The sequence below is a fragment of the Adiantum capillus-veneris genome, chromosome 12, assembly GCF_014529385.1.
Source record: "Adiantum capillus-veneris isolate H3 chromosome 12, ASM1452938v2, whole genome shotgun sequence".
In the NCBI taxonomy this organism is placed as follows: Eukaryota; Viridiplantae; Streptophyta; class Polypodiopsida; order Polypodiales; family Pteridaceae; genus Adiantum; species Adiantum capillus-veneris.
The window spans coordinates 38,537,849-38,609,937 of NC_140942.1; the positions used below are offsets into that span (position 1 = coordinate 38,537,849).

At 41.8% G+C, this 72,089-nt stretch overlaps 1 protein-coding gene across 1 annotated transcript; it reads left to right on the forward strand.

Moving 5' to 3' along the window:
• Positions 1-4,994: 4,994 nt before the first annotated feature.
• LOC147445609 (uncharacterized) lies at positions 4,995-29,702 on the forward strand. Its single transcript, XM_086525063.1, has 2 exons — positions 4,995-5,398; positions 28,735-29,702. Exons 1-2 carry the CDS (start codon positions 5,383-5,385, stop codon positions 29,352-29,354), a joined length of 636 nt encoding a protein of 211 aa, XP_086381189.1. The 5' UTR covers positions 4,995-5,382; the 3' UTR covers positions 29,355-29,702.
• The last annotated feature ends 42,387 nt before the right edge of the window (positions 29,703-72,089 follow it).

Below are 72,089 nucleotides of genomic sequence, written 5' to 3' on the forward strand. Positions count from 1 at the left end.
AGCAGAGAGAACGTCTATGTCGGAGCTGATGGCATGGGTCGTATCAAAGCTTTCATGGGCCTTCTCTCTCTCTCTCGCGTGCGCACGTGCGCCAAATAATGAATTAGGCGGCTTTCTCTTTTTGCACAGTCCCCCACCCCCCTCTCCCACGACACTGAGTGACACAGGATGGGACGTGGGAGCGACTAAAGGGATCGACGGTGAAGGATGATGGCGGGGATCTCGAGGCGGACAAATCCACCCAAAAAATGGCGGCGCTGTTGCAGGGCGGGGGTTTGGACCCAAGATGTCGTCCCTCAATGCTTTTCGAAGCATGGGCTAACCACTACGCCCGCCCGCACACATTTGAAACCAAAGCTGTTTTACACAATGATATAAACGATAAACCTGGACGGCCTAGAACTAAACCCGGACGGGGCCTTTGGCCAGGTTTAGTTCTTGACCGGGTTTAGTTTTAATAAGCCATCTACGACCCAACACCTCGACGATCGCGCGTGGAGTTCCCATCCATTGATCCCCTCACCCCCCCCTCTTAAATGATCCGTGTCATTTAGTCCTAAGGCCCTCTCTCTCTCAGCACACTGAGGGCTATCTGTGATGCCGAGGGCTCAGGCCACACTGGCCGGAGGAATGTACTGCTGCCATGTGGAGAGGGGAGGGGGGGGGGAGGGGGTCGGAATTCCCTCCCCCTTTATCTATTAGTATAGATTCAACCCTCGCCTTGAAGAATTAAATACTATGCCTTCAAATTTCTAGATTGCAAAGGGGCCAGTGAGCAATGAGCATACTAGCGCACACGACAAGGGTTTAATCACCCAGCAAATTAGAAACAACGTGAAATGACTAGTACACGGTACTATATGGTCCAATGAACATTCAAAGTGCTCAACCCGGCTGTACATATTGTGCTCAAATCTTCTCTTTGTACAGCATAAGACACTAAGAGCTACAGCCTACAACCCATTTCACTTACAACTAACAAGTTACCTCTTATGCCAAGCAAACTTGCAAAGGTGATGAGCTGATCGTTTCTAGTTGTACATTGACACAAAATGACTTCGGCTCTTCAAACTTACCCTCGCCCACACATGCACTCTTTAAAGTTTCAAATTAGAGTTCAAACTTTGAAAAAAAACCTTCGAAAGTCTCCATTAATCTGGACTACTTAAGTTGGGTATTCAACGAGTAAAATGAAAGTATTCGCGCACTTGGTTGGGTAAAAGAAAAGCTGCATAGATATTCTTCAAGTACAAATACAAACATAATGCGCACATGCAAGCACTTCCATCAGATCCTTTAGGAGAGGGAACGCCTCCTCACTATCTCACACGGGCATGGGTTGGATGGGATCAATGGCCCATGTCTATTTTTCGGAGCGGGTGCAATTTGAGACGTCCGATGCGGTTTGTGTAAATTCGGGAAAACAGGTAAATTCGGTTGCAGCCAAACTTGTAAATTCGGGCGTTCCCCTCCCTCCTCCACTCTCCTCCCCTGGAATCGAACCTAGAACATCACCTTTGCAAGCTTATCATCTTAAGTGTAGTAAATTCGGGCAAATTGATAAAATTCGGACGCGCGACAACATCGAACGGCCTACGATGCACCCGTTTCGAGAAATAGGCGTGGACCATCGATCCCATCCAACCCATGTCCGTGTGAGATAGTGCTGAGGGAGGGAACGGCTTCAATCGAATCTTTTTTCACGCACATGCACTCCCATCAACAAGTGTTCGTAGTTGATGCAATCAAAGAAGTCGAACCTACCATGTCAAACTCAAACCATACCTGCTCACAGAGGGTCGATTGCCAATGACATGATAAACCGTCAACAAAATTGGAGTCGTTTGTATTGAACGTAGAGTATGGACCTCACTATACTTCATTCAATTACATTGTGAGACGATTGCCAAAAAGTGCAGAATATGGTAGGGCCACCTCCTTTTTTTGGCATGCCCAAAGGGATAAGACCATAGTGGTGTGTTCCCTTTTTGTTAGTGAAAAATCTCATATGTATTTTAAAAAAATAAATAAAGAATGAAAATGTTTGATTGGTGAGTACACTTAAAGAGTCATCACGCACAAGTGCTCGAAAAAAAACCTTTTTACAAAAACTTGGCAAACCTACATATGTGAAACAGTAGAGGTAAATTGACAAAAGTGGAAGGTTTTTACACCAAATAACACTAACTTTTTCAAAATTTAATAGGTTTTCTCACCTTCAAATATAAAATTTAGAGGTAAATTTTCAAATTTGTAGGTGCGATCACACTAAACCTAGGTTTTTTTCGAGCATTCATCATGTAGTGTGTGCTAGTGGTGGGTTGTTGAAAAATGTGAAGGATCCAAATTCCAATGTGTATGAGTGGACATTGGACTCCTAGTGGCCATTGAAGACAACGAGTGAATTTGCTTGTAATGAATCATGGTGTGTTTCTCTCTCTTATGGTGCGCACATGCACCGTTCACCTCTGCGTTCGACCAAAAAGCAGTTGCCATATCAGCTGGCCCCGCCACGCTCCTGTCTTCAAGGCACCGGATCACCAACGGTCTCACTGTAATGGAGCCCCCCCCCTTCAGCACGTTCAAGAAAGGTTCGCGACGTTCGCATGGCGAGAAGGCAGTTCAAAGAGCAGCAGACTTGCAAAAGCTGTTGTGCCTTGGCGTGGACCAGCCGGATTCGTTCCCGCTTCTGCAGTGCTGATAATGGGCTCTGAACGCTCCAACCGATCGTCTGCATGTACGCAAGCTCGCATTCAATCATCACCCGTTCAATAGTGAACGGTCGCCTACATCAACGGTGCATGTGCTCTCTCTCTCTCTCTCTCTCTCTCTCTCATGACGACGGGTTTCTCTCTCTTTCTCCTACTCACCAGACTCTCTCTCTCTCTCTCTCTCTCTCTCTCTCTCTCTCTCATGACGACGGGTTTCTCTCTCTTTCTCCTACTCACCAGACTCTCTCTCTCTCTCTCTCTCTCTCTCTCTCTCTCTCTCTCTCTCTCTCTCTCTCTCTCTCTTTGTGCTCAGTGCCACCGTCGAGCTCACATGACGAATCAAGCTCTGATTGTATGTGTGTGCATTTTCCTTTGTTGTAGCTTTGCACACTCGCGTGCTGAAAGCTCCTTGTGGCCTAACTACAACGATGGTTCTTACCCTTCCAATTGCGCTGGCTCATCCTACGAGTCAGCCCTGGTATGCACCTCACATACGTGTGCATGGTCTCTCGCGCTGACAAATGTGCAGATGCTCCATACATTTACATGCTCGCATTTATTCTGCAGAAACCCTACGTTTAAGCTAATGTGCGCAATCAATCACGTTAATCAAAACAACACTCATGGTTACCCCAGGCCATTGATTGGGTTAATGTGCATTTGTTTTGATTACTGTCCTTAAATTTTTTTTGCTTTTTGCGTTTCTGGCACGCAGTTCATCTTCTCTCTCAGTGAAGTCTAGAACACTTCAACTTGGAAACGCAGCGCCTGCTTTGCTGGGCTTGGGGATGAGGATCTTTTTGCTCTTGGATTTGTAGCAGCAGAAGTGTAGCTCCCCTGTTCCTTAGCCTCTTCTGCCAATCGTAAGTTGTACTGCACCTGCCGTTCTAGGCTACTAGGGTACTCTCTCTCTCTCTCTCTCTCTCTCTCTCTCTCTCTCTCTCTCTCTCACTCACACACACACACACACACACACACACGTGACTAATTGACACCTTCATTTGGAGGTGGGATCAATGGCTCACAATCACCGGTTGATCGTGACCGTTGGATTGCCTACGGAATGCAAAAGATTCCCACTTTCTCGGATCCGGGACTTGAACCCACTACCCTCCTCGTTACTAATTGACACCACCGCACGCACATAAACGCTCATGGTACGTTTCTCGATGCGTGGGGGGTTTGACTGTAGAACTCAATGATTTAGTCTCCTTTTATCTCTCTCTCTCTCTCACACACACACACAACTTAAAAGTCTGTGAGGCACTGAATGAATGTTTACCATGGTTGCTCATATTTAAACTAAGAATTTAACAACACTAGGCTGTTTAAAACTCTACATTAATTAATTCTCCTCTACATTGTTTTCTCGGTGACAATCCATACATTGGGATGTATTGCCTATATGCATGCTGACTCTCTTCCTCTTTCTAACAAAGTTGCAGATACAACCGTGACAATTTGCCACCATAGTCGGCGGCGTGGTGACATGAAAACCTAAAATTTTGATATGCAGATGAGCACGGGCATCAGCTAGGCTAATTGTTCTATTGAGCAACATCGCCTACATGTGGCAAGTCATTGAGCTGCATCATCATATATTGCCATACATGCTTTGAGTCTCATCTATAGCAAGATTTGATTTATTGTTAATATGTAGACGTCAGAGATTATTTTCATAGATTGACATCGATCACACAACTTGTGCATCACGGCATGTTGTTTGTGCCAGTTGGGTATACATTTGGAGATAACATGTTCAAACTCGATGTTCAAACTCGACTGAGTTTCCAGCAACACAACTTTGAGAAAAAGCAAATTCGGAGTTACATTGTTCAAAGATTGTACCTAAATTTAGAGTTAGCAAGGACAATCTTACACTACCATGTGCGACGTGGCACACGCTAAGGCTGGGTTCAAGGCTGGGTTCAAATTGAACCGACGGAAGAAACAAGCCTTCCTAAATGTGTCGCAACCTAGTGTGAACAGAGTGGAGGAGAAAAAGTGAAAAAGTGAAAAAGTGAAGGGGGCTGAGAGAGGCCATCAACTCTTCGGGGCGGGGGGGGGGTCGGAAGAAAAATGGAGGGCCCGGCGGAAGAGTGCCTCAACTCCAACCAATGAAATTTCGCCATGAAGGATCGACGCCCCTTTGCATTTTTCTTCCGCCGCCTAGTCTGAACCTACCCTAATGCAAGGAGCGTTCCAAAAGGAGGAGTCCTCAGTGGAGGCCAGTGATCCCCCCCCCCCCCCCCCCCCCCTTCCCCTTTCTGCATGTTCTCTCCCTCTCCCCCTACTATTGTGTTGCCAACGGACGCCAAACACCGACGTTATACCTACTAGCAAACTCTGCATCCGCGAGTGATCTTTTCACTCTGTGGGTTCGACATGCAAGGGTAGACGTGAGGGCTGGGTCTACATCGTGGAACCACGCTCACACCTCATATATTTCAGCGGGTGCACTTTAAGCGAGGAATTGCCCCCGCCCTCCTCCTCTCTCCTAAAAATCTCTCTCTCTCTCTCTCTCTCTCTCTCTCTCTCTCCCCAAGCTGTTGGACATGACCATTGCAATGCTCTTAGATGTCACTACCCGTGTGGACAACACCTGCTTGCAAAGCTACTGAACGTCACCGCCTATGTGGGCAACACCCTCCTGCAGTTCGAGCCAGCAACCATGCTTGGAGCTACAAGTAAGCCCTTTCCCCATAGATAGTGCTCAGAATTGACGAGTGCTTTTGCTTTCATTGTAGCCAAGTGCATTATATGTGTGTGTGTTTGTGTGTGTGTGTGTGTGTGTGTGTGTGTGTGTGTGTGTGTCTGTGTGTGTGTGTGTGTGTGTGTGAGAGAGAGAGAGAGAGAGAGAGAGAGAGAGAGGCTCCGGATACCCAAATCAGCCTCAGATTGGAATAAACATGGATGCTTGGTCTAGGCTACCTTCTTTCAAAAATGACCCCAGAAATCAAAAGCGAGGTGTGAAGCCCATGTTAGCACTTTGCGTAATGCCACAACCCTTCGAGATGTAAGCATAGCCTTCAAGGCCAAAGCATATGAAACTGGACCGTGGGGTGGTAGGCTTTGGCTTTCACCCGAAATTCTTTACTTTAGACATACACACAGAGCATTTTGCAAAAGAAACCTGCGACGGGAATTAACACTTGAATACACACGGCTCGGAAGCTAGAATGCCTCGCGACAATCTGTAGGTCCCAAAATTCGCGCCCCTTTTGGCATTTCTTTATACTTTGAGAGGGTAAATTTACAAAGTAGAGTCCTGGGAATCCTTTGTCTATATCCAACTAGATACCACTTGTTTTGGCCAAATTTCGGCAACATAACAGCTCCAAAACATGCGCGAAACCAATTCCCTCGCTAGAACTCTCTTCCACTGGCATAAACCCTCTGATTCCTGCCCAAAAACAAAAAATTCAGCATGCTATATTTACTAGTTTTTGTCCTATTTTCAGCCCCAAACAGTTTCCTAATTGTCCTCTGCCAGTGGGGAACGATATCCAATGGTTCTGGCGTCCATATGATTGAAAAACAATCAATTTACAATGCATACATAGCTCTGAAAACGCACCTGTACGGTGAGGTTATAATCCTCACCGGTGCCTGCTTTGGAGTAGCAGTTAGCTACCCCTGTTCCTGCTGAAGGAGGTTCTTGCCTCAGCACAAAAGCATGAAACCACATAGTTGTACATCAGTCAAATGAAGAGCCCTCTTGTGGGGCATCACATAATTACATGTAGGGGAGAGAGAGAGCAGTGTGTAGTGTGCAAGTCATCACTCTTAGCACCACACTGTACATAGAGAGGAAAGCAAGCACTCCAAGCATTCCCCCAGCATAAATCGAGCGTCCCCTCTGCTGCCCTTGACCTGTCAATAGATGCAAAAAGGGGAAGATTTCTATGGCTGCTAAAACCTGCAGATCGTTGAAACGCAGCAAAACAACTCTGTAAACACGTATCTGATGCCTTCCAATGCTGAAAATGAGCTCCTTGGTCCTAGGTAAAGTCATGGGAAGCTCAAAAATAGATAGAAATGGCTGAAAATCAGAGTTATCAGCCTCCAAAACTGCTCCCAAAAGTCAGTTATGAGTTCTATTCTCCCAGACTTGGTAAATTGACCAAAAAGTGCAACTTGGCACTCATACATGCAATTTCCCCGCACCGGGCTTCCTGCTTAAAAATCTCTCAACTGGTGTATCAGTTGACTTTGCAGGAGAGCAATAAAATGTTTCCCTAGTCATACCGAAGGTAATGACATGAACACATTTCACGGCCCAAAATAGCAGTTTCCTAATTTTTAGGAGATGTTTCCGTTGGGCTCCCACTGGTCTTCTGACCATCTATCCCCATTGGGACCACATCCAAAAATGCAATGTGGCCCAACTATCGGATACTTTCCTTTGGTGACTTTATGCCTTTATTGAGTTCACTTCCTAGTATCCACCAACTTGCTAAGTGCGACGGGGGGACCTACATGATCTTGAACTGAGCCTAGACATCCTTTTATTTTACGAGTTCCAGTGCCAACCAACTTCTTGTCTGCGGGTGAAATTACCGTTCACATTGGCCATAAAGTGTCCGGCCATTTGCAACTTCAAAAAGAGGGTCTCAAAAATTAAACAAAAATCATTGGAAAGAAACCAACAACTAAGGTTAGCAGTTGCCACGTCCTCGTGACATACCCCCCTCTTGAAATCGCAAACGTCCTCGATTGCATACCATAAATACATGGCAGTGATGATCTTGTGTTGTTAGCACTCTTTTATCATCGCATGTATCTGCAAGAAAGACTGTTAAAACATGTGTACAAATGACTTGATGAGACCTTCATACTTTTGTCAAACTGTACACTGCTATTGCACTGAATCCATGAGTACATTTGATGTGCTAGCTCTATCATTACCCCTCCTTTGCAGACATTGGGTTGGGACATACATACGCTGTAATCCAAAGGCCTCAAGATAAAGCTGCAATACATTTGGTGACTCTAACAGTTCATGCTCTTCCATCCACTTTGCATCCATAGGTGGATAGTTCTTGAACTTCACCACATAGCATCTTGCAACCTGTCCCTTAACTTTTTACCTGTGCAAGAGATTCTTGCCTCTGCAAACGAGCATAATTCCACAACAGTGATGTACCACCCACGATTAAGCAAGCTCAAATTTCAAGATGATTTACCAATGCGTCATAGAATCCAAGCAATCCCCTCAGAAAACCGGCAAGCAGTGTGTCACCTGGTAGACCCACATTACTCCCGCAGGGGATCTAGTGGCCAATATACCACCGTGAGACCTCTCCCTATCTCATCTTGGTTCATAGTTGCAAACCCTAAAAATGCAGCAAAAAATCAGCCCTAATTTGACCGCTTTTTAGCAGGGCCTACATGCGGAATTTCCTGTCTATCCTGTGAAGAGGAACCCTCTTCCATAACGCCCTTCCCTTTGTCGGCCATAGTTTAATCCCGCGTTCCTGCACTCTGTGTCTTTACCCAAAACAATCGAGGCTCGTTCTTTGAGGAAAAAGTGATTGATATCCCGGCAATGGAACCTTGAAAGTTGAAACTGGCCCATGGGGCGGTAGGCGTTGGCTTTCACCCAAACGAACCGGGTTTAAATCTCGGCAATGGAACCTTGAAACCGGCCCATGGGGTGGTAGGCTTTGGCTTTCACTCAAAATTCTTTTACTTTAGACATACACACAGCGCACTCTGCAAAAAGAACCTGCGACGGGAAGTAACACTTGAACACACACAGGGCTCGGAAGCTAGAATGCCCCGAGCAGACGCGACAACCTGTAGGCCCCGAAATTGGCGCCCCTTTCGATATTTCTTTATACTTTGAGAGGGTAAATTTACAAAGTAGAGTCCTGGGAATCCTTTGTCTATATCCAACTAGATACCACTTGTTTTGGCCAAATTTCGGCAACATAACAACTCCAAAACTTGCGCGAAACCAATTCCCCTGTTGGAACTCTCTTCCACTGGCATAAACCCTCTGATTCCTGCCCAAAAACAGTAAATTCAGCACGTTGTATTTACTAGTTTTTGCCCTGTTTTGAGCCCTAAACAGTCCCCTAACTGTCCTCTGCCAGTGGGGCATGATTCCCAATGGTTATGGTGTCCGTGTGGCTGAAAAACATTCAATTTACAATGCATACATAGCGCTGAAAACGCACCTGTACGGTGAGGTTATAACCCTCATCGGTGCTTGCTTTGGAGTAGCAGTTAGCTACCCCTGTTCCTGCTCAAGGAGGCTCTTGCCTCAGCAGAAAAGCATGAAACCACACAGCTGTACATCAGTCAAATGAAGAGCCCTCTTGTGGGACATCACATAACTGCACGTAGGGGAGAGAGAGAGAGAGAGCAGTGTGTAGTGTGGAAGTCATCACTCCTAGCACCACACTGTACATAGAGAGGAAAGCAAGCACTCCATAGCTCTTAACCTGTGGACAGGTTCTCAATGAAGCATTCCCCCAACATAAAACGAGCGCCCACTCTGCTGCCCTTGACCTGTAATGCATCTATTGACAAATAGATGCAAAAAGGGGAAGATTTCTATGGCTGCTAAAACCTGCGGATCGTTGAAACGCAGCAAAACAACTCTGTAAACACGTATCTGATGCCTTCCAATGCTGAAAATGAGCTCCTTGGTCCTAGGTAAAGTCATGGGAAGCTCAAAAATAGATAGAAATGGCTGAAAATCATAGTTATCAACCTCCAAAACTGCTCCAAAAAGTCAGTTACGAGTTCTATTCACCCAGACTTGGTAAATTGACCAAAAAGTGCAACTTGGCACTCATACATGCAATTTCCCCGCACCGGGCTTCCTGCTTAAAAATCTCTCAACTGGTGCATCCGTTGACTTTGCAGCAGAGCAATAAAATGTTCCCCTGGTCATACCGAAGGTAATGACGCGAACACATTTCACGGCCCAAAATAGCAGTTTCCTAATTTTTAGGAGATGTTTCCGTTGGGCTCCCACTGGTCTTCTGACCATCTATCCCCATTGGGACCGCATCCAAAAATGCAATGTGGCCCAACTATCGGATACTTTCCTTTGGTGACTTTATGCCTTTATTGAGTTCACTTCCTAGTATCCACCAACTTGCTAAGTGCGACGGGGGGACCTACATGATCTTGAACTGAGCCTAGACATCCTTTTACTTTACGAGTTCCAGTGCCAGCCAACTTCTTGTCTGTGGGTTTGTCTGTGGGTGAAACTGTCGTTTACATTGGCCATACAATGTCCGACCATTTGCAACTTCAAAAAGAGGGTCTCAAAAATTAAACAAAAATCATTGGATAGAAAACAATAACTAAGGTTAGCAGTTGCCACGTCCTCATGGTGATCATCTTCCGTAAGGGCACATCCCTTCAAGATGTAATCATAGCCTTCAAAACCAAAGCATAGTAATTTTATCGGAAGAGACACCCTCATTTTACATCCGCTGAAATCAGCCCAGAGCTTTGTGGCCCTGCCCTGCTGTTGGGGGCATAGCCAAAAAGTAGTGTACTACAAGAGACGACATCCTACACAGGCAGCTCCTTAAGGATCTTTAGGCATTTCCAAGCATGATGTTTCTTTTTCAACATCCCCTAATTAACAATATCAGCGTGAATTGTTTTGCACATATCAGCGTCTTGCATAGTGCCACATGCCGTCAAGATGAAAGCGTGAGTTGATCCATTTGGAGAGTAACCCTCGCTTTGCATTCGTTGAAAATAGCCCAAAGCTTCCTCGCCATGCCCCTGTTTGGCATATCTTGCAATTAGTGCATTCCTAGAGTCGACATTTCAGACAGTAAGCTCCTCAAGCACTTCTTGTGCTTTCTAAAGTGCACCACACTTGGCATACACGCCAACCAAGACAGTGCCAAGCACAAGGTTTTTTCTCAAACACCCTTGACTATTAATATCATTGTGAATTCTTTTGCCCATATTAGTGTCTTGCATAGTGCCACATGCCTTCAAGATGCAAGCATAGGTGATTGCAATTGGAGAGATGCCCTTGCTTCAATGGTGCTGAAAACAACCCAAAGCTTCCTGGCCTTGCCCCTGTTGGGCATATCCAAAAATCAATGTACTCTAATTGACAACATCTCGGTCAGGCAACTCCTTAAGCGGCTTTTGTGCTCTCTAAGCTCATAACAAATGGCCAAGGGTGATTCGAGGTTCCGCTTGGTGAACAAAGGTTGGGGCAGCCAAGAGTGGAAGACAGAGAAGTCGTAGACGGCGGTCCATGCACTCCACACATGCAAATCAACCCCAACCTGAAAGAATCAGGAAAAAATAGAGACGTTGTGGACGACAGTCCATACCCTCCACGTATGCAAATCAACCCCACCCTAGAAAACCTAGGAAGAAACGAGCAAGCTCCTTCTCCCCCCTCGATCGAGCAAAAAAGGGACCGGATCAGCCCTTTCCGACCATCCACGGTCATCGTGTCATCTATGGCTCTGATATTATGTCAGAATACGCAACGGAAGATGTGATGCAAATAGAAACTGACCTTCGAACCGGTCATCATCTCAACAAGTTTGGCTTGACTCCGATAAGATCCTTTCACACTAGACAACACTTGCACCGCCGCATACGTAAATAAGACAATTGTGGAGAGGATAGATCACTGAGGTCACCCTCGACATCCAACATCTGACTCAAGATGGTAGCAGACTTCGCCCGTCGACATGTGTGCCATATCTGGTGTGCTCTCTTTGTCCCCAGAGCCAACATCCTCTGCATCAAGAAGAGGGTGCAACCAACGCCAAATCCACCCCCAAATTGAAAAAACCAAGAAAAAATGAGTAGCCTTCTTTTTTGTCAGTCAAGCCCGAAACGGCACTGGACCAGCCAATATTGAGCATCCTTGGATAGAGCCTGAAATGGAACCAAAAGAGCCATTGCCGCGCACCCATGGGGTTATGTCATCTATGTCACAAACTGATGACGTGGTTGCCCAGTACACACACACGCGTCCTGTATTACTGACGTGGCAAGCGTCGTACGGACACCTCTACAGTTTGCGTTGGAAAACGCGGAAGCTATACGGGTAGCATGACTAGCAACAATGTACGGAGAAAAGCAGAATTTTGCTCTACGCAAATGCTACGCAATGCCTAAAAAGCTTTTGATTAAATTGCTTAATTTTAGAAGCTTTTGAAAGCCTTGTTTTATTTGTAAGCTTATTTTTAATGGGCACCTTTTCATGGACAGCTTTTGGGGCTCTGCTCTTAGCAACCCTTGTAACTCTTTTTAAGTGTAGTTGGGCTCCTACTTCTCAGTGCATCTAGACGCAGAGTCTGAGAGTGAGATTCAACCACTCTTGTGTACTTTGTGCAACAAATTAATACAAAAAGAAATACCGAAAGGGGCGCCAGTCTTTGGGGCCAATATCTCTAGGCACGGAACTCCGTCGGGCCATGTCAAATCAATTGTGAACTGTGAACTGTTTCGAAGTGAATTCTTGCCGTGTCGCCGTAGAATCTTAACTTGGAGTGTCCAAGTTTGTTACAATGGTATTAGAGCACGTCCAATTTCTCTTTTACCGGGAAATCCGATCCTTTTTACGCAATACTTATGGATTCAAACAGAGATCGATCGACTTCCTCTACATCCGGAGATGTAGGAAGAGATCACGAAGAAGATTCACGCGAGGAGTACGGCTCGCCTCGGCCTACTCAGGCGGAGATTGAAGAGATGGAACGTCAACGATTGATTGACGATGCAACAAAGATGATGGTAAATTTTACGAAGGACCCGAAATTTGTAGAAATTTATGACCAAGACCTCCTTCGACGAGGTGCACTTACAGTGGGGGCAAACAGAACCACCCCTCAAACCGGCACTCAGGAAATCTCCTACTCAAGGATGTTTACAGAGCAAGAATTAGAAGAGGTGGTTGATACACAGATTTCTCAGCTTTTTGACGCGCATAACAAAGCCGAAAAGCACGACAAAAAGCAGAAGAAAGGCACTGACTTCTCGGGTTATTTGGATCGTCAATCTACATTTGCCTCGACAAGAAAGCAGAAGAAGCATGTACGATTTGAAGGAGTACCCAGTTCTTCTTCTTCTTCTTCTTCTTCTTCTTCTTCTGACAGTTCTTCTAGCTCCTCTGACTCGAGCGAAGAGGCCAAAAAAGGGAAAAAGCAAAGCATAAAGCAAAGCTTCGGAAAAGGCAAGAAAAAGGCAAAGAAGTCTAAATCTTGCCCAGTTGTTGACAGTTCTACAGAGGACTCTTCTTCGGATAGTTCAGACTCTAACGGCAGTAGCTTTTATGCAAAGAAGAAGAATTTCTATAAAGCCAACCAGTATGACTTTCTGGAGGATAAAAGCAAGAAAGTCAGAGAGTTTACAGAAGGTGGAAAGTCAATTAAATTTGACACGTTTTTTGGATATCGACATGCTTCGAAGGCTTTGGCCTTCATACAACAGTTTGACATAGCTTTCTCTGGAGGGCGTTACTTAGAGCACTCCAAGATTTGGAGGGCTACCTCTTACTTCAAGGGAAATGCACGAACCTTGTGGTCCACGCTTCTATTGAACAAGACAAGGCCAATTAAATGGGTGAAATTTAAAAGGCTTTTTATCTCTTCTTGGTTGACTCGGGAGTGCGAACATACGAACTGCTTGGAACTATCTTCGGATGACCAAGGATACATTGGACGCATATTGCGACAGATTCTGGAGCTCTTTTCTACCAGCCTCTTCATTTAAGAAGATCTTGTTCAAAGAACAGATTGAGCGGTTTACCTTGGGACTTCCTACAGAGATCCGAGATCACTACTTAAGCAAAAGTCAGATTCCATTCAGGAACTGATGAGTCGTGCAAAACGAGGTTTTGCCATTCATTCAGGCAGTTTGATGAAATGATGACGCAAAGGACCGAACAAACTTCTAACAATGAAAGTAGAAAGAGGAAGAGCAATCCATAAAAGAAAGAAAAGGATGCACGACCCAAGATCACTCTTCGAGAGAGAGCTCTCTACATCAAAGAGGGGAAGTGCTATGGATGCGGCAAAACTGGGCATATCTCCGCAAAGTGCCCTAAAAAGGCACCGAAAGAACAAAACGACAAGGATGAAGACAGACATGAGGGTTTGAAAGCAGCTGAGGAACGTGGACGAAAAGGCAAGATGAAAGCAGGACTGGTTCCAGATTCCATGGGTACTGATCCAAGCACGATTGGTGAGAGTACACAACTTTGCCGAGCATGGGCCAAAGGGAAAGACCAAGAAGCCCAGATTTTCTTTGATGGAGGAGCCAAGGCCACCTTCATTTCACCTGAATTGGTGGTGAGGCTCGAGATGACACCCGATCGGATGGGACCACTAGCAAAGGCAGTTCTAGCGGCACTTGGCAGGGACGTAGCCATTATACCTGTCATTGGCAAACTTCAGTTGCATTGTCAGGGGTATTTGGGGCATGAGGACTACTACATAATGCCCTTGGAAGGTTGTGATGTCCTCTTGGGAGGTCCCTGGTACCATAAGAACAACGCCGTGGTTGACTGTCGGGCGAGAAAAGCGACTTTGACTACAAAGAAGGGCCGAACTATTGTACTCGATGTAAAGCTTAAGGGCGAGTCTGTCCCTATTGTATCGGCTTCAAACGTTTCAAAATTAATGAAATCCAGTCTGTTTGTTTACTCGATCTTTTTGAGAGAGTTGAATAACGAGAATATGACAAATATATCTGACCTTGATAAAGAACGCCAAGATTTTTTCCACACTCATGCCGATTTCTTTTCAGAGGGCCTGCCAGGCGAGTTACCACCCGCTCGTCCTGAGGATCATACCATTAATCTGATACCTGAAAGCACACCACCGAACTGGCCACCTTACCGTATGAGCCGAGCCCACAACGAAGAAATTATTAACCAAGTGAAAGACCTCTTGGAAAAGTGTCTTGTCCAGACTAGTACTTCACCGTACTACTCTCCAGTGTTGTTGGTTTTGAGGAAAGACATATCTTGGAGAATGTGCATCGATTATAGAGCTCTCAACAAAATCACCATCAAGAACAGATTTCCGATTCCTAGGATTGATGATATTCTTGACCGACTAGAGGGATCCTCGTGTTTTAGCAGGATCAATTTAAAGAGCGGATATCATCAGATCGTTGGGAGATGTCTACAAGATAGCTTTTCGGATGACTTTTGGGTTATTTGAGTTTTTGGTGATTCCTTTTGGCCTAACCAATGCTCCAACGACATTTAACCGGATGATGGACAAGAATTTTCGAGAGTATAGACTATTTGGTGGCACTTTCTTTGATGACATCATTGTTTTTTCCAAGGATGAGGTAGAACATAGAGAACATCTGCTACAGGTCTTTCAGGCATTACGAGATCACAAGCTGGTGATTAATGCGAAGAAAAGTGAATTTTTCATATTCGAGATACACTTTTTGGGACAAATTGTCTCAACAGCAGGAGTGCAAATGGACCCGACCAAGATAGAGACTATCCGTGATTGGCCCGATTTGAAGAATGTCCATGAAGTTAGAAGCTTATTGGGCTTGTGTTCGTACTACAGGTGGTTCCTTAGAAAGTTTGCAGAGGTCGCTTCCCCTTTGCATATCTTGACACAAAAAGGAGTCCCTTTCTCGTGGGGACCCACAGAGGTGACTAGTCGCCTTTCAGACATTGAAAGAGAAATTGACTACTATAGGACCAGTTTTGACTTTGCCGGACTTGCAGAAGTATTTGAAGTATATTGTGATGCTTGTGGTCGTAGTCTGTGTGTCCGTTTGACGAGCTGTTTGGATCGGCTTCTAGAGCACATCGAACACTACATTCCAGAGCACTGACTTGACAATTCGGGCACCTTCATCTGTCATCCCATCTGGACCATCCCTTAGCTCTTTTGGCCTAAAAAAACCGCATTGAGCATACATTCCCACTACCCTTTGGCTTCCCCGGACCTTGGTACCTGCCCTAGCCTTCAACACCACATCTACCTGCAGCCTTTGCTTTGCATAGATCACTTTCTATCTCGGACCAACTTAGTTTGTAGATGCTTGCTTGCTTGGTGTGTAATTAAGGAGAGAGGAAAAGAGAGAAAGAAAGAGAGATTGGTGTAGATTTAATGGTTAATGTTAAATTAACATTGACATAGAGATTAGCGTAGATTTAATGATTAATGTTTAATAGATATTTAACTAGAGAGAAAAAGTCGGCTTTCGTAGGCAATGACATGGCCTTCTTGTGGTCTTAATGCAAGAAGGCCATGTCATTGCCTACAAAGTCCAATTGTTCTCAAGGCTTGAATTGATAGTACAAATATATGATAAAGAGCTTTTGGAGGTTATCCATGCTCTTACTCAGTGGCGACATTACCTACTCGAAGCCGATTTTACGGTCTTCACAGATCACCAAAGTTTGCGCTACTTCTTGTCTCAAAAGCAGCTTTCGGAAAAGCAGAGGCGGTGGACGAACGTCTTGTCACAGTTTCACTTCCATATTGTCCATGTGCAGGGACAGAAGAATTAAGTGGCAGAGGCTTTGTCTCGGAAGCCGTTGGTTCTGGCTATTTCCGCGATACATCATAGAAGCTTCGAGGATATGGTCTATCAGTATGCCACATATACAAATTTGCAGATATTTTCACTCGGATACTGAATGGAGAGATAGTAGCGGGATATTCCATTCGGGATGGCTACTTGATGAGGAAAACCATGTTGTGCGTTACACAGCCGTTGAGGGAAAAGATTCAGACCGAATGGCACTTTTCACCTTTTACGGGTCACCGCGGCATTGCTACCACCTTGAAAGGTGTGGAGAGATACTTTTTTTGGCCGGGACTCAAGAAGGATGTGGACGATTTTGTACACATTTTCTTGGTATGCCAGGTCAAGTTTGATAGGCATAAAGCACAGGGATTGTTACAACCTTTTACCCATACCCACCCGCCCGTGGGAAAGTATTGCAATGGATTTCATTTTTGATCTCTTGAGAACACAGAGTGGTCATGATGGTATCTGGGTTGTTATTGGCAGATTTAGCAAGCAAGCTCATTTCATTCCAGTGAAGAAAACAATCAAGCCGAATCACTTAGCGAGACTGTTTGTGGCCCAGATCTTTAGATTACATGGCATGCCTGAGACTATTGTCTCCGACAGGGACCCAGATTCACGAGTTTGTTTTGGAAGGCTATTTGGGAGAACATTGGCACGCGGTTGTAGTTCTCGTCATCTTTCCATCCACATGCACAGACTGACGGGCAATCAGAGATTGCCAATTCAGTGGTACTAGATTTATTGAAGTCTTACATCTCAGATCAGAAGCCTCAATGGGAAAAGTATTTACCTTTGGTGGAATTTGCCTACATTAACACGATACACTCTTCGATGGAGAAGGCACCATTTGAGATTATTGAAGGTGCTACGAAGGTTTCATCCTTCCTAAGCACAAAAGATAAGATTTTTGAAGCTGATGAGTCTTTGCAAAAATCTCAAGAAAGATAGAAAAAGGTAGCAGATCGCCATCGTCAAATTTGAAATTGAAGGAGAATGATTGGGTGCTCTTACGTTTTGAGAAGGCACGCCTGAGAAAGGAAAAGGGAAAGGAGAGGCTTTTTCCAAAGCTTAGTATGCGATACTACGGACCTTTTCAGATTTCCGAAAAGATAAATGATATCTCCTTTAGATTGATGCTGCCCGACACATGGAGAAGTCATAATGCTTTTCATGTGATTCTCTTGAAGCCTTTTAAAGGCAATGTGCTCGAAGATGGGGAGCCTGATGAGCAACGCGAAGTGGAAGAAAACGAGGAGATCCTTGTTCCAGAACAAATATTGCACATAAAGACAGAAAGATTAAGGGTAAAGCGGTTCTTGGTTAAATTCAGGAACTATCCTGCATTGGATGTGAAGTGGATGGAGGAGGAGGACCTAGGAGATACCCAGATTGTGAATCTTTACCTTGAAGCATTTGGATTAGCATAGTCTATTCTAAATGGAACCCCGAACTCAGCTTGGGTGGAATCTGGTGCAGCGGTTATGCACAAGAGGGGAGTCGCTCCACTCCTTTGTCAACAGATTGCCTCGATTTTTGATATTAAAGTTACTGATATCTCTTTGAGTTTCAGGGATACTGTGAGCTGACAATATTCTGTTGTATGACTTTATGAACTGGAATTCTTGATAATATGATCTTAATTTGTTCTTGACTTGTGCGAGTGCAGGAACTGATAGACGAAATGACTGCAACATTTCAGTCTGAAAGATCTCGATAGACGTGATTGCATTATGGATAAGTTAATCAGGCATCTATGAGGTCCTTAGTGGATCTAGATGCGATTGTTGAATACATTTCCGATAAATCACGGTCAGAGATCCGAATGAATTTTTTAATGTGATTTGTCATGTGATGTGAATGTAGATTGCTACATGTGCTAGATGTGTGTTCCTAGTGCATCGTTACTAATAGTCAGTGTCTGCTAAGACAATTTATGGCCTCTGTCTGTTTTGCAGGCGTAATCAAAAGAGATTACAATGCTTTCAAGAGGGGGGTATATCACAAACTGGTGACGTGGCTGCCTAGTACACACACACACACACACACCTGCCTTGCATTGCTGACGTGGCAGGTGCCATACGGACACCTTTATAGATTGCATCGGAAAACGTGGAAGCTGTACGGGCAGCATGACGTGGCAACAACATACAGAGAAAAGCAGAATTTTGCTCTACACAAATGCTACGCAATGCCTAAAAAGCTTTTGATTAAATTGCTTAATTTTAGAAGCTTTTAAAAGCCTTCTTTTATTTGTAAGCCTATCTTTAATGGGTAACTTTTTATGCACAACTTTTGGGGCTCTGCTTTTAGCAACCCCTGTACTCTTTATAAGTGTAGTTGGGCTCCCACTTCTTAAAGCATCTGGACGTAGAGTCTGAGAGTGAACTGTTTTGAAGTGAATTCCTGTCGTGTCATGGTAGAATCTTGACTTGCAGTGTCCAAGTTTGCTACAATCTACAACTCTAATACCATGTTAGAGCCACAGATGAAGATGCAATGTCGACAAGAACTAGCCTTTGATTTGGTGGGTTCCTTGACTTTGATCTGCTTCGCTTCCAATAAGATGCTCCAACACTAGAGAGCACTTGCAATGTTGTGGCAAATGTGTAGAGGAGAGATTACTTGGCTAGAAAGAGACAAGATACCTGTGTGTGTGTGTGTGTGTGTGTGTGTGTGTGTGTGTGTGTGAGAGAGAGAGAGAGAGAGAGAGAGAGAGAGAGAGAGAGAGAGAGAGAAGGAGAATGACACCCGATGGGGTCCCAACCCACCCTCTCAAGGGCCCCGCACACCAATGCCGATGTGCTATTTGCTTTTGATTGCGTAAATGGAATGTACACACATGAAATACCTCAAGTGAAGACTTTAGTGATCCGATTGGGAATGTCGCCGCGATAACTCTTCTAGATGAAGCATGTCCGAGGCTGATTTGATACACCTTTGGATCCGTCTTGATGAGGGGTTGCTGGAGGCCAGCAAGGGGTAGATTTGGGTCTGATTTGTGCTCCTGATGTGAGAGGACCAAAGGACTGAAAGCTGGCTGCAAAAATGCAGATCTGGCATGCAAGACGTAACATATCTGTCAGTGAAAACAAGGCTTAAAACACAGCTGGTGATGGATCAGTTGATGGGCAGCGATGTGAGAAATTGATGCGGCGAGGGAATGGCCGAGAGAGAGGCTCAATGCCTACAAATCTGTCCAAGGGCTGTAGATAGGGCTAACGTTATCAAAAGTACACCACATTTGGCATACATGTCGACCAAGGCATTGCTTGGGTTGGCTTCAAAAACGCAGATATGGCACGCAAGATGCAGGAGATCTTTCGCAGGAAACAGGGCTGAAAACGCATCTGATGATGGATCAGTTGATGGGCAGCGATGTGAGCACTTGATGCGGCAAGGGAATGGCCAAGAGAGAGGCTCGATGGTTGCAAATCTGTCCAAGGGGCTGAGAGATAGGGCTAGTGTTAGCAAAAGTACACCACATTTGGCATACATATCGACCAAGGCATTGCCAAGCACAATGTTTTCTTCAACAGCCTGTGGGTGACAATATCATAGTGAATTCTTTTGCCCATATTAGTTTCTTGCGTAGTCCCACATGCCTAGGTAATTGTATTTGGAGAGATGCCCTCACTTTGCATCCCTAAAAAACACCTCAGAGCTTCCTTGCCATGCCCATGTTGGGCATATCCACAATCAAAACAAGCCAACAGAGGGCATTCTAGACATGCAGCTCCTCAAGCTTTTTTTTTTTTGCTTTCAGAGTAGGCGACATTTGGCGTACATGTTGACCAGGGTATTGGCAAGCACGATGTTCTCTTTCAATAGCCTCAGATTGACTATGATTGTGAATTGTTTTGCCCATATACATGTCTTGCGTAATGCCACATACATGCCTTCATGAGGGAGATGGGTGATTTCGTCTAAGATTTCTTTTAGCAGCCTGTGACTAACAATATTAACAATGGATTATTTTGCCCAGATCAACATCTTGAGTGGTGCCACACGCCTTCAAGATGCAAGCATAAATGATTGCATCTAGAGAATTGCCCTCGCATCTGCTGAAAACAACCTAGAGCTTCTTGGCCTTGCCATTGTTTGTCATATCTTGCAATCAATGAATTCCAACAAACAACATTCTAGATAGGTAGTTCCTCAAGCACTTTCTATGCTTTCTAAAGTGTACCACATTTGGCATACATGTTGACCAAGGCAGTCCCAAGCACTACATTTTCTTTCAAAGGCCCTCGACTAAAAATATCATTGTGAATTCTTTTCCCCATATCATTAGGGATCTGGGGTGGTATTAGAAAAGTCTCCATCTTAGAGAGAGGTAAATGGGCTTATCTTCTTCTCTTAACCAATGAGGGAGCTCAATTTTGACACCTATGGACTCTGCCTGTCAACATCATACTCCGTATTTTCTCATTTTTCTTCTCCTAATGTCTTTTTACTCCTCATAAATAGATCCCACAAAATCTCGTAAGCGGGTGGCATAATGATGCTACACCTCTCAAAAGTTCCCTCCAAATCTTCAAACAATTTGAGTGCTAGCAAGGAAGACGTCTGGTCTCTGCAAAGGGGTGAGAACGTCTGGTCTCTGCAAACGCTTGAGAAGAAGCTCACACCCTTCACACAGCAGAAGCCTCTTACGCATTCTCATAACTGTACACCCCATCCTCATCTCTCTCTCTCTCTCTCTCTCTCTCTCTCTCTCTCTCTCTCTCTCTCTCTCTCTCTCTCTCTCTCTCAATAGAGCCACCTATCTACTACAAGCAACTCTACAAACTCCCTACTCTCAATGGCACCCAAATCTTCACGTAGAATAACCCTTGCAAAGTACAGAGAGATGTTGGGAGAAACCATGTGTCAAGCAGCACAAACGCATCCAAAGAACTTTATTGATTCATATATGGTCTTCAACACAAAATCAGAAACCCAAGAGTGGGAGCCCATCACAGTAAGACGGTTTTCATGGGTTACTCTCTTACCCTCTCGAACGGGACCCCACGGAAAGAAAAAGAAGGCTTTGGATAATCGGGGAGTCATTGGAAGGCAAGAATTCTCTCATTCAAGAGTTTTGATAACCAACTATATGTAGAGGTGCAACATGTCTACAACAAAAATGAAGTAGCGGTGCGAAATCATGCTACCGTATGCCAACAAATTGTAAGTAATATGCTACTCTTGCTGTTTTATTCATGTAAGTAGGCTGAACTAATATAATAAGTTTTTTAGCATGCTGTTGACGTTCTTCAAGTATTAACATTTTCTATTTTGCTCAAGAAGTTTTAAAATTGCATTTTAGATTCTTGGATTAGAAACAAAACCTTTAATTCTAGCTACCTTGGTATAGGTTCCGAGGCTCCAAATATTTTTATCTCTATCTAATCTGATTGATGCGTGTATGCTAGATGTTATTGACCCTAGCTTAGTTTGTTAAATGGTTTTTTGATTAGTTTCTTGATTATTGTATGAAGACAGGTGTTTGCATTTTTTTCTTAACTCATGACCTCTACAAATGTTTAAGTGTGCGTTGTTTGGAATTTTGGTAAATAGCACATTAAATGATGTGGTAGTACGAAGAGCTCTTTATTAGGGATGCTTGAAAATTATAATTGAGTTTTGGTGTAACCATCCGACAATACAATGATTATTGATCCGTGTTATAGTCTCTAGATAACATGACTTTGAGAATTTTTGTTTACATGAGTTTGGTAATCTTGAGACAAGTTAACAAAGATTACACATATGAAACATTCTTGACGGGTTTCTTCCCTAATTTTTGATGTGATTTTGCTTTCTAAAGTCGTTTTCAAAGTTGAAAGATTTTGGATTTGATTACACAAGGATAAGTATAGAGCGTATACCTTGTAAGTAGTATACCTTAGCTTGTTTTGGTTTTCTAAAGATAGTTATATTACACTGGTGTTATAATCCCTTCTTTGAAATCTTTATTGATGGTAATATGCACGTTTAGAGAGATTTTATTCTCAAGAAACATGGTATATTATAGTATGACCATTGTTTAGTATAATTCTTGCTTTCCTTAGTATTGCTATTAGTATATGGTTTCAATGATTTAGGTTGCATGGTAATACTAAAATAATGATTGCCTAATGCTTTTGATGGACATTTATGACCAAGTAATATTCAACATGTTTTGTTGATGTTTACTTGGTTTTACCTGATAGTTTTGGGCAAATGATGTCATGAGCTCTAGCAGAGTAGGTGAGATATACATAGGTAGGTAGGTGTAGTTTGAAGGAGACTATCAATATGGGATGGGAGAAGCCAACCCCTCTGGCCCTATCAAAATGCGTGGAGCAAAATGAGAGAAACTACAACATGGAAACAAAACATGTGTCCAAGACTTGAAACACCCAAGACAACCCACACTAGATGGGAAAAATCTAGAGATGGAGATAGAAAGAAGGAACATGAGAGAGAGAGAGAGAGAGAGAGAGAGAGAGGGGGGGGGGGGGGGGGGGACTTGTGCACATAGCCTCCGTATATATGCCAAAATCCAATCATATATTCCAAAATTTAGCATATATGTCAAAATCCAATCATGGGATGCCATTGCTATTGTCATGGACTAACCATTCATAGAATCATTGTAAACAAAAACAAAATAGCTAGATCCAATGCCCATCTTTGTCATAAAGTCTTCTTCTTTGAGGATAACGTCGTTGAAGTGAATTTCCAAATCTGATATGCAATTTAAGTCTGATGACTCTATTTATGCAAAGGGAAACAAATGAGATCTTGGTTGTCATGCGTGTATGGTTGTGAAGAAGAGCATTGGATGTGATAATCCAATGTTGCTAATGGAGAGGGAGCAGCTAGAGTAGGCTGCTCCACACATGCCTAGAAAATGCTGCTGAAATTTGAAAATTCAGCATGTTGAATGTGTGTCCGGTAGGGAGCTAAGTGTGGACAAGGTTACTAGGCCTATACCTGCAATAGTTGAGACCAAACTACCTCCATCAATGCAAGAAATGCAAGCTTCTAGATGCTGCTTTTTCTTTTTTTACCATTGCTTTTTGTCCTTGCGTTTTTGATAGAAAAATCGCCAAATCTATGTAGGGAGGAGGATAAGTTGAAGCCAAACATGTCCAAGAAACTGGTGTAACCATGAAGCCCACTCCCCCAAGTAAAACCATCTGGCACACCAATCTTGGTAAGCAAAAGGCTTATTGCTCTTAAAATTTCATGAGCATGCAGACCCATAGACAATGTCCAAAACTCATGCATTTTAAGTCACAATACATGTGGACTACCCACGTCCCAAAAATGATAGGCCAACATGAGAAACCTATCCCATGTCAAAGCAATGGTCCCTCCCAAAGTAATCAAGGTTGTAAAGAAAGCCCTATACTTTGGAGCTAGATGCTACTGTATCCGGACATGCAGTTTGTGCAAGAGGCGCCACCCCCCTCTAGCTATAAAGCTCAGGTCCCGAGGTAGTTGCATTACCTCCCAGCCAATATTGATATCATCAATCCAGCTGCTTCATTTAACCCAAGGTAACACAATGATAACCCAAGGGGCAACAAAGGTATACAAGAGATATGTAGAAACACGAGAAAAGAAGATCCATAGCATATCACCACCTCTAGCCAAAAATCTACTCCACTTGACACCAAGAGGCCACATATAACTGAAGTCCTTTTCAGGAGAGCAAGTACAAGGGTACTAACCACGTCCATGCAACTCCAGCAATAGATCCATCGGAGAAGACCATGCAAACATAATGCACGTTAGAACCACCAAGTCTTTGTCGGTGTACTCCACCATTGACTCTCCATTGTCTATCTCCAACATATTAGATCAAGGCAAGGCACGAGAGAATGTCCATTGTAGACAAGTGCAAACCGGGATCCAAGGCCGCCTTATTCTCTTATCAAAAGGGACCTCCAATTTTCTCAGCAAGGGAAAGTGCACCGGTTGAAATTTGTCCAAAATCAGCCCTCTTTGCTACACAAAAGTCTCTCACAGGCTGGTTGAAATTTTCCAAAGTTACCAGGCACAAACCGTTGCCCTCAAATCACCTTCGATCTTCAAACTGCAGCCCAAATCTCATCCAACTTCATGCTGAAAATCAGCCGGAATCCTCCATCAATAACTGGCTGAAAAACACTGGTTTGCAAGGGTTCTTCGTGACAAAAACGCTGCTAGGTCTAAGCAGCCCCCTCTATATGTAAAAATGCTGGTCCAGGGGTGCTTATTGTGAAAAAAACATAGCCACACGTTGCCCCTCGTGCCAGCTAGAAAACACAGCAGCAATCAACCCCTCCTCGCATTCCGGATCCATTGGGCATCGTCAAGCCTAGGTTTTGATACCATCTTAGAGGTGCACCGGAAGGCGTTGTGGCAAGGGGACACAATGGAGCAACAGAGAAGAGGAAGAGAAGATGCGAGAGAGAGAGAGAGAGAGAGAGAGAGAGAGAGAGAGAGAGAGAGAGAGAGAGAGAGCGCAAAAAGAGAGATAGAGTGGTACAAGCCCTGCAATGTAATGTGCAACGGAATTGAGATGATGATGGTCACAATTAGGATATGTGTAATCAGTCTCCTTTCCAAGGTTCCTTGTGAATTCAAGAGAGTCTTCCTTTTAGTTCTTAGAGAATGTGACTGTAGTAGCATAGAGAGACAAGAGAACTGACACTGTGAATGAAGGTTTTGTGAGAGAAAGGAGAACTTACACCAGATGGATCCCAAACCCCCTCCGAGGGCCCCTTCTCTATTGCTAGAGAAAGTAGAAACTTTAGATTGCACAGATGGAGATGCTACAACTTCTGAGGATGTTGTGGATGCATAGGATGCATGAGGTAGGGCTGAAATGACCTACTGAATGTTGGAAACCAAAAAACACTGAGGTATGACGAGGCTGAAAATTACGATGCTGAGATTTTTGATGCTGATGGCTGATGTGATGGGAAGAGGATCTGCAATGGGGCTGAAAACCGCAAGGCAAAGCTGAAAATCCAGAAAACGCTGAGCTGATCGTAGGGTATGTTGAAAAAACGTAGATGGAGTCTCCCAAGAAACGCTAGGGTTGGCAAGGGCTGCAGGAAACGCCAGAGGTTGAGAGGGGAAATGTTGGACTGCTGCCAAAAGCTGAGGTATGATGACTCTGAAAATTACGATGTTGATGGCTGATGCGATGCGATGCGAAGAGGATCTACAATGGGGCAGAAAACCACAAGGCAAGGCTAAAAATCCACAAAACGCTGAGGTATGATGAGGTTGATCGTAAGGTATGCTGGAGAAACGCAGATGGAGTCTCCCAGGAAATGCCAGAGGTTGAGAGGGGTGATGGCTGGACTGCTGCCAAATGCTGAGGTATGATGAGGCTGAAAATTACGATGCTGAGATTTTTGATGGTGATTGCTGATGCAATGCAAAGAGGATCTGCAATGGGGCTGAAAACCGCAAGGCAAGGCTGAAAATCCAAAAAATGCTGAGGTATGATGAGGCTGATCGTAGGGTATGTTGAAAAACGCAGATGAAGTCTCCTAGGATATGCTAGGGTTGGCGAGGGCAAAAGGAAAATGTGAACTCTAAGTTTCTTTTGTACTTTTTTTGACAGAGATAAGGCAGTCACTTAATTTAAGTGTCACTTATTAATAATAATAAGTGACTTTTAAAATTTCCCTAAAATACACTAAAATGCTTGTAATGAATGCTCTGCACGTCAGAATTGGATGTCGACACTTCCTGTGGTGAACACACACCAATGCCCATGTAAAGTGGACAATGGCTATGCTCCTGTGCAATCAGAGGGTATGCAACTACTCTAAGTGTCTGGACATGCACCCCTTTAAAAGGATCACAAGGTTGCCATAACACTTCCTAGGCTAGAAATGACCCTAGGTTGGAGTCAGCTTGTCCACATGCACATAGGGCTAGATGTGCACGTACCCGCGAGAAACTTTGCATAATAAAATAGTACAACATGTGGTGCTCCAGACTCTGCCACAAGGGGGTGCACACCAAGTGGCCGACCCCCTCCCCAAATCCCTTGACTTGGAAAAACATCGTTGCTGATAACATCGTTGAAGTGAATCTCCAAATCTACTATGCAATTTGAGTTCGATGACTCCACTAATGCAAAGGGAAATGGATAAGGTCCCCTCTGTCATGGGTTTGTGTTTGTGAGGAAGAGCATTTGACTTGACCATCCAATGTTGCGAATGGAGAGGGAGCAATGACACTGGGCTGCACCACACATGCCAAGAAAGTGCAGCTAAAATCTAAAAACTCAACATGTTGAATGCACTTCAAGTAGGCAACCAAGCGGCTATCCAATGTTGTTGATGTGACTATCCGTTGCTGCCGATTGGGAAGATCTAATTGCTTCTCACATGCCAAGAAAACGCTGCTGAAATCCAAAACTTCATCACGTTGAATGTGTGTCAGGTAGGTAACCCCATGGGAGAGGGTAGGAAAGGGTTGCTAGGCCTAGAGTTGCAACAATTGGGGCCGATCTATTTCATAGATACAAGGACTAATTTTTCATTAAAACGGTGCTAAATTTGTGTAGAGACTTGGGAGGGTATGTCTAGGCCAATGTTGATTTTAACCATGGGCTATGGTACCATGTGTGATAACAAAAATGCAATGAAGCACCTCAAAACACCAAAGTGAGATAGCCATATCACAAAAGAAAGTGGGTTTTGTGGAGTAGCTATGGCAGCTACAGCCAAAGACGGTGAGGAAGTACCTTATGTCTGATGCAACAGACTCTTTCTCCAGTAGTGGACTTTCTTGCCACAACTACGATAGTGCTCTGAATGCGTAATCCATCTTGCTCAGCCTATGTCCTTTGTGAGTGCGGAGAAGCTGCAGCGTCAAGGGAAGTTGTGTTACTTGTAGACGTCGTCGTAGTTGCACGAGAACTGTTGGGCTCTAGTATTATGATGTATAGGTATTGCAAAAGCCTCTAAAACATAGGTTGCTCATGCAGTCAATCCTACATCTTTGCATGTAAGGCATCAAGGGAAGCAGAATTGAAAATGATTTTGGTAGAATCTAGATTTCACACTTCCATAAATCTTTACTTTTTTTCCTTCCTTGAATGAGTGTAACTTTGCACGAATGTTGGTCCCTTTTAGTTCCTTTAGAGAGAGAATGAGAGAGAGAGAGGTAGAGATGTGTAGAGAGTGAGAGAGGAGAATGACACCAGTTGGGGTCCCAACCACCTCTCTCAAGGGCCCCTCACATTGTTATCGATGTGGTATTTTACTTCAATTGCGTAAATGGAATGCACAAAAATGCAAGACTCTCCTTGACTCGAATGGATGATGTTGACGTGGCAACTCTTCAAAATGAAGCACCTCTGATGGGGCTGATTTGATGCATCTTTGGATCCGTGTCAATGTGGGCTTGCAGATGGCCACCAAGGGGGATATATGGGGCTGATTTGCACTACTGATGTGTGATGAATGAAGGGCTGAATGTTGGCTACAAAAACGCAAATCTGTGATGCAAAAACGCAGCAGCTTTGATGCTCTAAGTAGGGCTGAAAACGCGGCTGATGATAGAGCAGATTATGGATAGCGGGGAGACAATCGATGCGGAAAGGGAATTGTTGGAGGAGAGGCAAGGCCGTTTTGTAGTAGTTTGCCACCTTGAGATCTGGTCGGTAAAAATGTGCAAAACTGTGCAGTTAGCAATTTTTTGGCAGCAGTGAATTGACCATAAGTTACTGACCTCTGAATCATTTGATGAGGGAGCAAGCCCGACATGTTCCTGGACAACCTAGACCTACACGCTTGACATGTCAAGTGCCCACCAACGTGTAATAACGTTTGTAGGTTCCCCCCTTTTTGGTTGTCTACCTCAGCCTTCAATCGGTGCTCCCCTTGTGGCTTGGTCTCTCGATAAATCTCTACGATAAATTCAGGTCCGTTTTTCTCTAATTTTCAGCGAGATTTTGGTTCCCCATTTGCTTCTATTGTATCCCCTCGGTACCCAGTGTTTTTGACAACTTTGGGATTTCTGAAATCTTTGCTTACAGCAAATTTTAGCCCCCTTCTGTGCCTTGTTTTGGTGCGGACAGCAACCGGATCTTGCCTCTTCAATAACCTATTAAACCTCCCTATTGTTCCAGTAGCCTCTACTGCCTTCTCACATTGGTTTTGCTTCTTGTATGAATGTGTTTTTTTATCTTTGTACCCACTCTGTTGAAACAGAAGATGTGACGGAGAAGATGGGTTGGAGGTGGGCTCTTGGCTATGGATGCAAAACGCAAATCGGAGCTTGTCTAGCTTGCATGTGTTAAAACTTAATAAGCTTTTTCTTGGTTGTTAGGTTGCTAGCTGTTGAATCATGTTTGCAAGATAGCGCGCACACACACACACACACACACACACACACACACACACACACACACACACTTGTATTGATATGCACATTAGATAATAGATCGTAGTCCATGTGTTCAAATTATATTTTTGCTAAATAAAAACTTAATGCACATCTTGTTTTTTTGCAGATGTCTATCCATCAAACATTTGTGAGTGGCAGAAAATAGAGAGTATTACAGGTATCTTGGATGTTTGGCATGCAGAGATGGGTGAGGAAGTCTATAGGTTGAACCAACAAAACAAAAAAGAGGTTTACTTCTACAACAAGTTCTATGAGTGTCTTGTAGCAAGCCAAACATATGGTCGTTTGTTGAACATTCCTCTACCTTCCTTTCAAAGTCAAGAATGGGAAGTGCCATGTACTCAAACAGTGGAATCAGTTAGAACAAAGATTGCGGCAGATATCAAGAACAACATGAAGGTGACATTTGGCTCCAGACGGGTGCATTTGAAGTGGCTAGTTCCATTCAATGTTTTTGCTGATTTATTTCAAAGGTGCCAAGAAATAAAGAAGAAAAGGACTATGTTCACAGTTGCAAATTGTCTAGAAGCTTTCCTTCATGAACTTTTTGGAATAGCATGTTTGAAGAAGGAGATATGCACAGGAAAAGAGGTAGTGCAGGCAATCTTTGACACCTCATCTACTACTTTCAAATACATAATCAAAACCCTCGAGCTCCATGTCACATTCTCATTTAGGCGTTATAAGCGCGACGGAACAGTTTTTCTTCTAATAATGCAGCATTAGAAGAAATACAAGTGGAGCGTTCGTGGACTTTGCTGGATGTGGGGCGTCTGCTACAAGGAAATGAATGTTATCCTGAGGATTTTGTGTTTTTTCATCTAAACAAAGTGGTGCGAAAAAGAAGAGAGAGCACTTTTAGCGTGCAAGAGATGTTGGGAAGTGAGGATAGGTTGAATTTATACATCACCTCCAACTAGATAAATGCATATTCAACAAATTTTGGTTCCAAATATGTATACATATAAAGATATTTTTTGGTTGTCACGATGTGTCCTGATTCTCTCTTCGATGTAATAGAAACTTTTAGCTCGATTAATATATTCTGACATCTTTGCTGGTTTGTCAACAGAATTTGTGAACACTTAATTTGGTTGTTGCGTTTTTGCCAATTTGAACTATCCATTTCTTTTATTGCAATGGCAGTTGGAGTTTTGGTTTCTAGTCTTGTGTGTATTTGAAGTGAAGGTTTGGCTCACTATATGCTCATCCTATACTGTTTATTGGGTGCTTGCTCAGTCTTTTTGTGGATGTAGTCTCTGTGGCATTGTTAGGCACCATTTACGTTCTCTTGAAGATCCATAGATGACAAAGGATTCAGCTCTTTCTGTACCATTGTATCATTAGCTATAAAAAGGATTATGTCTACCTTTGGGTAAACCTCAAAAAGGTAAAGGCATAGGTGATTTAGCACTTTTTTTGGTTTTGGTACTTCAATCTCGAGGAACCAGTAGCTATGGTTGTTGGATGATCAGCTTTGAAGCTCTATTCTTTCATTGTAGTAGACTCAAGTTGTTGTAAAACAGGGCAATATTTAGATTTCAACCCTGTGAAGTCGTTAGTATTTTGCAGATCTATGTGATATCTACTGTTCAAGGGGTCATCCTTCAATCCAAGTCTCACCTTCGCATTGTGGATTGTCAAATTGACCACAATTGAAGCTCCTAGGACGTTTTCAAAGAACAACTCGTAGTGAAAGCAATTATTTTTTTGAGATTTTTCGAGACTTTTAGTACTCCTTACAGATGTAGGATAGCTAGCTAATTGGTATTTTGGTGATGTGCCTTCTTTTTACCCTTTTTACACTCTCAATGGGTGTTGGATACCATGTCAAAGGTATGTTTCCAAAGCTATGCATGAAAATAGAGTAGTTGTGAAGATGTTTCTTCTATAGATCACATCTAATTTCCCTTGATGTGTTATTCATTTGAACCTTGATGTGTACCATGTGTATTGTATCTAAACTCCATCTATGCTTTGTTAGAGATCCAAGTTACATTTTTTTTGTAGCCTCATCTTTCTAGCAGAGAACAAAAAGAGTGAACGAGCACAATAATACATGTTCAAGCTTAGTACATTGCAAGGGGATGGTTGCTTTAAAAATCAGAAAAAAAAGCCGTTAACATCTACTAGCTCAAACTGAAATGCAATTGGATGCAAGAAATGTTGAAATCATGGGCGTGAGTGGAATGACTAGCATGAGTTGATCTATTGGCAATGCAATATGTATACAAGAGCTTATCCGCTTGTAATGTAGACATGCATGCGAGACATTTTGAATTGTAAGTGCTGATCCGTTGGTAATGTAGAAATGTATAAATGATGTTTTGTCATTTGCTGGTCAATGCATATAGAGGTAGCTTGACAGACCGGCCATCAAAATAGACAATTGAAGAACCCTCAGATCCGTAATGCTGGAACTTCCGTTTGTGGAGACTTCTGGAAAAAGTCAGCATTAATCCTATTAATGGTCATATCCATTTTCTTCCTCGTCTGAGCCCCAGAAGCGGCCCATCTTTGAAAGTTCAGTGGGTAATTAGATTTCTTTATGGCTCGTGACATGGCACATACTGCTAGTTTCTTTTGTGCTTTCTTTCGACCATGGGTTGTACAGTAGAACCAAATGAAAAGCTCATCTAGGTCAATACTCCCACCCTTTCCCCCACCATGCCGTGTGGCCTTAAAGAATGCACCACGAGCACGCCAATGCGATTTCTCCATTCCTTGCGCACTCCATCTAGAGAGACTACCATAGGTTCTTATGAACCAATACCCATGTGCTTGAAGAATGTGCTGTCCAAAGAAAAATCAGAAGACCTTGTTAGTAGAAAGTAACCAGTTTTCAAAGTACACATACTCCTTAACATTTTGAAAATATTTTCAATACCATGTAGAAGGTAAAATGCCTTTCTCCCCATGCTTTAATGAAGGCCTTTGAGAATTTTGTAACAATGACCTGATACTCTTCAACCTCCTCGAGATCGATCGTATGTCGGCGAAGGTAAATAGCTAGTTTGTTAAATGTCACCCATACCTCTTTGTACATGAGAGCATGGCTTGCATTCTTGGTCTTGGAAGTGGTGATCTCACACAAACGCCGCCAATACTCATACTTTCCATAAATTTTTCTGACATAGGGGAAAGGAATCGCCTTGACTTAGCTCCCCCAATAGAGACTTTTGTAGGAACATCCTGTGTCTTTCCGGATAGTTGGACATCCTTTCCAATTTTTGTGTTGCCACCATAAGCACCCATTTCGTTTAGCATGCATTCAATATCACGCATCACACTTTTACTATTTGGCATTGTGTTTGCGTAGTTTATGTGAAGATGAAGTAGTTTATCCAATATCCTCATCTCTGCATTCAATGTACAAAAGTGTGTGTTGGTGAGTGGGATGTTGAAGATGGGGTCCCAAATGCAATCTGCTTCTGCAACATTGAGACTCCTTTGATCGCGATCTGGTGGTTTTGTATAATCCACTGAAATGCAGTCTTTCAGCCATTTGATTTCGTTGGTGTTCTTTTGTACTTTTCGTTGCACCTTGCAAAATGGACAACAGTATTTAGCTCATGGCCCTTGCTCACATCGACCAAGACATTTGATTGTTTTTAAATCTCTAGACATGTGCCAGTCTATGCTAAATTCGCCAATGCCTTCAACCAATAGTTTTTCGCCATTCATTTGTTGGCTTATTATTTGTGGAAGATCTGACAAAGAAAATACCCAAGAGAGAACGTCATGATTCTCTTTTGGCACTTGGAATGCTGACAACCACCATGTATCCTCCTCTGATTGTATGTTGTATGCTGTTGGATTTTCCCTCTTCATGGATCTTGTAATTGACATGACTCCTCCATTCATGAGCACAATGCTAACGCGTTCCAATTTTTGCCCCTTTTTTATTTCACTCTCATCCATTTTAAGACAAAACTATAACGTTGGATGTTCTGGAGACAACAACACAAAATATATCGATGTGCAACAGAAAATGTATCAACACCTTTCAAAAAAAACAAAACTGTTTTTCAGATTTGCACACATTACCTTGCACGTTGATGTTGTAGTGGTGAACCATGCGCTCTTGGACTCTCAACAAATTAATAAATATGTTGTTTTCCTTTGAAAGCTGGAATTTTCGCGGTTCACCTTTTGAGTTTTTAAATATCCTCTCTGCAGTGATAAATGAAAATTGTCCAAGGTCCTCTCGAACAAGATTAGTTCTTTCCTTTCTCTGATTTTGAACCTAAAGACAAATTTTACAGTGTCGTAAGATGGGAAATTCATGCACCAAACACTTGGGAAACATGCTAAACTATAGTTCTTACAAACTTAAATACATGCGTAAAAGGAGAGCTCTTATATAACGACTAAAGACGCCTATAGAAGCCATGAGCTTAGAAAACCCTTCTGAAAAGAGAAAACTATACTTTGCTTATCTCAACTTGAAAACATAAGACTCTAGAACTATATAATTGATCATGCTCCAACATGTAAACAAAAACAGTCACCTCCTTTGGTTGAGGAAGAATAAATTTGTACAACTTCTTAGATTGCAAGGCTTCTTGCACAATGTTGTAGATTGCCTCATATGCCTTCCTACTTATGCCTGCTTTATCACAAGCATACACAATATCTTGTTGCTTTATAGCTTCAGCCACCTCTTTCAATGCAAGATTTGCCACTAGCCTTGTTAGCACACTGTGTTGCTTTGTGACGATACCGTCCACAAGCTTAGATGTGCGTAGCACCTGTGGTGGAAGATTTCCTTTCCCTCTGCTGCCACTTGTGGTGGTGGCTGAAGCAATCATCCTACAGGAAAGAAAGGGGAAAGGTTAGAGAAGAAATTTTATTTTATGACTCTACAAAGGGTCACACACTGCACATAATAGACATTCATACAAGCTGGCCATGGACACCTCCTCCCTACACAGACTGGATGCTTTTTTGTCAAAAATATACGGACACATGGCAGCATTTTTGTTGCTGACGGTCAACCACTAATGTGCATTTTTGCTGGGAGTTTTGGCCAGCCACCAAGAAGTGCCAACATGTCCAGCTCCCTCCCTTGCTAACTCTTTCTCCTTAAGTTAGGTCTAGGGCAATCCCCTTGCGGCTTGGATAGCCCTCTTTTGTTTGAGATAGCTGTGTTTGGACAACTAGGACAGCCGATTGCTTCGGCGGTAAGTTGCAGCGGAATGAATGTTGTATTTTCTCAAGATTAGTGATCTTTATTTTCTCAAGGTTCCTTTTAGTTCTTAGGGAAGGAGAGAGCCTTCCGTCTTATGGAGAGTGCTATGATCATGAACAAAGTGAGTGGATATTGTGCGTGTAAGTGAATGAGACTCAGAGAAGGAGAGAAAAGAGGTACGACGCCCGAGAGGTTGTAAAACCCTCCTCCGAAGGCCCCACTCTCGTCGGGGGAGAGTGGTCTAACTTTGATTGCACAAAGGTGTATAATGATGATGCATGGACTAATGCAATGGGGCTATGTCGATGATGACGATGATGACTTTAGGGCTGAATTGGGTCCTCTTCTATCTGCTGTCCACAAGGGGAGAATTGATGAGGTTCTGGGTGATCTTGGGGGTGATTCACATGGCTGAAAATCCCTGGGTTTGGCAAGGGACTTAGGCTGAATAAAAAACGATGATCAAGTACTGCTTTGGCTGCGTTTTTGCTACTCCGATTGTAGCCTAAAAACGTTGATGAATTGTGAGGCCAAGGCTGTGGTTTAGGGCTGAATACCTGCTGTAAAAACGCTATCAAAGGTTGCATTTTTCCTTGCTAAACATATGATGTAAAACGCTGATCTCTGCTGACTATTGGCGATCCAAAAACGTTGGGCGATGTAAAACGCTGATCTCTGCTGACTGTTGGCGATCTGTAACAATAGTAAAGCTACCTAGTAACTCGGCCGGGCCGGGCCGGTCAATGATTACGTCGAAGCAATCCCTTTGTCTCTTAGTTTGGAGCAGTTTTTCATTGGTTTATGCATCCACAAGCATTAAAAGCATTCATCATCAGAAGTCAAAAAGCATCCATAGGTAGAAATTTGGCAGTTGTGTATCACCTTTAACGAGGTGGATGTCATGTGTGCATTGCAGTTGATCCATGTGGACAAGCTTCGATTACAGTTTTGTGCCAGTCTTAGTTTAGCTTAGGATCTATCCTAGCACTTTGTGAGACTCTAGGTGGATGTGCATGTTCAGGTGGGTCATAGATGCATACCCTCTTTTGCTTAGTATAATCAATTAAGCACATAAGCATGTGAATAGTCCCTTAAGTCATTTATGCCAAGTTGTGGGCCTTTTTTAAGAATTTGTGTGACCCAATTTGCAAGGGTATGAAAGAATCCTTAGTGCTAGCAATTTAGATAGCCAGAAACGGTATTTTGCAGTCTCAGCATCAGCACCATTAGAACATCAACAGTACCACCAGCATCCCCAACATTTCCATCAGCACCGCAGTAGCGCTTCCAGCCATCAGCCAGATTAGCATTTTTCAGCCCCATGCATCATATGAGCATTGCGTTTTGCACCAAATTAGCAACATTTAAATCCGAGCAGAATCCTTGAACCCTTCATCTGATCTCATCGGTAAATTTTGTGAGCATACAAGTACTCTGATTTTTGCTCTTGATCAATAATTCTACCTTCAAACTTGTCTACACTTACCCTTGATAACCTTGCAGTACCACCATTAGCATCATCAGCACATCAACAGTACCACCAATAATTTCATCAGCACATCAACAGCGTTTTTAGCCATCAGCCAGATCAACGTTTTTTAGCCTCATGCATCAAATCAGCATTGGATTTTGCACCAGATTAGTAGCATCTAAATCCGAGCAAAATCCTTGAACACTTTATTTGACATTGGTAAAGTCCGTGAGTCTACAAGTACATTGATTTTTGCTCTTGATCAATAATTCTACTTTCAAACTTGTCTACACTTACCCTTGCTAACCTTGCAGTACCACCATCAGCACATCAGCAGTACCACCAACATCCCCAACAAACAACATTTTCAGCCTCATGCATCATATCAACATTACGTTTTGCGCCAGATTAGCAGCATCTAAATCCGAACAAAATCCTTGAACCCTTCATCTAGCACTGGTATAGTCCATAAGCCTACAAGTGCGTTGATTTTTGCTCTTGATCAATAATTCTACCTTCAAACTTGTCTACACTTCCCCTTGATAACCTTGCAGCATATACATCCCTTAGCTGACTAGATGTGATCTCCAAGCTCGACAAGAGGATTTCCACTCTGACTTTTGGTCTTGTGGCATCGTTGATGTGAATTTTATTTGGATGACAATTGAGGATTGAAGGCAGGAGGTAAAGGCATTTTGGCCCATATGGGTTGGGTAAACCTTTTCTTTGAGAATGTTTGCAACTATGACACCTTGGTCTAGCCTTCCGTCTTCTACAAGGATGACCACAATGCAGGCTACTTAGTCTCGCTTGCGTGACACTTTGTGTATTGACAAGACACCAACTGGTGGTGGTTCGTATTGTCTAGCAATGACTCAAGTATTACATGGTGGAGTTTGTAGTGCAAACTTGTTAATGTAACCATCTTGGAGTGTTTGTGCAATTGGCTTCTTGGCCTTGATAGATCACGACTGCTTCCTCTTTTCTCCAGATGTTGATTGACCATAAATCTGCTTCAGCATGATTGGATACTTGTAGGCCTATTGATAATATTTCCAACTGTTGCATCTATGCCACTTGACACTGAGTTTAATACATTTCTTTTCTTGGAGAAATACATTTTCGTTGCAGTGGTGGAGTCCATAGTTTTGGTGGGTGACAATCAGAGTGGCTCGATCTCGACACTGACCCTATGGACCCAAATGGGAATGATGGGACAAGAGGTTCATATACTAACTCATTCTTCCTCTCAGCATGGTGTTGATGGGTGGAGTCGGGTAGATACTGAATGTGGATGATGGAACAAGAGTAGCTATACTGACCCGTTTTTCCTAGCATGGTGTTGACGGGTGGAGTCGAGTAGATGCCTCGTTATGTGAGTAGCCTAAAAACGTTGATGAATTGTGAGGCCAAGGCCGTGGTTTAGGGCTGAATACCTGCTGTAACAACGCTATCAAAGGTTGCATTTTTCCTTGCTAAACATATGATGTAAAACGCTAATCTCTGCTGACTATTAGCGATCCAAAAACGTTGGGCGATGTAAAACGCTGATCTCTGCTGACTGTTGGCGATCTGTAACAATAGTAAAGCTACCTAGTAACTCGGCCGGGCCGGGCCGGTCAATGATTACGTCGAAGCAATCCCTTTGTCTCTTAGTTTGGAGGAGTTTTTCATTGGTTTATGCATCCACAAGCATTAAAATCATTCATCATCAGAAGTCAAAAAGCATCCATAGGTAGAAATTTGGCAGTTGTGTATCACCTTTAACGAGGTGGATGTCATGTGTGCATTGCAGTTGATCCATGTGGACAAGCTTCGATTACAGTTTTGTGCCAGTCTTAGTTTAGCTTAGGATCTATCCTAGCACTTTGTGAGACTCTAGGTGGATGTGCATGTTCAGGTGGGTCATAGATGCATACCCTCTTTTGCTTAGTATAATCAATTAAGCACATAAGCATGTGAATAGTCCCTTAAGTCATTTATGCCAAGTTGTGGGCCTTTTTTAAGAATTTGTGTGACCCAATTTGCAAGGGTATGAAAGAATCCTTAGTGCTAGCAATTTAGATAGCCAGAAACGGTATTTTGCAGTCTCAGCATCAGCACCATTAGAACATCAACAGTACCACCAGCATCCCCAACATTTCCATCAGCACCGCAGTAGCGCTTCCAGCCATCAGCCAGATTAGCATTTTTCAGCCCCATGCATCATATGAGCATTGCGTTTTGCACCAAATTAGCAACATTTAAATCCGAGCAGAATCCTTGAACCCTTCATCTGATCTCATCGGTAAATTTTGTGAGCATACAAGTACTCTGATTTTTGCTCTTGATCAATAATTCTACCTTCAAACTTGTCTACACTTACCCTTGATAACCTTGCAGTACCACCATTAGCATCATCAGCACATCAACAGTACCACCAATAATTTCATCAGCACATCAACAGCGTTTTCAGCCATCAGCCAGATCAACGTTTTTTAGCCTCATGCATCAAATCAGCATTGGATTTTGCACCAGATTAGTAGCATCTAAATCCGAGCAAAATCCTTGAACACTTTATTTGACATTGGTAAAGTCCGTGAGTCTACAAGTACATTGATTTTTGCTCTTGATCAATAATTCTACTTTCAAACTTGTCTACACTTACCCTTGCTAACCTTGCAGTACCACCATCAGCACATCAGCAGTACCACCAACATCCCCAACAAACAACATTTTCAGCCTCATGCATCATATCAACATTACGTTTTGCGCCAGATTAGCAGCATCTAAATCCGAACAAAATCCTTGAACCCTTCATCTAGCACTGGTATAGTCCATAAGCCTACAAGTGCGTTGATTTTTGCTCTTGATCAATAATTCTACCTTCAAACTTGTCTACACTTCCCCTTGATAACCTTGCAGCATATACATCCCTTAGCTGACTAGATGTGATCTCCAAGCTCGACAAGAGGATTTCCACTCTGACTTTTGGTCTTGTGGCATCGTTGATGTGAATTTTATTTGGATGACAATTGAGGATTGAAGGCAGGAGGTAAAGGCATTTTGGCCCATATGGGTTGGGTAAACCTTTTCTTTGAGAATGTTTGCAACTATGACACCTTGGTCTAGCCTTCCGTCTTCTACAAGGATGACCACAATGCAGGCTACTTAGTCTCGCTTGCGTGACACTTTGTGTATTGACAAGACACCAACTGGTGGTGGTTCGTATTGTCTAGCAATGACTCAAGTATTACATGGTGGAGTTTGTAGTGCAAACTTGTTAATGTAACCATCTTGGAGTGTTTGTGCAATTGGCTTCTTGGCCTTGATAGATCACGACTGCTTCCTCTTTTCTCCAGATGTTGATTGACCATAAATCTGCTTCAGCATGATTGGATACTTGTAGGCCTATTGATAATATTTCCAACTGTTGCATCTATGCCACTTGACACTGAGTTTAATACATTTCTTTTCTTGGAGAAATACATTTTCGTTGCAGTGGTGGAGTCCATAGTTTTGGTGGGTGACAATCAGAGTGGCTCGATCTCGACACTGACCCTATGGACCCAAATGGGAATGATGGGACAAGAGGTTCATATACTAACTCATTCTTCCTCTCAGCATGGTGTTGATGGGTGGAGTCGGGTAGATACTGAATGTGGATGATGGAACAAGAGTAGCTATACTGACCCGTTTTTCCTAGCATGGTGTTGACGGGTGGAGTCGAGTAGATGCCTCGTTATGTGAGTAGCCTAAAAACGTTGATGAATTGTGAGGCCAAGGCCGTGGTTTAGGGCTGAATACCTGCTGTAAAAACGCTATCAAAGGTTGCATTTTTCCTTGCTAAACATATGATGTAAAACGCTAATCTCTGCTGACTATTGGCGATCCAAAAACGTTGGGCGATGTAAAACGCTGATCTCTGCTGACTGTTGGCGATCTGTAACAATAGTAAAGCTACCTAGTAACTCGGCCGGGCCGGGCCGGTCAATGATTACGTCGAAGCAATCCCTTTGTCTCTTAGTTTGGAGGAGTTTTTCATTGGTTTATGCATCCACAAGCATTAAAAGCATTCATCATCAGAAGTCAAAAAGCATCCATAGGTAGAAATTTGGCAGTTGTGTATCACCTTTAACGAGGTGGATGTCATGTGTGCATTGCAGTTGATCCATGTGGACAAGCTTCGATTACAGTTTTGTGCCAGTCTTAGTTTAGCTTAGGATCTATCCTAGCACTTTGTGAGACTCTAGGTGGATGTGCATGTTCAGGTGGGTCATAGATGCATACCCTCTTTTGCTTAGTATAATCAATTAAGCACATAAGCATGTGAATAGTCCCTTAAGTCATTTATGCCAAGTTGTGGGCCTTTTTTAAGAATTTGTGTGACCCAATTTGCAAGGGTATGAAAGAATCCTTAGTGCTAGCAATTTAGATAGCCAGAAACGGTATTTTGCAGTCTCAGCATCAGCACCATTAGAACATCAACAGTACCACCAGCATCCCCAACATTTCCATCAGCACCACAGTAGCGCTTCCAGCCATCAGCCAGATTAGCATTTTTCAGCCCCATGCATCATATGAGCATTGCGTTTTGCACCAAATTAGCAACATTTAAATCCGAGCAGAATCCTTGAACCCTTCATCTGATCTCATCGGTAAATTTTGTGAGCATACAAGTACTCTGATTTTTGCTCTTGATCAATAATTCTACCTTCAAACTTGTCTACACTTACCCTTGATAACCTTGCAGTACCACCATTAGCATCATTAGCACATCAACAGCGTTTTCAGCCATCAGCCAGATCAACGTTTTTTAGCCTCATGCATCAAATCAGCATTGGATTTTGCACCAGATTAGTAGCATCTAAATCCGAGAAAAATCCTTGAACACTTTATTTGACATTGGTAAAGTCCGTGAGTCTACAAGTACATTGATTTTTGCTCTTGATCAATAATTCTACTTTCAAACTTGTCTACACTTACCCTTGCTAACCTTGCAGTACCACCATCACCACATCAGCAGTACCACCAACATCCCCAACAAACAACATTTTTAGCCTCATGCATCATATCAACATTGCGTTTTGCGCCAGATTAGCAGCATCTAAATCTGAACAAAATCCTTGAACCCTTCATCTAGCACTGGTATAGTCCATAAGCCTACAAGTGCATTGATTTTTGCTCTTGATCAATAATTCTACCTTCAAACTTGTCTACACTTCCCCTTAATAACCTTGCAGCATATACATCCCTTAGCTGACTAGATGTGATCTCCAAGCTCGACAAGAGGATTTCCACTCTGACTTTTGGTCTTGTGGCATTGTTGATGTGAATTTTATTTGGATGACAATTGAGGATTGAAGGCAGGAGGTAAAGGCATTTTGGCCCATATGGGTTGGGAAAACCTTTTCTTTGAGAATGTTTGCAACTATGACACCTTGGTCTAGCCTTCCGTCTTCTACAAGGATGACCACAATGCAGGCTACTTAGTCTCGCTTGCGTGACACTTTGTGTATTGACAAGACACCAACTGGTGGTGGTTCGTATTGTCTAGCAATGACTCAAGTATTACATGGTGGAGTTTGTAGTGCAAACTTGTTAATGTAACCATCTTGGAGTGTTTGTGCAATTGGCTTCTTGGCCTTGATAGATCACGACTGCTTCCTCTTTTCTCCAGATGTTGATTGACCATAAATCTGCTTCAGCATGATTGGATACTTGTAGGCCTATTGATAATATTTCCAACTGTTGCATCTATGCCACTTGACACTGAGTTTAATACATTTCTTTTCTTGGAGAAATACATTTTCGTTGCAGTGGTGGAGTCCATAGTTTTGGTAGGTGACAATCAGAGTGGCTCGATCTCGACACTGACCCTATGGACCCAAATGGGAATGATGGGACAAGAGGTTCATATACTAACTCATTCTTCCTCTCAGCATGGTGTTGATGGGTGGAGTCGGGTAGATGCTGAATGTGGATGATGGAACAAGAGTAGCTATACTGACCCGTTTTTCCTAGCATGGTGTTGACGGGTGGAGTCGAGTAGATGCCTCGTTAGGTGAGTACTCCACCTCAAAGCATAAACGAGAGACATAAGGGTTTGAACACGCATTGGGGTACTATACAACACAACCCGCCAATGGAATGCGGACAACAAAGCTTGCAGGGTGCCTCACAAGACGATGAGCCAGCAAAAACACATTTCACATCATATCTCCTAAACCAATTAGGCATTTGAGGTGTGCTATATATCATCTCAAATAGGGCAAAAAGGCCTATATTTTGAGCTAGTCATGACACTCAATCAAATTTTGCACAACTTGTTGTTTGTGGGCTCGCTTGTCAGAGATAGCAATCTCAAGTTGGTCAAGATGAGCCGGTGTATGTCTAGAGAGGCTACCCGGGGCATGAGAGCTGTTCCACTCCAGTATGAACTTAAATATGCTTCAGCACACACCTTAAGTTCTCAACACTCGCATCTTGCATAGTCTTTGAACTTATCTTCATTGTGGTAAATGAGAGGCCATTTTTGGTCTTGTGGGCCGAGTCCAAGAGTGAGCAATTCGATAATGCAGGCAATGAGAATCCTCTTTGAGGGACTCTATTGATGAGCACTTTGATGATTTTAGAATTAAGAATGAGTATTTTTCTAGTTGTCCTTTTCTATAGCTTTGGCCCTTTCCCATGTACTTCCATTTCCTCCTGAGTTGTGAGACCTAGTCTCTACAACATACAATCTACTTCCGGCATATGAAAAAGAGACTTTGTACTCATGCTACACTTCAATGGCATATGTTTTCTATTTTGGTTCATTAAGTGTTCTATTTCTCCATCACTTGCAAGCCAATTTGAAAAAGTTGTTGGATATAATGAAAATAGAAACAAACATATGATAGATAAGTATATATGAAAAAATAGGGAGGTTCTCAAAGCATATGAATACAATTACCTTATTGCTCTCACCCTTTTCTTCAAATTTCCACTTCGCAATGATAGCTTTTCAATTGGCAAAAAATCTTTCTGTCGATTTCTCATTCCAAAGGGCGTTTTTTTCAAGGCATCAATCTTTTGTTGTAACTTCTCATGCTTGATCTGGATAGCTTGCATTTCTTGTAGTGAAGTAGCTAGCCTTTCCATCGCAATGGTTTCTTGCTTAGCTCGAATGGACTCGCTTTCTTGTAGTGAAGCTGTTAGCTTTTCAATGAAAATTTGCTTTTCCTTGACTTCTTCTTGTAAAGTTTGCATGCTTCTTGATATGTCCCCCAATTAATTTGCCAAGATGGAAGCGTGGCCAGCAAAGAATGATGATTCCTTGTCCAACTGTTTGATGTAGCCCAACAATCCATTATGGCCCTCTCCTGTGTATTGCAAGAGAGAGGATATACTATTGAAGGGTGGTTTCTTGCCCGTCCTCTTGTCTATTGGGTACAAAGACCCATCACACCAAAGTGATAAGCATTTTCTCCCATCAGCTCTCATCCTTTCCATCTCAGCATTTGACCAGCATTTCCTTCCTTTTGGCATTGCATATTCCCTTGGGAGCTTTGCATAAACTATGTAAGCCATTGATTGTGAGCTTGCATCATCCACGGTTGAGTGTGAGCTAACGCGAGTGATTCAGCTGATGTATCTTGGCGATCACCACTCAAGTTGAGGGATGATTATCCCCTTTCTCTTGTGTGTGCGTGGCTGCTCACAATTGCTTTAACTCTAAAAGCTATTGCCCTTGCCTTGCTGAACTGATTGGGTATTGCAAACCAAGCTGAATGGGTAGAGAGAGAATAGAGAGAGAGAGAGAAGGGCTATCCACATTTTGAAGCTTTTAATTCTGCTAACATTTGTTGATGAATTAGTTGCTGCTGCTCTTGCCTTTTGTATAAAACAGCTTGCTGTGAAGCTTGAGTTCCTGTCCGCGAACCAAAATGCTATTGGATTCGTAGCTTTCAATCGCTAGTCAAAAGTTCAAATTGGAAGAAGAATTGAACTTTACGCGCGCTTGGGATATAGTTATTACTAATCATGAAAAGATCCGGGTTTGCACGTTTTCTTTTGCATACTGTGCTTTCATATCATTTGAAGTTCTTTGTTTTATTGAAATGACTTAGAAATACTGGAAAAGTTTTGAGATGAGTCTTTTCATTTTCAAAATTTTGATTCAAAGAACTAGAGAGAGAAAGCCCCTTAGAGGGCCCTTTTTGCTACCTCCCCAGCCCCCTAATGTAATGTCTTGCGTAGTCTCACATGCCTTCGAAATGCAAGCGTTGATAATTGCATCTGGAGAGATGGCCTTGCTTTGCATCCTCTGAAAACAACCTAGAGATTTTTGGCATTGCCCCTGTTGAGCAATCAAAACACTCCCAAGAGAGGGCATACGGGATAGGAAACTCCTCAAGTACTTTCTGTGGATTCTGAAGTACACCACATTTGGCATACATGCCGACCATGGCATTGCCAAGCACAACGTTTTCTTCTAACAACCCTTGATTAACAAATCATCGTAAATTCTTTTGCCCATATCGGTGGCTTGTGTAGTGTCACCTGTTACAAATTGTTGACGTGTCAAGCCTTGAAGAATGGAGCCAACTTGCAGATCACAGCCGAAGGGCCTAAACCCTAAGAAGAACAAGCAACAACAGAAAAATAAGTCCTACCAACTTATGGGACCCCGTTCGATGGGGCCCAAGTGACATAAAGGATTAAAATAAAGTAGGACCCACACACACACACACAAAGAAGGATTTGTGTAGCAGTTGATGATGTGGCACTTTTCTTGATTTTCCGCCGACAGTGTTGACATGGCAGATTTTTGCAAAACACACTAATAGTGCTGACATGGTAGAATTCTGCAAAACGCGCTAGCAGCTCTTTGGCATTGCTTTTGGACCAGAAGCTTTTGACTTTTGAAGGCTTTTCATGTAAACTGCTTTTGGGGCCTAGGGCCTTTAAATATGAGGCCATGGGCTCATTCTCTGGCATGCTTCTTGGAGAAGGTGCAGAGTCTGGAGTACCTGCTCGTATTGAGTTGATGCAATATAAAGAAATACCAAGAGGGATGCCAAGGTTTGGGGCCAATACTCTCTGGGGTGGATTCCGCCACTCTGTGTCACGTATCATCTCTCTATTTCAATTCAGTTGTTATTGAAGTGCTAAAAGTATGTTCTTTTCTATTGGCACATGGTGCCCGTCTTGTGACAGTGGTATCAGAGCATCAGGCGTGTGCTTTTATGGAAGCATACCGGCTCTACCAAAGAGCAGACAGAGCAAGATCTCACTTCCAAAATTCATTGGAAATTTTAGCTTCGTGCTTCGACCCCGAACTTATTAGCCACTCCCACCCTTACTTCATTGCGCATCGGGCGCGCTCCCGTCTTCACTGCTCATGTCTTACAAGGCATAAGCCAAAAAGATCACTTGCAAGAGAAGGATCCAAGATTTGTTTCAAGTCACTGTTTTTCTCAAAAGCAGTGCCATGCAGATGTTGATGTCTATAGCTACCAAGTCGCACACTCCAAGGACTTGGCAAGCTTTCAAGAAATTTTTTGCCCGAAGTTATATGGTTTCTGACATCTTCCTTTGGAGTGCAACTTCTGGTAGAGTGGGGTATCTTGAAATGCTTGCCATGGAAACCATAGGAGATTATAACTTGAAATTTTTTGACATCTCTCAGTAGATGCCTCTTCACGAGCTGATGACCTTGGAGGTCCGTTGTGATTGCTATGGCTTGGGACTACTATCACCGTCAGAGGAACACTACTTATCCAAGAGATGATGGACCATGTTGTAGTCACCTACGACCTTATGGAAATAACCTAACCCTAAATTTTGGTACAGGTTTCAGGATGGAAAATCAGTCAACTTTTTGAGCTCGACTGATGTCGAGATTGCTTTTTAAGTTTGAGTTTTGTTTGAAATTGCTTGGTGATCTTGTTTGAAATGGATGGTACCTGTTTTGGTGATGATTTGAAATGTTTGACTCTGGTTTTAATTCTGGTTTCATTGATTGGTTATTTTACTCTCAGATGGAGTAGTGACAAATGATGTTTGAGAATGCTTGCTCATTCATACTCATGGCCCAGACGCTTGTGGTTATTTGTGGGGGGAGTATTGAATGATTAAAAAGTGTTGTTTTTACTCATGTCTTGGGCCCTTGTGGTTATTTATGGGGGGAGTATCAAGAAATCTGAGTAGTGGTTACTCTCAGCACCTCCAAACGACGCAGACTGCGATCTGGGGGGCGTTTGTTTTTGCAGATATGTTGTAGTCGCGGACGATTACTTTCCTTCAAGAAGGGGGGATGCCACAAATTGCTGACGTGTCAAGCCGTGAAGAATGGATCCAACTTGCAAATCACGGTCGAAGGGCCTAAACCCTAAGAAGAACAAGCAACAACAGAAGAAGAAGAAGTCCTACTGAGGCGGTCCGAGGTGGGCAACAATAGAGGCGACCTCTAAACACCCCTCAAGGCTCCCGTGCTGCTCAATTGGGACAGGGGTAACCACAAGCACAACACAACAACAAACCCACAACCAAATCCAAACAAGATAGGGGCACCACCTAGTTATGCTATGCGAACTAGGATGCAAGAGAGAGTTTGTCACAACCAAGAAGATACACCACAAAACACACTCACAAGCAACCTCACACCAAGACACACACAAAATGAACTAGAGAGAGCTAGAGAAAATGGAAGAGAGAGAGGAATGGATCTTGCGTAATATCTTATTTGTGACTTGTAAATGGAGATGGTTCGTTATGATGCTATCGTAGAGCTTGTGCAAAACTCACTCAATGCTTAGTGATTGCTAAACATTGCCAAAACACACACACTGTCTTAGGGTGTGGGAGACCTCTCACCACAATACCCTCTTCGAATGGACACAAAATTGGCAATGAAAAACACACTAAAACACTTTCTAAAATCAAGATCAACCGATAGAAACTCAAAATACACGAGTCACCTTGAATTCACCAAACCGTATTGCACAAATGGAAGGACGAAGATTTGAACGTTGAATCACGCCTTTGATACACCAAACCTCAATTTATTGATGATGGAGCATATACAATAGTGGTTTTGAGATTTTTGGAAGTCACGCTCTCTCACTTGCAATGTGTAGCTTGAAAGCTTCTATACACCAAAAGTGAAGCTCACAAAGTAGTTGCTACGCCTAAGTCTCTCCTCATGCATAGAGTGTTGGGGTGCTATGTGAGATATTAGAGGTTCTTTTACAAGAAGGAGAGGAGCTTATTTATAGGTTGGAGACCCTCATTAAGATTATGTGAAAATCCTAAATTACAAGCTAACAAATCAGGATTATGATTTTTTCTAACTATCAAAACATTGCGGGGGCCTTCTTTGTCTGCTTGAGTCATGGATGTGGGCTCAAAAGTGAGCATTATTTATGGTAGATAAAGTGAAAGTAGAGTTTTAATTAGAGAGAGAGAGAGAGAGAGAGTTATTATGCAAATGTCTTGAGGTGAGGTGTCTTTTATGGTTAGGTCAATGGCTATTTTGTGTTAGTATGTTAGTGGTTAGTGTTAGTAATCACTAGAAGATTAATGATATATTTACAATGGGTAGAATAGGGTGGATGGTTGATTGAAGTGAGGAAATCCTTGTGATGGTGAAACTTGAAGAAGTTTTTGACTTACTTGTGTAGGTTCACAAAATGACTATCGATCTTCTTCTTCGTCTTCTTTATGCCACCGCCGCCAAGGTTGATTTTCGTGTTGAAAATGGCAACTCGGTTGATGAGATCTCTTAATTTCTAGAGGTTAAGCATGGTTTACATGCTAAATTTTATGTATATAGAGAAGGGGTAAGATGGAATTGTACTTTGGAAGTAGTAGAGAGAGGCATGGAGATGGTGTATGTACATGGAGAGCTCATATGAGAGCTATGGGAGTAAGAGGGGAGGTTAATGGTGAAGAAGGTGATAGAAACCATGAAAGGTGCAGGTTTGAGTGAGGGATTGAAAGGAATGAGTGTGTGCGTGTGTGTGTGTAGAATTGTGGAAAGAGGTGAGAGAAGACTATGGGCTACTTGTGAGAAAAGTGGGCAGAGACTGATGAGATCTCTTAATTTCTAGAGGTTAAGCATGGTTTACATGCTAAATTTTATGTATATAGAGAAGGGGTAAGATGGAATTGTACTTTGGAAGTAGTAGAGAGAGGCATGGAGATGGTGTATGTACATGGAGAGCTCATATGAGAGCTATGGGAGTAAGAGGGGAGGTTAATGGTGAAGAAGGTGATAGAAACCATGAAAGGTGCAGGTTTGAGTGAGGGATTGAAAGGAATGAGTGTGTTTGTGTGTGTGTAGAATTGTGGAAAGAGGTGAGAGAAGACTATGGGCTACTTGTGAGAAAAGTAGGCAGAGACTCGGGTCCACTCAAAAAATCATAACTCACCAGTGGTTGCTCCAAAAATCACCAAAATGTTTAAGGTGATTTTTCAGCTCTTGGTCCACATTTTCTCTGTTGACCACCGCTTCAAATTCGGAGTGGAGATGGATATAAAAAATCTCACAAAAATACCTGTTTTTCTTCACAACAAAGTCTTCAGTGGCCCCCCTTTTGTTGAATTTGCATATGGCTCCAAAGGTGAGCCCCTCCTTGCATGAGAGCATGACCTAATTGATTCTTAGGGGTTTGAAAATATGCATGGTTGTGGATTATGTATAAATAAAATACATGGATACGATGAAAAAAAACAGGCTAGTATATATAAACAATTTATGGAATCTAAAATAGTGTCAGCTATATATATATATATATATATATATATAAATATATATATATAAATATATATATATATATATATATATAATAAAAAAAAGAGATGTATGAAAATAGAAAAAATTACCAAAATACCCCTCTAATTTGAGGAAATTCCCAAAATACCCATCAAATTTCAAAAATTTCCAAAATACCCCCTATATTTTGTCATAAATTTCCAAAATGCCCTCAAATTTTTCAAAATTCCCAAAATACCCCTGGTTGTGAGAGTAAATTTCTCAAAAAATAATTTTTTCAGTATGTCTTCACAAGAAGAGTGATTGTCTATCATACAAGATGCTAAAACTACAATTTGAGTTGGTTACGTAGGCTTTGGAGATGAATTGCTTCATTATTTTTAGACATAACTGCCTTTCTTGCGATGGTAACTAGTGACAAATTACATGCTTAGCACTCAAAAACGGATCTCAATTGTCAAAAATGAATGAAGATTAGAAAATCTTGAACAATCCAACCAAAATAGATACAAGGGTATTTTGGGAATTTTTAAAATTTGAGGGGTATTTTGGAAATTTCCTCAAATTAGAGGGGTATTTTGGTAATTTTCCCATGAAAATATAAGGAATCAAATGAGGGGACCCTCATTTATTTTTATTGAAGTATATTTATTTACAAGAGATTAAAAAAATACCTTTAGAAAATAGGAATTTAGTGAAAGGCAATGATTGATGGTGAAAGGTATTTTTGAAGTTTTCCTTGGAGTGTATTCACACCGAAAATAAGAGAAGCTTGGATGAAATGATTTTTTATACAATACATAGGTAAAAAATATTATGGTAATGGTGAGTAAATGTATATAGCATATATAGAAAAATAACGCACACCTATGTGAAATATTTTAATAAATATCAAAATAATTATGAAAATATCCTATATTTAGGCTCTATATACAATGAGATATTTACACACCAATCGGCCATAATATACTTTAGATTTTGTCTTTATTTATTTTTTTGGCTCAACTAGTGTAGTGACTAGTTAGCTGAGGGTTTTAAGAAGATATGGGAAACGTTCCCTCACTCGCACACGCCTAGGTACAATGAAAATGTAAGAATAGCCACATTGTTTGAGTGATTTGATAGGGTGAGGTAGCTCGATATGAAAATTTCAAATAGCCAAAAAACGGCTATCATTAGCCCCCCCCCCCCCAGATAATGGTACATTCATGTACCATTTATCCGATCACATAGCATGTAGATCATGTAACGTCTGTCTTTGTCTGCTTTCATCTTTGAAGAACCCTTGTTGTATGATTAAGAAACCTTGTGTGATATGAAAGGTTCTCAGAGCCAATAGCAGGATGTAATGAAGTGGCTGTGTAAACCTCCTCCATTAAGAAAGTTTACATAAGCACCCCCCAGGATCAAAGATCTTGAAATTTCTTTCCCAAAGAGAGATGGATGATATGGAATCACTTACTGAATTCGGTTGAAGAATCTTGCAGATCTTATTGCTATCCATCATTGCATCTATCACTATGAATGTGATATAAAAGATTGGTTGCTCTTCCTCCTGTGTAAAGCTGATGTATTTGCTACGATCTTCAAGAGCTTGTATGAGCAAATCTCTGAACTGTAGCTCATAGAATTCATTCAACCTGGGTAGGCTCATCAAGTCATAAATTCTATGACCTTCATGATTTAGGAAAGCTTGATCCATGCTTCCAGCTGCTATTGGGATATTGAGATATCTTGTGCCGATTTTTGCATGTTTGTGATAAAGGTAGAAGAAAGAGATGCCACATTTGAATCTCGGCCACACACTTTAGCACTTGAATAATCAGTTGGCATGTAAATATCTTCTTCAACATTTGTCGGAGTAGAAGGAGACAAGTATGGCAAAGGAGATGACTCCTTGATAGAAACACTTTCATGATGGTTCGTTCTTCCAGCATGATGGAAACCATTTTTGATGTAGAAGTACTTGTGAAACTTCCTTCGGGCAATAGTGACCGCTTCTTCAAAGGTAGAAGGTCCACTACAAGTGACCTTAGTCTTTAGGAAAGGACACAAACCCAAAATAAATTGCTCCATTTTTACATAATCTGGAAATGTAGAACTAAATCTACATCCTCCCCATTGATGAGAAAAAATATCCTCATAAGCATAGTAGTCTTCACCATGGTGTTGAAGTCTCCCTAATGAAGCCCATGCTTTCTCCGTTGTTGGAACTTTAGAGAATCTGGTCTTCAAAGATTTGGAAATTTGGGTATATCCATCTTCAATCTGAGAAGACATACTCCAAAACCATTGCTCAGCGTTGCCTCTAAGGCATAGCAACAAAAAATCTCCTTTTTCAATGTCATCCATTTTTCCAAGGATATGGCAAACCATTCTAAAATAAGCAAGAAAATCATCAATATCTTCTTCTAGATTTCCGAAGAAAATTGGGATATCCTCAAAGGTATAGCGTGTCATAGTCTCTAAATGCTAGAACCACACAAAGGTTAGTTTCAAACAATCATTTTATCTCATGACATCAACTAACCACACAAAGTTTTGAAAGGACTTTCAACATGAATTTTAGATTCTTATGTGAAAATGTTTTTCCTTTCTTATGTTATGCTAATCCAAACCATATTCTAGAACAATTTTTGTTGCCTTGAAATTCAATACATCATACAAGTTTTCATGATTCATATAATCTACTTGATTATGCTAAAATTCAAGCATTCATGCAATACAACAACAACAAGCACAAAGTCATTCCTCAGTGGGGGCACCAAAATTGAGGCGGTCCGAAGCGGGCAACAAGAGAGGCAACCTCTAAACACCCCTCAAGGCTCCCGTGCTATTGAATTGGGGCTGGGGTAACCACAAACACAACACAAAAACAAACCCACAGCCAAACCCAAACAAAATAGGGGCACCACCTAGTTATGGTATGAGAACTAGGACGCAAGAGATAGTTTGTCACAACCAAAACGATACACCACAAAACACACACAAGCAACCTCACACCAAGATACACACAAAATGGACTAGAGAGAGCTAGAGAAAAGGGAAGAGAGAGAGGAATGGATCTTGCGTAATATCTTATTTGTGACTTACAAATGGAGATGGTTCGTTATGATGCTATCGTAGAGCTTGTACAAAACTCACTCAATGCTTAGTGATTGCTAAACATTGCCAAAACACACACAGTGTCTTAGGGTGTGGGAGACCTCTCACCACAATACCCTCTTACAATGGATACAAAATTGGCAATGAAAAACACACTAAAATACTTTCTAAAATCAAGATCGACCGATAGAAACTCAAAATACACGAGTCACCTTGAATTCACCAAACAGTATTGTACAAATGGAAGGATGAAGATTTGAACGTCGAATCACGCCTTTGATGCACAAAACCTTAATTTATTGATGATAAAGGAGCAGATACAATAGTGGTTTTGAGATTTTTGGAACTCACGCTCTCTCACTTGCAATGTGTAGCTTGAAAGCTTCTATACACCAAAAGTGAAGCTCACAAAGTGTTTGCTATGCCTAAGTCTCTCCTCACGCATAGAGTGTTGGGGTGCTATGTGAGATATTCGAGGTTCTTTTACAAGAAGGAGAGGAGCTTATTTATAGGTTGGAGACCCTCATTAAGATTATTTGGAAATCCTAAATTATAAGCTAACAAATCAGGATTATGATTTTTTCTGAATATCAAAACATTGCGGGCCTTCTTTGTCTGCTTGAGTCATGGATGTGAGCTCGAAAGACAGCATTATTGATGGTAGATAAAGTGAAAGTAGAGTTTTAAGTAAGGAGAGAGAGAGAGAGAGAGAGAGAGAGAGAGAGAGAGAGAGAGAGAGAGAGAGAGAGTTACTATATACATGTCTGGAGGTGAGGTGTTTTTTATGGTTAGGTCAATGGCTATTTTGTGTTAGTATGTTAGTGGTTAGTGTTAATAATCACTAGAAGGTTAATGATATATTTACAATGGGTAGAATGGGATGGATGGTTGATTGAAGTGAGGAAATCCTTGTGATGGTGAAGCTTGAAGAAGTTGTTGACTTACTTGTGTAGGTTCGCAAAATGACTATCGGTCTTCTTCTTCGTCTTCTCTTCTTTACGCCACCGCCACCAAGGTTGATTGTCGTGATGAAAATGGCAATTTGGTTGATGAGATCTCTTAATTTCTAGAGGCTAAGCATGGTTTACATGCTGAATTTTATATATATAGAGAAGGGGTAAGATGGAATTGTACTTTGGAAGTAATATAGAGAGGCATGGAGATGGTGTATGTACATGGAGAGCTCATATGAAAGCTATGGGAGTAAGAGGGGAGGTTAATGGTGAAGAAGGTGATAGAAACCATGAAAGGTGCAGGTTTGAGTGAGGGATTGAGGAATGAGTGTGTGTGTGCGTGTGTGTGTGTAGAAGTGTGGAAAGAGGTGAGAGAAGACTATGTGCTACTTGTGAGAAAAGTGGGTAGACTGGGGTCTATTCAAAAAATCCTAGCTCACCGGTGCTTACTACAAAAATCACCAAAATGTTTGAGGTGATTATTCAGCTCTTGGTTCACATTTTCTCTTTTCACCACCGCTTTAAATTCGGAGTGGAGATGGATATAAAAAATCCCACAAAAATACCTATTTTTCTTCACAACAAAGTCTTCAGTGGCTCCCCTTTTGTTGAATTTGCATTTGGCTCCAAAGGTGAGCCCCTCCTTGCATGAGAGCATGACCTAATTGATTCTTAGGGGTTTGAAAATATGCATGGTTGTGGATTATGGATAAATAAAATACATGGATATGATGGAAAAAAAGAGGTTAGTATATATAAACAATTTATGGAATTTAGAATAGTGTCAGCTATATATATATATATAAATATAAAATGAAAAAAAGAGATATATGAAAATATAAGGAATCAAATGAGGGGACTCTTATTTGTTTTTATTGAAGTATATTTATTTACAAGAGATAAGAAAAAATACCTCTGGGAAATAAGAATTTAGTAAAAGGCAATGATGGTGAAAGGTATTTCCTTGGAGTGTATTCACACCAAAAATAAGAGAAGCTTGCAAGAAATGATTTTTTTTACAATACATAAGTAAAAAATATTATGATGGTGAGTAGATGTATATAGCATATATAGAAAAATAACGCATACCTACGTAAAATATTTTAATAAATACCAAAATAATTATGAAAATTTCTTATATTTAGGCCCTATATACAATGAGATATTTACACACCAATGGGCCATAATATACTTTGGATTTTTTATTTATTTATTATTTTGGCTCAACTAGCGTAGTGACTAGTTAGCTGAGGGTTTTAAGAAGATATGGGAAACGTCCCCTAACTCGCACACTCTAGGTACAATGAAAATGTAAGAATAGCCACAGTGTTTGAATGATTTGATAGGGTGAGGTAGCTCACTATGACAATTTCAAATAGCCAAAAAACGGCTATCACTACCAACTTATGGGACCCCGTCTGATGGGGCCCAAGTGACATGTCAAAAATGGGATGATGTGGCAGCAGATCCAGACACACACAGACTGGCCGGACATGACACGTGGTAGACTGTACGAAAAAGCCTCCGCTAAAATGCATTGATCAATAAAAAAGAAATACCCACTCTCTTGTACTTTGAACGCAGATGAATACAAAAAGAAATATCAAAACGGGCGCCAGTCTTTGGGACCAATATCTCTAGGCACGGAACTACAACAGGCCGTGTCGACTCAATTGTGAAATTGTGATTGTTTTGAAGTGAATCTCTGTTGTGTCGCGGTAGAATCTTGACTTGGATTGTCCAAGTTTGTTACAGTGGTATCAGAGTGCGGCCGATTTCTCTTCTACCCAGAAATCCGCTCCTTTTCTCGCGACACTTATGGATTCCAACAGAGATTAGTCGACTTCTTCTGCATCTAGGAATGCGAGAGGAGATCACGAAGAAGATTCTCATGAAGAGTATGGTCCACCCTCAGGCTGATATTGAAGAGATGGAACGTCCACAATTAGTTGACGATGCAACAAAGATGATGATTAACATTGCGAAGGATCCAAAATTTGCAAAATTTTTGACTCAGCAATCCTTCGAAGAAATGCACACCCAGTGTGACAGAAGGCCATAGCGGCACCCATCAAACCGGCACTCAAGAAACCTCCTTCTCCAAGGATGTTTACAGAGCAAGAATTAGAAGAGGTGGTTCAGACACAGATCACCGGCTTCTGGACGCAAACAATAAATCCAAAATGCACGACAAAAAGCAGAAGAAAGGAACTGACTTCCCGGGTTATTTGGGTCGTCAATCTACTTTTGCATCGGCAAGAAAGCAGAAGAAGCATGTACGATTTGAAGGACTACCCAGTTCTTCTTCTTCTTCTTCTTCTTTTGACAATTCTTCTAGCTCTTTTGACTCGAGCGAAGAAGACAAAAAATGTAAAAAGCGAAGCAAAAAGCAACTTCCGAAAGGGTATGAAAAGGTAAAGAAGCCTAAATTTCGCCCAGTTTCTAAGAGCTCTACAAAGGACTCATCCTCAGATAGTTCGGACTCCGAGATCACATGTTTTACGAAAAGAAGACGCATTTTTATAAGCCAACCATTATGACCTCCTCGAAGATAAAAGCAAGAAAGTAAGAGAATTCAAAGAAGGTGGATAGTCAATTAAGTTTGACTCTTTTTTTGGATTTCGAGATGCTCTGAAGGCTTCGGCCTTCATACAGCAGTTTGTCATAGCTTTCTGTGGAGGGCATTACTCAGAGCACTCTAAGATTCGGAGGGCTACCTCTTTCTTAAAGGGAAATGCTTGAACATGGTGGTCCACCCTTCTACTGAGAAAGGAAGCTCCGGTTAAATGGTTGAAATTCAAAAGGCTTTTTATTTGTTCTTGGCGGACTTCCTACACAGACTACTTGAAACAAAAGTTAAATTCTATTCAAGAATTGACGGGTCATGCGAAACAGGGGTTTGCCATACATTCAGGCAATCTGACTTACCCCACAGATGAGATCTTGACTGAGAGAACCCAATAGACTTCTAATAATGAAATTATAAAGAAAAAGAGTTTCCAAGAAAAGAAAGATAAGGATTCACCACCCCGGCTCACTCTTCGAGAGAGAGCCAACTACATCAAAGAGGGGAAGTGTTTTGGATGCGGGGAACATGGGCACGTCTTCGCGAAGTGCCCTAAAAAGGCACATCAAGAACATAATAAAGAAATGCTAGAGAGTTTGAGAGCAGCTGAGGAACGTGGACGAAAAGGCAAGATGAAAGCAGAACTGGTTCTAGATTGCATGGGTACTGACCCAAGCACGATTGATGAATGTACAAAACTTTGCCAAGCTTGGGGCAAAGTGAAAGATCAAGAAGCCCTGATTTTCTTTGATGGAGGAGCCAAGGCCAACTTCATTTCACATGAATTGGAAGCACGGCTCGAGATTACACCCCATCGGATGGGACCACAAGCAGAGGCAGTTCTAGCGGCACCCGGACAGGACGTGGCCATTACACCTGTCATTGGCAAACTTCGGTTGCATTGTCAGGGGTATTTGGGGCACGAGGACTTATATATAATACCCTTGGAAGGTTGTGATGTCCTCCTGGAAGTCCCTTGGTTTGACAAATGAAAAGGGCCGAAAAATACCCTTGGAAGGTTGTGATGTCCTCCTGGAAGTCCCTTGGTACCATAACAAAGAAAGTCTTGGTACCATAACAAAGAAAGTGATATTGACAAATGAAAAGGGCCGAAAAATTGTACTTGATGTGAAATTGAAGGGCGAGTCTGTCCCTACTGTATCGGCTTCGACCGTTTTGAAATTAATGAAATCCAACCTGTTTGTTTACTCAATCTTTTTGAAAGAGTTAAATGATGAACACATGACAAATATGTCTGAACTTGATAAAGAACGCCAACATTTTCTCCACACTCATGGCGATTGCTTTTCTAAGGGCATGCCGTGCGAGTTGCCACCAGTTCGTCCTGACAATCATACTATTGATCTGATACTTGGAAGCACACCACCAAACTGGCCACCATATTGTGTGAGCCGAGCCCAGAATGAAGAGATTATGTACTAGGTTAAAAACCTCTTGGAAAAGGGTCTGATCTAGTCAAGTACTTCACCTTATTGCTCTCCGGTGTTGTTATTTTTAAAGAAAGACAGATCTTGGAGAATGTGCATTGATTATAGAGCTCTCAATAAAATCACCATCAAGAACAGATTTCCGATTCCGAGGATTGATGATATTCTTGACCGACTATAGGGATCCTCTTGTTTCAGCAAGATCGATTTGAAGAGCGGATATCATCAGATCCAGATTGTGCTGGGAGATGTCTACAAGGCAGCTTTTTGGATGAGCTTCGGTTTATATGAATTTTTGGTGATGCCTTTTGACCTTACCAATGCTCCAACGACTTTTAACCGATAAATGATGGACAAGATTTTCAGAGAGTACAGATCTTTTGTTGGCACTTTCTTTGATGACATTATAGTCTTCTCCAAGGATGAGGCAGACCATAGATAACATCTGCTACAGGTCTTTCAGGCATTGCGAGATCACAAGTTAGTGATCAATGCCAAGAAGAGTGCATTTTGCGTATCAGAGATACACTTTTTGGGACACGTCGTCTTAGCAACAGGAGTGCATATGAGACTATATGTGACTGGCCCGATTTGAAGAATGTCCATGAAGTTAGAAGCTTCTTGGACGTATGTTCTTACTATCGGAGGTTCATTAGAATGTTTGCAAAGATTGCTTCCCCTTTGCATATCTTGACACAGAAAGGAGTCTCTTTCTCGTGGGGACACACAAAGGTGACTAGTCGCCTTTCAAACTTTGAAAGAGAAATTGACTACGGGACCAGTTTTGACTTTGCCGGATTTGCAAAGTCATTCAAAGTAGATTGTGATGCTTGTGGTCTTAGTTTGGGTGCGGTCTTAATACAAGAAGGCCATGTCATTGCCTATGAGAGCCGATTGTTTTCAGGGCTGGAATTGATAGCATAGATATATGAGAAAGAGCTTTTGGCGTTTATCCATGCTCTTACTCAATGTCCACATTACCTACTCGGAGCCGATTTTACGGTCTTCACTGACCATCAGAGTTTACGCTACTTCTTGTCACAGAAGCGACTTTGAGAAAAGCAAATGTGGTGACATATTGTCACAGTTTCACTTCCGGATTGTCTATGTGCAAGGATAGAAGAACTTGGTGGCAGATGCTTTGTCCTGAAAGCCGTTGGTCTTGGCTATTTTCGCGATTCATCATAGAAGCTTCAAGGACATGGTCGATCAGTACACCACAGATCCAGATTTTTTAAGGTGTATTCAGTTGAATATAGAATGGGGAGGCAGTAGCGGGATATTCCATTTGGGATGGAAACTTGATGAAGAAAACAATGTTGTGTGCTATACAGCCGTTGAGGGAAAAGGTTCAAACCGAATGCCACTGTCCACCATTTACAGGTCACGCCGGCATTGATACCACCTTAATAGGTGTGGAGCGATACTTCTTTTGGCCGAGACTCAAGAAGGACGTGGACGATTTTGTACGCAGTTGCTTGGTATGCCAGAAGGTCAAGTTTGACAGGCATAAAGCACAGGGATTGTTACAGTCTATACCCATTCCCATCCGCCGCCCCTGGAAAAGTAATGGTATGGATTATATTTTTGATCTCCTCAAGACACAGAGTGGGCACGATGGAATCTGGAAGACTCTTATTGATAGATTTAGCGAATCTGGAAGACTCTTATTGATAGATTTAGCAAGCAAGCTCATTTCATTCCAATGAGGAAAATAGTCAAGCCGGATCATTTAGCGATACTGTTCATTTCCCAAATATTCAGATTACATGGCATGCATGAGACAATTGTCTCTTATAGAGATCCCTGATTCACGAGTTTGTTTTGGAAGGCTATTTCAGAGAACATTGGCACACGATTGCAGTTCTCATCATCTTTCCACCCGCGGACAAATGTGCAATCTGAGATTGGGAATTCAGCCGTACTGGATTTATTGAAGTCTTACATTTTGGATCAGAAGACTTAATGGGAAAAGTTTATGCCTTTGGTGGAATTTGCCTATAGTAACACAATCTACTCTTCGATGGGGAAGGCGCCATTTGAGATTATTGAAGGTGCTACGAAGGTTCCACCCTTCCTAAGGACGAAAGATAAGATTTTTGAAACCGACCAGTACACGAGGGACTTGGACACTGCTTTCGCCATGGTCCGGGAGGCTTTAGTGAAATCTCAGGAAAGACACAAGAAGACTGTAGATCGACACCATTGCAATTTGGGTGCTCTTATGTTTTGAGAAGGCACACCTGAGAAAGAAAAAGGGAAAGGAGCGGCTTTTTTTAAATCTTAGCATGAGATACTATGGACCTTTCCAAATTTCCTAAAAGATAAATGATGTCTCGTTTAGACTGAAGCTGCCCGATACTTGAAGAATTCACAATGCTTTTCATGCGAGTCTCTTAAAGCCTTTTAAAGGCGATGTGCCCGATGATGGGAAGCCTGATGAGCAATCCGAAGTGGAGGAAAGCGAGGAGATACCTTTCAGAACAAATATTGGCACATAAAGATAGAAAGAATAAAGGTAAATTGATTAGGTGGTTCTTGGTTAAATTCAAGAACTATCCTGCATTGGATGCGAAGTGGATGGAGGAGGAGAACTTATTAAATATTCCTCATATTGTGGAACTTTACTTTGAAGCATTCGGCTTAGCATAGTCTACTCCGATAGAACCCCGTTTTCAGCATGGGTGAATGTAGTGCAGTGGGTTTGCACAAGAGGGGAATCACTCCGTTCCTTTATCAACAGATTGCCCCAATTTTGATATAGTCACTGATGTCCCTTTGGGTTTCAGGGATACTGCTGAGCTGATAGTATTTTGTTGTATGACTTTATGAACTAGAACTCCAAAAATGAAAATGATATTGATTTATTTGTACTTGACTTGTTTGAGTGCAGAAAATAATAGACGAAATTACTGTAGCATTTTGATTCCATAAATCTCTAGACATGATTGCAATATGGATTAGTTAATCAGGCATCTGTGAGGTCCCGACTGGAGATTCGATTGCTAAATATGTTGCCGATTAATCATGGTATGAGATTTGGAATGATTTTGAATGTGATTTGTCATGTGATGTCCTCTGATGTGACTGTCGATTGGTACATATGCTAGATGTGTTTTGCTAGTGCGTCGGTACTAACAGTCAGTGTCTGCTAAGACAGTTTATGGCCTCTGTCTGTTTTGCAGGCGTAATCAAGCATTACAATGCTTTGATCAAGAGGGGGGTATGTCACAAATGGGATGATATGGCAGCAGACCTGGAGACACATAGACTGGCCCGACATGACACGTGGCAAACTGTATGAAAAACCCGCCGCAAAATGCACTGATATGCTGACGTGGCAGGCGTACAGACAACTGTTTGGATCTCCAATTTTCTCGAAAATTGCACTGAGATGCTTTTGGGGCTTGAATGCTTTAATTTCTAAGAGCTTTTGGACCAATGATTTTAAGTAAGAAGCTTTTGATTTTGGATTTTTGCTTTTGGGCATCCCTTGTACCAATAAATAAGTGGTCTAGGCCTCACTCCTCAGAGCATCTGGACGCAGAGTCTGAGAATGAGCACCTACCCACTCTCTTGTACTTTGAACACAGATTAATACAAAAAGAAATACCAAAAGGGGCACCAGTCTTTGGGGCCAATATTTCTAAGCACGGAACTACCTAGGCCGTGTTGACTCAATTGTGAGATTGTGACTATTTTGGAGTGAATCTCCGTTGTGTCGCGGTAGAATCTTGACTTGGGGTGTCCAATTTGGTTACATGACATAAAGGATTAAAATAAAGCAGGACCCACACAACACACACACACACACAAATAAGGATTTGCGTAGCAACTGATGATGTGGCACTCTTTTGGATTTTTCACCAATAGTATTGACGTGGCAGATTTCCACAAAACACGCTGACAGTGCTGATGTGGCAGTTATATGGAATTCCGCAAAACAAACTGGCAGCTTTTTGGCATTTCTTTTGGACCAGAAGATTTTGAGTGTTAAAGGCTTTTCATGTAAACTGTTTTCGGGCCTAGGGCCTTTAAATATGAGGCCATGGGCTCATTCTCTAGCATGCTTCCAAGAGAAGGTGCAGAGTATGGAGTATCGGCTTGTATTGAGTTGATGCAACATAAAGAAATACAGAAAGGGGCACCAAGGTTTGGGGCCAATACTCTCTGGGGTGGAATTCCGCCAATCCGTGTCGCGTATCGTCTCTCTCTTTTAGTTCGGTTGTTATTGAAGTGCTAAAAGTCTGTTCAGTCTATTCTTTTCTACTCGCACATGGTGCCCATCTTGTGGCATACATACCTTTAAGATTAAAGAGTAGGTGATTTCATTTAAGATTTATTTCGTGAATTCATTTGCCCATATTAGCATCTTGAGTGGTGTCACACGACTTCAAGATGCAAGAATAAATGAATGTAGTTGGAGAAATTCCCTCACTTTGCAACTGATGAGAACAACCAAGAGCTTCCAAGCCTTGCCACTATTCAACATATCCTGTAGTCAATGAAGTTCAAGAGACAACATCCTTCACAAGTAGCTCCCGAAGCACTTTCTGTGCTCTGCCAAGCACGACCTTTTCGTTCAACGGCCCTTGACTAACAATATGATGGCGAATTCTTTTGCCGATACCAATGTCTTGCATATTGCCAAGCACGACCTTTTCTTTAAACAACACTTGACTAACAATATGATGGTGAATTCTTTTGCCAATATCAATGTCTTGCGTATGGCCACACAACTTCAAAATGCAAAGCGTAGGGAATTGCATTTGGAGACATGGACTCACTTTGCATCCTTTGAAAATAGCTCAATAGCTCAGAGCTTTCTGGTATTGCCTATGTTGAGCATATCCCGCAATCAGAACACTCCCAAGAAAGGGCATAGGGGACAGGAAACTCCTCAAGTACTGTTAGGTGCAACGAAATTGAAATGATGACAAGATCTAGACTTTACACCTCCGCAAATCTTTACTTCTTCCTTGCTTGAATGTGTGCTACTGAGCATGAATAATGGTTCCTTTTACACACCAAAAATGCAGCAGACCTGTCATGGGAAATAGGGCTGAAAACGTAGTTGATGCTGGATCAGTTGATGGGCAACGATGTGAGCACTTGATGCGGTGAGGGAATGGCCGAGAGATAGGCTTGATGGCTTGACATTTGTCCAAGGGGCTGCACATGGGGCTAGCATTACTAGAAGTACACCACATTTGGAATACATGTCGACCAAGGCATTGCCAAGCAGGACCTTTTCTTCGACAGCCTCTGACTAATAATATCATTGTGAATTCTTTTGTCCATATCAGTGTCTTGCGTAGTGCCACGTCTTCAAAATTCTAGCATAGGTAATCGCATATGGAGAGATGCCCTCACTTTGTATCCTTTGAAAACAGCCCAAAGCTTCTTGGCCATGCCCCTATTAGGCATGTCTACAATTAGAACAAGCCAATAGAGGGCATCCCGGACACGCAGCTCCTCAAGCACCTTTTGTGCTTTCTGAGTAGACGACTTTTTGCATATATGTTCATTGCCAACCACGATGCTTTCTTTCAACAGTCTCTGACTAAAAATATGATCGTGAATTCTTTTGCCCATATCGATGTTTTGCATAGTGCCACGTGCCTTTAGGAGGAGAGCGTTGGTGATTTTATCTAAGATTTCTTTCAATAGCCATGACTAACAATATCATCATACTAGAGTAAGTGATTGCATATGGAGAGATGCCCTCACATTGCATCCACTGAAACAACCCAAAGCTTCTTGGCCTTTCCATTGTTTGGCATATCTTGCAATCGATGAATTCTAACAACAAACATTCTGGACAAGCAGCTCCTCAAGCACTTTTTGTGCTTTCTGAAGTGTACCACATTTGGCATACATGTTGACCAAGGCAGTTCTAAGTACTATGTTTTCTTTCAGCGGCCCTCGACTAACAATATCATCGTGAATTCATTTGCCCATATCAGTGTCTTGCATAGTGCCACATGCCTTCAAAATGCAAGCGTATGTAATTGGATCTGGAGAGATGCCCTCACTTTGCATCCTTAAAAAAATTAGCCCGAGCCTCTTGGCCATGTCCCTGTTGGGCATATCCCGCAACCAGAAATTTCCAAGAGAGGGGCACTCGGAAAGACAGGTCTTCAAGCACTTTTTAGGCATTTTGAAGTACATATTTGGCATATATGTCGACTAAGGCACTGCCAAGCACAATGTTTTCTTTTAATAGCCCCTGACTAACGATAGGATCGTGAATTGTTACCTATATCGGTGTCTTGCCTAGTGCCGCATACCTTCAGGAGGAAAGCATAGTTGATTTCATCTAATATTTCTTTTAGCAGCCCCTAATCAACAAGATCATCCTGAATTCTTTTATTTGTATTAGTATCTTGAGTATTAGTATCTTGAGATGCAAGCATAAGTGAGCTGGAGAGATGCACTGGCTTTGCATCCGCTGAAAACAGCCGAGAGCTTCATGGCCTTGCCATTGTTTCACATATCTTGCAATCAATGAAGTCCAAGAGACAACATCCTCGACAAGTAGCTCCTCAAGAACTTTCTTTGCTTTTGTCAAGCACGACCTTTTTTGTCAATAGCCCCTGTTTAACAATATCATCGTGAATTCTTTTGCCAATCAGTGTCTTGCATATTGCCACATTCCTTCAAAATGCAAGCTTAGATAAGTACATCTAGAGAGATGGCCTCACTTTGCATTCTCTAAAAGCAGCCAACCAACTCCTCAAGCACTTTTTGTGCATTTTTAAGTACACGACATTTGGCATACATGTCGATCAATGCATTGCCAAGCACAATGTTTTCTTTCAACCACCCTTGACTAGCAATATCATTGTGAATTCGTTTGCCCATATCGGTGTCTTGCCTAGCTTTTAGGAGGAATGTGTAGGTGATTTCATCTAAGTTTCTTCAACATCCCATGACTAACATTATCATTGTGAATTCTTTTGTTCGGATCAACATCTTGAGTGGTGCCACATGCCTTCAAGAAGCAAGCGTGAGTGATTGCATCTAGAGGGATGCCCTTGCCGTTGTGCTCCCCTCTCACTTCAAAGTGCCTCCCCCCCTCCCTTCTTCCCGCTGTCCTCATATCTCTGTAATCATCTTTGTTCCTTTGCATGAAATACTTGAGTCATGACTATACATATGTTGATTGAGATGCACTTGACATATGCCTTACTACTTAGAAATTTTCTATTGGAAAGCTAAAAAGATAGCTAGCAATGCACTCCCTCTCTCCCCCTTTGTCTCTTTTGCTCGTTGTTGCTTTACCTTCTTCGCTAATCCTTGAACAAGGACGGCTCTTGGGCGAAGAGATGCATCCTCTGGAGAATCGGGGGTCTCGAATCTTGTGCATCTTCATATCTGCAAAAGAATCAAGCAAGAAGGTACTATAAAGACAAAGAATATGTCACAATCGTGACATTCCCTCCCATTTAAAATAAAACCCAGGGTAGTTGTAGAAACTCCGGGAGAAGGAAAATGTAGTTCTGCTTGCTTCTGTATCCAAAGCTCTAACTGTTAAGTCCCATGCCATGACATTGTTATTGACCATAACTATTTTGCCAAACTGAAAACTGATCATATATGCAACTTGATTAGTGATTTTGTCAAAATCATTTGTAACTTCAAGCTTTGTCCAAGAAAAGATTGAATCTTTATCTGCTTCAAGTGAAACTATTGGTAAACTCTTTTGTTGAGTGCCGACCACTGGTTGAAAATATATAAGGTATTTCATTGTTTTGTTTGGAACAGTAAATTCCTTCTGAAGGGATGTCGTAGACTGATATGGAGTAGTTTTTGGAGGTATATCCATCTGTAAAGGTTTATCTGTGGAATAAGTTGTGACCAAAGATTCAATTGCAGCGCGACTAATGTCGTGCTGCAAGAGTCTGCATCTGTTTTATCCTTTGCAAGGTGAAGGTAAGGACTGGAGTCTTCAAGTTTGAATAATTATCATTCACCATTGCATTTGGTATCTATTCAGAGAGAAAGACTTTATTCTGCAAGGGCGGTGACGAGGCAATTTTTTTTGTTTGGAACTTGTCACACAAGAACAGGAATCTTTTGAATCTTCAGTTGTTTCAGCGCGGGTATTAAGGCTTCTAATTGAGATGGGGGAGGTTGAGGGAATTGTTGCCTCTTAGACCTCTGAAGAATCCTCTTGCACAAGGAATAAATCTTCAACTTTACCACCATCAGGCAAGAAAGACTTAAATGTAGGGCATGGCTCGTGAGGAAAAACTTGTTCAGCATCATGGCATTCACGATCGAGTACTCGACTAGGGTCGTATATATGTGCCACTAAGTAATTCCATCTTGATATCACTGAGGATCCTTTGAAAGCTTCATATTACTGCTTCTGTTGCTGAAGATTCCAATAAGACGTAGGTTGCTTATAACTATAACATTTCCAAGAATATTCATGCTGAGACTTTTGTTGCTCGCACAAAGATACTTTGTGTCTAGTTGTCAGTGAGAAACCATGCTTTGGGTGAGAAAATTTGTGTAAGGTGTAGTGGAAGTGAATGTTGAAATTTGCACATGATGAGTGCTCCGAACTGTGCTTAAGGGCTCCTTTTACTTACAAAAGGGAGAGCCTTTCATTCCTTTAGTGAGAGAGTGCAAATGATAAAAAACAAAGTGCACTGTGAATGAAGGCGCTAAGACTAAGAGATAGAAAGAGAAAAATATGACACCAGAATGTTGTCAAACCCTCCTCCGAAGGCCCCACTCTCTATGGCGAGAGCGGTCTACTATTGATTGCACAAATCTCTACAATACAATGGACTTGTCGATGACGTGAGGACGGCGACGAGACGGGCTGAAAATTGAAAACGCTAAGGACTGAAATGTGCAAATCTTGTATCTGCTGAATTTTGACTCTATGTGGGTGACGAGGAAGACGACGACGCAATGATGATGCTTTGAAAACGCAGATGTTGAAATCAACGAATAACGGGCTGAATTTGCAAACGCTGGCTGATCTGATCGTGCGACCAGGATCGCGGGAAGGTGAGCTATGGTAATTGTTGATATCACATTTTTCGACCATCATGGTATTATTTCCATGGAGAACAGATATGCATCTGGTAGATCATCATCTACTCCGTTAGGTGGTTCCCCTGAAACAATCCTAGAAACATGCTCTGCTCTTTGATGAGTGGTGCCCTTTTTCACAACTACAATGAAATCGAATTTCAGAAGATGATGAACCATCTCACTATTCTTCCTGTGCTGCATGGTTTGTTGACCAAGTACAATAAGGCTTGGTGGTCCACAAAGAACACAAATTTGTTTGCTAATAGTAATGTCTATACGTTTTTACGGGATATATCATTTCTAATCCTTCCCTTTCGGTGGTGGTATAATTCTTTTTCGCCATGTTGAACTGTCGGCTAGCATAAGAAATAGGAAAATCAATTTTTTCATCTCCCGATTGAGCTAGTATACACCCAATGACAAAATTGGAAGCATCTACATGTATGCGGAATATCTTATTCCAATATGGTGCTTTCAATATTGGAGCTGGGGTGAGAGCTTGCTTAAGCTTCATGAAGGATTCTTCACACTTATCAGTCCATTCAAAGTGTGTAATCAAGGTGTACATGGATTTTGTAATTATATGGTACATGTAAATGAATCGTCTATAACATCCACAATGTCCCATGAAGGTTTGAATCCCCTTGACTGTAGTTGGTCTAGTAAAATCAACAATAACATGAATCGAACTCTTGTATGGGCGTTTTCATGACATCTCTATAAGTGTGATCTTTTAGATTAACCCTTGTTATAGATCCCACTTGCTTTAAGTACAGATAATTGTTTCCCCAATCTTGGATGAGCTGTACTTGTCACATGAAAGGTTTTTCCAATATGATTTTGTAATTGAGTTTCTTCCCAAAGTCAACTATGGCAAAAGTGTGCTGATATTCAATCACACAGATATTAACTATCACTTTTTCAAGCAGTCCTAATGGTCTTTCGATGTGTCCATCAGCCAATTGCAATTTCATTCGAGTTTGTCTAATGGCTGGTTGTCCGCATGATTCGCATACTACTTTCATGGCTATGGCTATGCATGTCCCACTATCCAATATTGCCATGGTTTCTATGTCATTTTATTTCACTGGAAGGGTTTTGTTTCCTTCTTCCCCTTCGTAGTATTCTTCGACTTTGTTCATTGGAACCAATCGAATCTCTTTGTTATCCATTTCGTGTTTTAATTTTTCCAAATTTTTTGCGATTAGCTCTGTTATCCCCACCTTGTCTAGAGTTTTCTGTAGATCATTCCATAGGTATGGTTTGATTTTTAATAGTTCTCCCAAAGTGAGAGTGCATTGGATGGCCGTAGATATGATTGAATGAATGTTATCTACTTCTAGGGTCTGTTCTGCTCTTTTTACCTGAGTGGTCTTACACACTATGGATTCATCTTCGTCATCTCCCAAGTAAGAGGGTAATGTTTTTAAGGTCGACGGTTTAGGCATTCCTGAAGCTTTAGACTCGCAATTCCCATACAAGGATTTTACATCCATGTCCACATTAGGAGGTAAGTGGTCTAATCATACTTGCTCTATAAAGCTAACTTTAGAGTTAGGCTCCCATCATTGATCTCTCTAACTTTTCCCATAAGTGTCCTGGCTAGTATTCTTCTACGAATGGAATTCTGTCTAAGGTATCTTCGTTGTACGGCACTATGAGTTCTAGATTTTTAGTTTCAAGACGGGGTTCTACCACCACTTCTAATTTTGCTTGTTTGTCTCTTACCACAGCTCCTCAGGTTTTGCCAAAAATCCGAGCTTGGGTTTTTGTTTTTCCACCATCTCTTGCGTGATTCTTACCAAATTTTGATAAGCTTCAAGCTTAGTTGCTTCTATGTTTGGCGAAAGATAGTTTTTCCATTTGTTTTTCATGTTTTGGAATGCTTTAAGTCCTGCTTGGTAGGCTTACAAGCTGCATTAATAGGCTCAAAAATTTTATCAATCAAAATCGATCCTCCCCACGAGGGTTTTAGATACAGTTTCTTTATCAATACCTTGCAAAAACAGCTTTAATTTACAAAAATCTATCATACTAAGAGTACCCACATCTTCTATCCAAGAAGACGCGTCAGCGGGCTTCAATCCTTCAGTTGACAGATTTTCTATAACTTTGAATAAGGCCTCCAAGCTGATAGGATTAACTTCAGACAATTTTTTCATGAACCGGCAAACGTTTTCAATATTCGTCGTAAAGGAGATTGAGAGCTGTTGCATGATAAAGAATAAGATTATTTCTAACGTGAAAGGTGCTTCAATGCACAAAACATGCAAAAATGCAGACCTTGAGCAGTCTTTCATAGGTGCGATTCATATTCAATCCTTCGGAGAAATTATGAGTTGTCCTCCACGTACAATCCTTTTAGCTTCCACGATGGATAGGTCAAGGGTCCATGCTGACCTCAGAGAAATGTTATCTGGTTTTAAAATTTTCTCTTCAAGGGCTTTATGTGTTTTGACAAAGAGGGGGAGAGCGCTATCTTCCGCGACTTGTTTGAACAATGTCGTTTACACTGAGGAGAGCAGTTAGGAGAGCAAGAGGGAGAGCTGCCTACATTCCCACAAAGTAACATTGACTGGTGAGAAGCCATTAAGCCTGTTGCGAGAGCGAGTAAAACCTCAACTTCTAAAATCTTGGAGCAAAAGGCTTGCAAGAGAAAAAGAAACAGCAAAGCACAATGTAGAGCTATCGGCGATAAATATAACCTATAAAATCAATAAAAGTATTACCATGTGAGCAGAGAGATAAAGCTAAGAAGGGTTAGGGCAAAAGCTTAAGCCTCTAACAAAAGATCCGTATAGGAATTTGTAACACGCATCTCTAAACCTAAAAATTTAAGCAAGACCATAGATTGTAGTAGGTGGGTATATTCCACGTTACCAACATACCTTCATTGAGCCACCAACCTTCCGCCGCTTCCTGGGACAAAGGCCTCCCCTCGAAACCCTCCTCCTATATACAACTGGTCGTCAAGTCTCTCACCCTAGCTCTGTGTCCCTCCCACATACGGCTCTAGTTAACTATCGGCCTACTAGCCACAATGTACTTGAGTTTGGTTGACATGACGGATCACCAACAATTTCAGCGGATCTGCACCAAGTACAAAAATATCATTAGCTGAGCTCACATCTATGTCAACACCAGCATGCAGGTGGAGTGGTCGAGGTGCAGGGTTCAAGGTTTTCATGTCGATTTGGTGCTCAAACCTTTTAGTTGAACCTTGCTGGCCAGTTACAGAAACTTAGAAACCGGCTCGATCATTCATGCAAAAGGAAAAAGTAGCTTTAGATATGACACACTATTTTCTTCCTCTCAAGGAAACAGCTTGAACGGACCAACAACAGGATTCAGTAAGGTAGGATTTTGACTGATATAAACTTTCAATTGGTAGTCAAGAAGGGAAACCAACAATGTAATCAAATCCATTTCAAGAACATCCATTGATGCACCAATAAACTTTAAAAGAAGGGTTTCAGATAGAGTTTCTTTATCAACACCTTGCAAAAACAGTTTTAGATTACAAAAATTTGTCATACTAAGAGTACACATAGCTTCTAGCCAAGACGACGCATCAGCGAATTTTAATCCTTCAGTTGACAGATTTTCCATAACTTTGAATAAGGCCTTTAAGTTGTTAGGGTTAACTTCAGACAATTTTTCCATGAAACGGTAAAGGTTTCTAATATACACTGTGGAGGGGGTTGAGAACTGTTGCATGATAAAGAAAAGATTATTTCTAACGTGAAAGGTTCTTCAATGCAAAAAACATGCAAAAATGCAGAATTCAAGCAGTCTTTCATAGGTGCAATTCGTATTCAATCCTTTCGGAGAAATTAAGAGTTGTCCTCCACCTACAATCCTTTCAGCTTCTGCAATAGACAGGTCAAGGCTCCGTACTGATCTTAGAGAAATGTTATCTGGTTTTAACATTTTCTCTTCAAGGGGTTTTTGTGTTTTAACAAGGAGAGACAAGAGCGCTATATTCAGTGACTCATATGAACGAGGAAGCTTACGCTTTGGAGAGGAGTTAGGAGAGCGAGAGGGAGAGTTGCCTAGATTCCCGCAGAGTAACATGGACTGGCGAGAAGCCATTAAGCCTGCTGCGAGAGCGAGCAAAACCTTCAAAACCTTCAAACAGAGTCTACAATATGTGCATGTGGGCTTTGAATGTGAAGAACGCAAAAAGTAGTAGATTATGGTTTGAATGCACAATTTAAAATGGATCTTGAAGTCGTGAAGAAACAATGTTAACAAGTGGTACAATTTTAGCTTCAAAAATTAAGCAATATTGGGAAGAATAGTAACGCATGGAAGGAAGAATGGAGGAATGGCAACACGTGGAAGGAGTTGTCCTTCATTTGATAACATAAAATATAGTACCATAATTAGTGTTAAAAACTGTCAAGTGGGCACGAGACAAAGGTTCCACGCGGGTGAGAATGCAAAATGTCAAATGGACCTTGGAAGTCACAAGAGGCACAATGAAAGACACCATAAAAGCTTTAGGTTTCTCTCATATGTGCACTTGCTACTTAGCATACAAGGAATGCTAGCGCTACCATTTTGGGTATGGTAAGTACATTTAGTTTGCAAGCTAGTATATTGGGTATGCTTATTAGCATAGTGAATATATTAATTAGCATTTAGTTAAATGAGCAATCGGGCTTGCTTGTTATAGCACTCAAATTGCAAGTTATCATATTCAGTATTATAGGGATTTTTGAAGGTCATTTGCAAGGTTTTCAAGAAAATATCCTTTTTTGAGGTTTGCTTCTAGGAAATATGTTTATGTGTCCTTTTCAATTGTCAAGAAGTATACTTCTAATGAGTGATTGTTATCATATTTGTCCAATTCCACTTACGGTTATCATTACCATCTCCTTACTATATGAGATTGCATTCTTTCTAATCCACCAATTGATTTTTTTGTTTTTGCATAAACCCTAATTTTATTTTTAGCTAGAGAAAAAGAGGAGTCGTCTATGGCCTTTGCCCTTTGGGCAAGCCAAAAAATCCTTGTAATGAGTAAGCTCTATCTTTATATATCTTTATAATGAGTGACTTCTCTAACCAATCAAAAACTTTTAAAAACAACCTCTCCTTTTTCATTAGGAAAAAGGGAACACATCACTATGGCCTTAGGACAGCTTCACAAATAGGTGCAGACATTCTCAAAGGATTGCATCCTTCCAATAGGAGGGTGCCACTGCACCAGACATTCCTCAAACGACTTCACAAACTAAGCAAATGACCGTTAGTTGGCAGCAGTTGACTCAATGGACAAACTATGGCAATGCACGGGCGGCATCCCCCCCCCCCCCCATCGCCCATCCCCTATAGCCTACGAACATTCAAAAAAACTGCACCACAGGACATACAGACTTTGACAAAGCTTCATCAGGCGCTCCACTGAGCCAACAAAGTGAAGACAATGCAGATCAAATTTATAAAAAACTTTTATATTGTCTTTTGTGCACGCACGTTTGTGAAAGGGATGGCGGATGTCCGCTTAAAATGCTATGAATTTGAGCGGACAAGAATTTTGGGAATCACAAACGTCCAAGGATGTTTGTGAAGCCACCCTGAGGTCAAAAAGCAAGAATCCAATTTGAAGGGCTAGGCTAGAGGAGTTCTTATATTAAGGGCAAAGGAACAAAGGTTCCAAGCGGGTGACAATGCAAAATGTCAAATGGACCTTGGATATCACAAGAGGCAGAATGAAAGACACCATAAAAGCTTCAGGTTTCTCTCACATGTGCACTTGGCAAGTACATTTAGTTTGCAAGCTAGTATCTTAGGTATGCTTATTAGCATAGTGAATATATTAATTAGTATTTATTTTAATAAGCAATCGGGCTTGCTTGTTATAGCACTCGAATTGCAAATTATCATATTCAGTCTTATAGGGATTTCTGAAGGTCATTTGCAAGGTTTTCAAGAAAACATCCTTTTTTGAAGTTTGCTTCTAGAAAATATATTTTCTGTGTCCTTTTCAATTGTCAAGAAGTATACTTTTAATGAGTGATTGTTATCATATTCGTCCAATTCCACTTACAGTTATCATTACCATCTCCTTACTATATGAGATTGCATTCTTTCTAATCCACCAATTGATTTTTTTTGTTTTTGCATGAACCCTAATTTTATTTTTAGCTACAGAAAAGAGGAGTCATCTATGGCCTTTGCCCTTTGGGCAAGCCAAAAAATCATTGTAAGGAGTAAGCTCTATCTTTATAAATCTTTATAATGAGTGACTTCTCTAACCAATCAAATGTTTTTTAGAAACAACCTCTGGACCTTTTTCATTAGGAAAAAGGGAACACATCACTATGGCCTTAGGATGACTTCACAAACGGGTGCAGACATTCTCAAAGGACATCCTTCCAATAGGAGGGCACCATTGCACCGGTCATTCCTCAAACGACTTCACAAACTAAGCAGATGGCCGTTAGCTAGCAGCAATTGACTCAGCGGACAAACTATGGCAATGCACGGCCACCCCCCCCCTGCCTGCGAACATTCAAAAAAACTGCACCACATGACATACAAACTTTGACAACAGCGTCATCAGGGGCTCACTGAGGCAACGAATTGAAGACAAAATGCAGATCAAATTTATTAAAAAATATATATTTTTTCTTTTGTGCACATCCGTTTGTGAAATGGATGGCGCACATCCGCTTAAAATGCTATGAATTTGAGTGGACAAGAATTTCGGGAATAACAAACGTCCAAGGACGTTTGTGAAGCCACCCTTAGGTCAAAAAATGAGAATCCAATTTGAAGCGTTAGGTTAGAGGAGTTCTTATACTAAGGGCAAAGGATTAGGATATTTCGTAGGTCTTTTGGAGGGCCTTTAAAAGAGAGAGGAAAAAGCGCTCCTCCAATGAAAGAAGATCCTACGTTACGTAGAAAAAAAGATTGATATTAAGAA